Here is a 72,089-nt window from a genome sequence, read left to right on the forward strand (position 1 = left end):
AGTTTCCCCCTCGGTAATACTGTAGGCATTCACAAGGAGAGGGATGCTTTCCACCAGGAAAAGGAAGATCTGACAAGACATTGCTCAGGACTATTTGCAAAGATATAAACCTGGGGCAAAGTCAGGGGTTATTTAATGGAAATAATGAAGTTAATGATACACATGCAAATGCCCTCCATATTTCTGTATGGTGCCTTCCTTGCTGGCCACCTGCTTCCTGAATAAAGCAGGCTATGGTGAGGGTGGACTCTGCAGGTCTTCCCCTCATTAAGCTTCTTCACATTCACAGAGGGTGGGTGAACCTGACTCCAAGGTGGACTGTGCCTTCTGACCTACTGGAGCACTAGAAGTGCCTGCTCATCTGCAGAGGGCTGGGTCACCAGCTACTTGATCACCTCTCCTGAAATTCTAGCTCCTTGTCTCATTGAAAACTAGTCTGCAAATATTTTCCCAATTTACCTACCAAAGGTATTGGAGCTACTGCATGGATGTGAAGTGTTTGTAAATGGCAAAAGCAGTTATGAGCAGAAAGTAGGATGTGCATGATGGTATGAGGACACTAGCTCTGAAGCTTTGCACAGTGACTCTGTAAAACACTTTTTTCCATGGCAGGAAAGTTATCCAGCTTTTCTCTGGACCAGCCAGGCAGTCTGTACTTTCAGTAATTCAAAATATTCTCCTATACCCTGAGCTGAAGAGGGTATCATCAGACAGGTAACCCAGAAAAGGGGCCCAGTGCCTAAGAAAGAACAGGATTGGGGGATGACATAAATGACAACATCCAAATATTAAAGTGGCACTTAAAGATATACCCTTTAAAGCTGAGCTGACTCACAGGGAAGTGTTCCACTGTTTCTGAAACATAGGACTTGTTTCGCCCACAGAAAGGACAGTAAAACCCCAAACCAAACAGTCTTAAGATATTTCAATTCTCTGTAACCCAAGTAAAAATAAAATAAAAGTGTAGAAATATTGGAATTTCCTGGAGGATGGAAATTTACATTTTGCCCAGCTGCAATTCCACAACAGCAGAACAGATTTCTTCTGTTTAAATTTCTTTTTTCAGCTATTTCTTTGGGCTTCTCCTTAGAGAAGTACTGGAGTTGTACAGGAATGCACAGGCCATGCTTGCTGATCGTGACTATGGTTATTAGCAGCAAACCTCTGCTTTCACAAGCTTGTGCCTAAACACAGACTTAGACTCTCTCCTGTTTCTGGGTGAGCACTTGGCAGCTCCACTTCCATGTAAGAGGTTAGGACCTGCTTCCTCCTGAACGCACTTTGCTGAGGCATTAGGGCACTCAAACCCATGGTTGAAATGAGAAGAGCCCCAGGTCGAATTCTCCTTACAGAGGGTCCCTGACTGCCCGAGCCCCCTCCCCTGCCTGCTGCAGCTGTGGCACTGGCTCTTGCTCACATGCTTTCAGCCCCCCACTATTTTCCTGAGCGTGTGAAACTGGAGAACGTAGAGGGTCACTCTAGACTAGCAGGACAAGGGCTATTAATGTCAAGAAGCATGGCCCCAGGGCTTACTGACTGGATGAGAAGATGGGTTTCAGCCAAGGTTGCTGACGTGACATCAGGGGTCGGTGGGACCCTGACAACTCCCACAGCTCTAGCTCGGTGCCTGTGTGGGCTACATGCTGCCTCCACAATCTGAGGAGGGTCTAGTGAGCTCAGCATTTGAAAAGCACCAGGGCTATGGGCAGGAGGATTTAACCAGAGATCTAAAAGGGAAAAAAACAACAACAAACGAAACCAAATCCAATGTTGAGTTTAAAACTTGATCCATTCACAGGTACTTGGTCTTGCCATGTGACTTGGCCTTGCTGTCTGACGCCTGCACTAATAAGCAAATGCCATGACTCAGGCAATTTTCTCTCTCTCTCTGGGTCTCATTTTGTTTTGCAAGCCATGGCATGAGCTAGCTCTAGCCCTGCCATAAAAAACTGACTCACTTCCTAAGGGCAGGCTAAAATAACCTGAGGATTTTTTAAAAGTGCTGCTTTTACCTTCTTAGCCACAACAGAAAGTCATGGGGGATTTGTGAAGGAAAAAAAATCAGGTTTGTTAAACACAGATGAGATGTTCTTTCCAGCCCAATTTTCTTTGACTCTATGAGTAGCTCCTTTTCAGAAGAGAAAATCTGTGCCTCTCCAGTGGCTAGTGTTTGACAATCAGCACTTCTTCTCTCTTCCCTGAGTGGTAAAGCCAGGGGGAGGGAGAAGGCTGAAAGTAAAGCAAAGAATTGTTCAGATTGCCTGGATCCCTCCAGGAAGTGATCTTTCTGCTTTTACTCCAGACACACGCCTCCCAGCTAGCCAGCGGCTCCAACTAATTAGCACACGTGATGGGAATAGGAAACAAAGCCACAAACAATAGTAGCGTGGGAACGCAGTGTAAACTGCAATTACATAGACCCCCCCCTTCCCCCGCCCGACTCCTACTCTGTCCTTCTCCAAATAAATAAATAAAAGCATAAAAAAAAAAACTGTATAAATCCGAAAGAGCTGCTGACAATACAGCAGATAAGCGTTGGAGGCAGTGCAAACCATGCTGAGGAGGAGGTAAAGATCCGCATTTGCAGGACAAGCAAGCGCTAGCTATTATTTTCATTCCATACTTCAAGTATATCGAGGCTGCTTCGTTTCCTTTTGTTCAGCGTTGGGGCACAACAGAAAAATGTGTTTGGGGAATTTCAGCACTTGCCAGGTCATGGGTGAGGTCACTCCACTTTTGTTGGGAGAGAGGCAGAAGAAGAAAGAGGGCAATCAAATATCCTCCTTGAGACAGCTTACAAGCACATGTCTCATGCTGTCAGGGGGCTAGGCTCCAGTGTGACACTTCCAGCTTCTTGTCTTCCTGCCAAACTGAATATGTTTGGTGTACGTTATATATGTGAGAAGTGGTCACCACTTCCCTGGCCTACCACAGCTTTAAGACATAGTATAATGGAGCTATTGTGTGGGATTAAACACATTTGCTGTGGTTTAAGCATTAAGAGCGTGTGACTGTTTGCACTTGCTTTAGAGCACCGTCATTAATAGTGACCGTGGAGGTGTTCATACACAGCTCATCATCCTGGCATCTCAGTGCTTAGACAATTATTTATTGAGAGGCATGTCCCCACAGTTTGGTTTTGTGACAAGTAAACACAAGGGATTTTTATCACAGCTAGAGCAGTATGAATCAAAAGAGAGGCCTGGGTATGCATGGGAAGTTACTGCTATAGCTGACCTGGCATGTGCTTGGGTAGCTTCTCTTCCCATATAACTGAGATTATCTAGAATAAATCTTTCAGAAGGGCGCTAGTTTGGAAGAAAACTACTTCTCCTGGAATAGTTTTTCTTCTTTAAAAGCAGATGAATTGAAGGCTACTCAGAGAACATTGTATCTATATGGGGTAGCTGGTTTTGCACTGCTATACTGGTCAGCTCTGCAAGAGCCATAAGTCTTGACTCTTCTGAAACCCACAGGAATGATAGAGTTTTCAAGTACTGTGAGCAACACTGAAATAAGGCATCTCACAGGAAAATGCCTTCAGTGTCAGTGGAGGCCATTCCTATTTTATTATTGTATTTTTATTGCACTTCAAAATCAATTTGAATCTCAAAATTAGCTGCTTTATGACCCCTCAGCTTGGAGTCAAAAATGTCAAGTTAAATGCTGATATGCATGTAGATTATTTAGAAAATAAAAGTCTCCCTAACAAAAAGTAGGTACAGTATCTAACTCTGTTCTGGCAAAATCAGAGCATCACCTCTTTTCTGTGGTTTACTTTTATCCTGATATTCCATGACATGCTGGAAGAGACAACTGATGATAGGATTTGATTTTCATATTGTCCAATGTCCAAATGCTCTGACTTCTCTGGAATAAGGTTTCATATTCAAACCAATCAAGCTTACTCATTATCTAAAGTAGGCAAATCAGGCTACTCTGCCAAGATCTCCATGATGAAACCTCAGCCAAAGCCTCGACTGCCTTGTGGCAATTAAAAGTCCCTGGCAGTTTCTCATTCTTGTCACACAGGCTAAACATTCCCTCACAGTTCATCACTCTGTGACTGGGGAATGTCTGCTGTAGTGTGTGAAGAGTGGCTGCTTCCTCAAGTCTAGCTTTTGCTCAGGTGGCTGATCACTGTGGGACAGCAAGTGTCTAGTAAGTCCTACAGCAGAAAGATGTGAGGTGAATACAATTTATCATCTGAGAGAGAAGAAAGAGACACTTTTCCAGGAGTCAGTGCTCACCACGTCAGATATGTAATATCCACTGTTTTTAATTTAACTCATCTGTTCAATGGGCATCAAACCTTTTGATAGCTGGTACCTTTAAAATCAATGGACTGTTAGCTTTATTCCAAACTGTACTTACCAACAGCTACATGGCATGCTCAAGTTTCATTTTATTTTCACAATGACATTCAGTTCAAGGAAATTTGTCAGGAAGAAATTATGGTTTCTAATTGCCAAACAGACAGGTTTTACCCTTGAAAGAGCATACTTTTAAATAATAGTTTGCATGGTGGAAGAGAAGGTTTGGGAGTAGTTCTCTATCCTATGCTTCCTATCAAGAATGAATAGTACATACACATTTTTCTCAAGCTGTATCTTATTAGCACAGAAAACTGAAAGTACGTCTCAGACTGTAAACTCTTTGGAGCAGGGACTTCTATACATTACTGTAGAACACAAAGCATGGTTTGAATGCTACTTTTAGAACACTGAAGTTGTAAAATTGCACAGGAAAAACAGCTAGTCAGGCTGTTCCTTGATGGACTGTGTGGATTCTGACAGCAGGAAACCAGAGTGAGTTTCTGTATGATTGTTCCTCAGCCCAGTTGTGAGAAAAGCACGGTAGGACAGAAGAAAACTATTTTGGCAAACTACAGAGAGCTTGGTTAAAAAAAGACTAGCAAAAAGAAAAGCATTGTTTTACTCTGTGATATCTGGTGCAAACTGTACTGTGATACTGAGGAATGATCACTAGTATAAGTAAACAGCCCAGGTATGGTGAAATTGTCACCTTAATGGGACAGTGTCAGTAGCTGACACACTTCTGTGGCCATTGTCTCCCCTAGATTTGGCAATGCTGACAGAGTCTGTCCTGCCAATAACATGTTACTGACTTTTTGTGTTATTTTGCACATGAGGTGCACTGTTATACATACTGACATCTTGCCACTTTCCAGTGATTAAGATCAAAGGTGACTGCAAATCAAACCAGAATTTTCTACACTGTGCCATGGCAAGTCAGCCTTTTGCATCTATTGTGAGACAACCGTTAATTAACATGATCTCGTGTCATTCCTCCTGTAGGGTCTTTCGGTGTCCTTCAGTGCACAGGACAGCCTGTGCTTTGGGAATGGAGGAAGGGATACCTATGGAAGAAGCTGTTCTCTGTAAGAGCCTTAGCTCAGAGGAAGGCTTACATAAAAAGACAAAAGAGGTGGAATTGATTGGAAAGGAAACCAGGTGATAAAATAGCCAATCTGCCTGTTCCCCCCTGAATTAGAGAGCTGACGGAATGTGAAGTAGCTTTGCCTGTCAGCAGCTTGTATGTGTGTTCACAGATTAGCCTTTTACACAGTCATGACTCAGGTCTGGTTTTGGAGATGAGCTGAAGCCTAATCAGGTAACTGCAAGTACTACCTGCATTGCTTAGAGCCATCCAGAACAGAAGTCTATCTGCATTGCTGCTGTTACTATGCTGCAGTGCTAGTCTTGCTTATTCATTGCTATACATTACTTTCAAAAGATGAGACCTGAAACCTATGCTACAGCAGAGGCATTGCAGCTGGGGGATTCTGCTTACAGTAAAGACTTTGATGTAAAAATTGTCCTTGGCCAGCTTGAAGAGAGAAACATCTTGGTGACCTGGATATCACTACAAATGCCTGTGAATGTGTGATGTTTGCGTTCTTCTGCTGCAGCAATGGTTCCAGCACAAAGGCACACAGCATCTGCATGGCAGAACCTGGGGGCTGGTGTGCTTAGAGAGCACCCACACCTAACTTGTGATCTGGGTATCTGGACCTCTGGGATGTGCAGACATGAATGTTAGTGTTCAGCTCCTAGGAAACACATTTACAGTCATAGTACTGCCAACAGATCATGCAAGGAGTCTAAAAACCTCTTATGTCACTCCCATTCACTTCTCCAGCACTTCCATTTGATCTGTGATAACTAGTTTTGACCTGTGTCAGCAGCACCAACAATTAACACATTCAGCCAAAAGTCAGTAAAGAAAAATACAAGATTTGGAGCAGAAACTTCTTGCTTGGAGAACTGATGTTGCAGCTGGATATACGCAGGGAGAGGGGCTCGAGGGGGGGCACTGATGTTCTTGCCTGGCTGCAATGTGAGTGCCAGAGCCACCAGTTGAATTGGGCACAGTAACCATAGCAACAGCGAGTTTCCGGGACTTGGGGTGACAGGTTGACAGGATTACTCTTCAAAGCCCTTTCTCCCTTGGGAGGGAAGACCTAAAGCAAGGGAATGGGAGTTAATTTAGCGCACACACACTAGAGCAAGGGTCAGCAGTGTCAGGTCTCTGCTGGAGGGAAGCCTGCAGCAGCAATAAACAACTCCCTTTCAGCAGGACTTTGAGTAGCACCAAAATCGCCGTAGGGGGCATCCAACAAAGAAAAATGGGGGGTGCAGGCAGAAAGTGGCACCACTCCCTACTAAATGACAGTCGCAACCAAGAGTTCCTACATGTCTCAAACCTGAGTCTCTGCTTTGCCATGATGGCTTTACCCTGTCCTGCCATTCCTGCTTCCAGCACGGGGATGGCCAGATGTGGCTGCAGAGCCTAACTCTGAAAATGCTGGGTTATGCCAGATCTGGAAGGAATGGGAAAGCTGCAGGGGAGGGGGCGAGGCAAGCGTGCTGGTGTATAGGATAGGAAGGAGCATGAGATGAAATGTATGGATGGTGGGGTAACTGAGACATGGGCATGGATGTAGTAAGAGGTGGGTATGTAGAAGACAAGAGGGTGCTTGCACTGCGATGTGAAGCAGGGAGAAGGGAGGCACTGTGGCAGTGTAGGGGACAGGAGAGAAGGCTGTCATCTCCTAAGGTTTATTGCTGCAAAGGTATCACTGGCATCTGAAATTCAGCTCGTTTTAGAAGTGTCACCTTCTTGTGCACTGTTTTTTTAATTTCCTTGGATTTTGGTGAATAATGGGCTGCTCTCCCATCTGCCCTTCCGGTGAGAGAGATGCATGACAGCGCTATCTCAACATGTTGGCAATTTCGGGCTAATAAAACTTCCCTTTGGGACACAATTAACAATTAGACCAATGCCATGAATTCATGCCCAGCACCAGAAAAGCATAAGACTAATTTAGAGCTGGTTTTGCTCTGCTCCTCCTAGTGCTGGATGAGAAGATTGAAACCACACACAGACAAACATTTCCTATCTTCCCACAGCTGCTGAGAGCCAGCTGCAATTGCTCACACTGTGTAGAGGACCAGCTACACTCTACCTGCCCATTCCTGTAAATCATTTGAAGAAGTCAGTGTCTACACAAGCTCAGAAGGCTTCTTTGGAGGCTGCCTGGCACCAGAGGTTCACGGAGCTAAAAATGGGGGCAGCTCCAGGATCCAGCTGCTGGGAACCTGCATGGCCAGACCTCTACTCATAAGCAATCAATGCTTAATGCCAAAGAACTTCTTTTGCCATGCTTTTTTTTCTCCATAGCAGGAAGAAGACATATACATGCCTGGATGGAAGAACTCAGTCTGCGGGCCAAAAAGGCATAAATGTCACTGCACCTTTCACTGACCTGGCTTTTGGTCCTGTAAAAGCAAGTGGTGCAGGCAGAAATGTTTCACAACAAAAATATAGAAGCTGGAAAGGTGGATGCAATAGAAATGCTGACAGAAGCTTAATTAAAGTACTGCAGAAAGGATAGCTTTATCAAAAGTGTAATGTGGCAATAGAATATTTCTATCACCTTCTGTTAGCAACTTACAGGTGGCTGCAGGACTATTTCCATCTTCTTCACTGCAGCTGTTTTACTACCTTTGTCTTCGTCCCTGCTTCCATTTCCCTCCCACCAGACATGCTTTGTAAAACATCCATGAATTATGGAGCAACTCTCTGCCAGTAACTTTTACTTAAACCAGTAGGAGGCTTAAGGCAACTATTCCAGGGTCTTGGAGTGGGAAAACCTGGATTCTTCAACTCTTTGCTCTCACACTGTGCTTGTCTTGGTTATCCTTCAACCCCTCTGATTGTGAAATGCAGAAGAATCAACCTAGAAAAGGAGCCTTAGTTGAAAGGCTCCATGTAAATGAAAATTTAAATATTATGAAACCACCTCAAAGAGTATACTCTTGTTTCACCTGTCCCATTTCACCTGTACCTCAGCCTAAAAAAGCTGGCAGAATGAGGAGGACTTGTTGGGGGAATATGGCATTCAGGCTCAGGGCCCTGCTTAGTGCAAAACAGCATGTACTCATGGCAAGCGTGCCAGCCAGAGCTCTGCACACCCTGAATCCAGTGCTGACCTTTCCTGTCATCCCTCCCTCCTTGTGAGCAAAGGCCAAGTGCTTCTATCTTAAAAACTGTCCCTGCTTCTGCCCACCACCAGAATACAGGGGAGTGGGGGGCTGAGGGTAAATAAGGAGAGGATGTGGGTGGCAGATTTGCAGTTTAGAAGTGCACAGGCAAGAGGGATGCCTTGATTTCTCTTGCACTGCCAACAAACTAAAAACCCCCAAGTTTAAGCCTTCCCAGCTTTTGGGCTTTAGCCACCCATTCCACTATTTTTTCCAATGGAGGGTAAGCTGCTCTTGCCCAGGCTTCCCCTTCTTCTTTTAGCCTGGAGAAGAGAAGGCTCAAGGGTGACCTTATCACTCTCTATAACTACCTGAAAGGAGGTTGTAGCCAGATGGGGTTTGGCCTCTCCTACCAGGCAACAAGCAACAGGATGAGAAGACATAGTCTCAAGATGTGCTAGGGGAGGTTCAGGCTGGACATCAGGAGGAACTTAACAGAAAAGGTATTGGAATACGAAAAACATTGGAGTGGACTGCCCAGGGAGATTGTGGAGTCATTGTCCCTGGAGGTGTTTAGGAAAACACAGGATATAGCACTTAGTGACATGGTCTAGTTGCCAAGGTGCTTGACAAGAGGTCTTTTCCAACCTAATTGATTCTGTGATTCTCCTCAAGCAGCTCGCCCAGGGCTTCATTGCCTTAGGGATGCCCTTGGAAGCCGCATCAGCCTCTGCAGTATGCAATCACCTCCATGGGCTCGGGCTGCTGGGAACCCTGCTGGGAGGGCTGGCAGGAGCCCTGAGGGTGCTGCCTGGCCCTGCCCACCCGCATAGCACCCGCACCCCCCGGTTCCCCAGCCCCGCTGCCATCCCTGCCCGACACTCCCTCCTCATCCCTCCCTCCATCCATCCCTCCACCCCTCCATCCATCCATCTATCCCTTCCTCCCTCCCTCCCTCCCTCCATCCACCCCTCCCTCCCTCCCTCCCTCCATCCATCACCCTCCCCCCGCGTTCCCACGGCCGTGGGGGCGTGGCCGCGCTGCGGGCTGGCGGCGATTGGCTGTGGTCGGGTCTCCGGCGGCCAATGGGCGGTGGCGGGGCCCGCGCGTGGCGGCGCCTTGCGGGGCGGCGGGCGCGCCGTGCCCGGCTGTGACCGTGCGCTGCTCCCGCTTCCCTGCCTGCTTCCCTGCCTGCCCGCTGCCTCCTGCCTGACCGCGAGGCGTGGGAACTCCATGGGGGAGACGGGCGCCGGGCGAGGCGCGGGACGCGCGCTGGGAGCGCTCCTCCCGCGCCCCGCCGCCCGCCGCCTCCCCGACGGCCGCCCGCGCCCCGCCGCCCCCGGCGCCGTCCCCGCCGGCGGTGCCATGAAGCGGGCACACCCCGAGTACAGCTCGTCGGACAGCGAGGAGCTGGACGAGGCTATCGAGGTGGAGAAGGAGAGCGCAGACGAGAATGGGTGAGCTCAGGCAGGGTGGGCACCGTGGGGCTGCGTGGCGCCCCCTCCCTCCCCTCGGCCCGCGCAGCCCCGGCACCCCCGAGCCCCCCCACCCCCGCCGTGACCGGTGTCCCGCTCCCCCCCGCAGGAACCTGAGCTCGGCCGCGGGCTCCATGTCACCCTCCACCACCTCGCAGATCCTGGCCAGGAAGAGGCGCCGAGGGGTGAGTGCCCGCCGGCCGGCCGCGGCTCCCCGCAGCCCGGCCCGGCCGCCCTGACCCCCGCTCTCTGCCCTTCAGATCATCGAGAAGCGCCGCCGCGATCGCATCAACAACAGCCTGTCCGAGTTGAGGAGGCTGGTGCCCAGCGCCTTTGAGAAGCAGGTAGCGCCCAGCGACCTTCTACTCTGCCTCCCTCCGCTCCTGGCAGGGAGTGTCACCCTCTCGGTAACGTCTCTGGTTCTGCCTAAAATGTTTCGTACTCCCCATTCCCTCTTAGGGATCAGCGAAGTTGGAAAAAGCAGAGATTCTGCAGATGACTGTCGATCACCTGAAAATGCTGCATACAGCGGGAGGGAAAGGTAAAGTTTTGTGCCTGACAGTGGGGCAGCAGCTCTGCAGAGAGACTGCTGTGAGAGGAGCATATTCCTGAGTATTGGGTGTGCAGTGTGCTGGGGAGTGCTTGGAGAACGTGGATGGTAGCTATCATATGTTTCATCAGGAATTTGGGGGTTTCTCCTACTTTACAAGGTTTGCGGCATTGCTAGCACTGAAAGATTTTGTGATGCTAGCTCTGGGTTGTTCTAGAGGAGAGTGACTGCAAGTCTCTCTAGCAATGTGTCAGCACTGTGAAGTGAATCAGATTTTGGCAACTTGGAAAACACAGTTATTGTTGTTGTCTAATGTTTGTTTCTCTAACTTTCTGAAAGTTCAGAACTAGGAAAAAATACAGGATGAAATAAGTGGTGAAAAGAATTAGCAAAAATGGTGAAAAGTGCTTTTAAGAAAAAATACTTTGCTTGTTTAAGTCCCCTCTAATAAGTTAAGACTTGTGTTTCTGATGAATTTCATTGTACTGTGGTTTTGCTTGCACAGGGGAGCCATGGAAAGAGCAAAAATACTTTCCTCCAGTGGCAGTGAGGAATTCCAGTTTAAAAATGGCAGTTTGTGACTAGTCTTGGGACTTGCAGCATCACAGCACAGAAAAGCATGTTAGACAGAAAAAAAAGGAAAAAAAAGGAAAAAAAGGAGCTTGGCAGCTAGTCTATGGTTGGGAATACTAACCACATCCAAGTGAAATACGCTTACAGGGGAGGGTGGAGTGGGAAGGCTAATTGTAGACAATGACTAGAAAACAGTATCTTAAAACTCTGTTCTTTTCTCTTAGGTTATTTTGATGCTCATGCTTTGGCTATGGACTATCGGAGTCTGGGTTTTCGAGAATGTCTGGCTGAAGTTGCTCGATACCTGAGTATTATAGAGGGTCTGGATGCCTCTGATCCTCTGCGAGTTCGACTCGTGTCTCATCTCAATAACTATGCCTCTCAGCGGGAAGCAGCAAGTAGTGCACACACTGGCATTGGACACATTCCTTGGGGCAGTGCCTTTGGACATCACCCTCACATACCTCACCCATTGCTGCTGGCTCAAAATGGGCATGGCAATACTAGTACTGTAGCATCTTCTACAGAACCACATCACCAGACCAGAATTGCTGCCCCACATGCTGAAACTTCCTCACTCAGAGTGCCCCCAAATGGCAGCGTTGGACCAGTGCTCCCTGTGGTCACATCTACTACTAAACTGTCTCCTCCGCTTCTCTCCTCCATGGCGTCGCTGTCTGCGTTCCCCTTTTCGTTTGGCTCCTTTCATCTGCTGTCCCCCAATGTGCTGAGCCCATCTACACCAACACAGTCAGCAACACTTAGCAAACCATACAGACCCTGGGGGACTGAGATTGGCGCCTTCTAAGAACCAACTCTTTAGTAAGGGTGGGAAAACCTACAAACCTAGCTGAGCTGGGTTATGCCACCCTTAATGTTGAAGTTCTTAATAACTGGGACAAAGGTACAGCTTCACCTTAAACAAGTCTGTCTAAAAACTGTCTCATTGGATTTTTTTTTGTTGTTTTCTACATTGTATTAACAGTTTGTTGGTTGGTTTTTTTTTAATAGTTGCTGAAGTTGTCCAAAAATAAAATTACCATAGTGGTTTGTTAACACTTGTGTTAGATCTCTGCTGAGCATTTAAGTCACTTTTGTAAACAGTTTGCTTCAAATGTTTCATTTTTCCTGAGTGCATCAGACTGGCTTTTTATGAAGAGATATCACGTATTAATGTTAGTGAAGGCCTAGTTTTGTTATTAATTTTTCCAAGACCACTCTTCTCAGCATTAACAAGCTGTGTTTTTATTAGTATTTTGACACGGAGATGTTCTATAAAGAATTACTCTTTTTGTAAACTATATTTGAGTCTTATATTTCTGAGCAAAGCGTTGACAAATCAGATGGACCTGTTTGACCAGTTTTATGTAAGAGTCCAATTTCTATTTCTTCTGCAGTGGTTTGGTATATTTGGTGATCTTATTTTAGTCCCTAGTGGACATTTACTCACATCTCAGAACCACTACGTTATTTCTCCCATCAAAAGGAACGGTATGAGTAAGGAGGGTGCAAAAGCCAAATTGCACAGTGTATTGGTGATGGGTTTACTTGCTGGGGAAGTTAAGGGAAATAAAGTTGTCACCTGCAGTAGTCTTCCAGCTGGAGCTGGTCATATGCATATTCATTTCATAGGGCCGGATTATGCTTGGGGTTACAGTGGAGTAATTGTTCTATTAGCCTGAATTCTTGGGTATCTGAGATCAGACTCTCTGTGAGCTTCACATTTTCACCTGAAATGAATGATGCTGGTATTTAATTAGCTAATGGAATGGTACGGTGGAACCCGTTCAGTGCACAGCCTTGTTGCTTAACAGATACATCCTAACCAGTTGATTTTTCTATTGCATTTTACTTTTAAGTGCAGTTCAGTGCCACTCTTTGTTTTGTAAGGGCTCTGCTGTGTTCCTGTGTGTGTGAGAGTGTGTGCATGTACATGTACATTTTGTTTGATTTCATGAGAATCTTAATCTGAACAGGTTTATTGAGGGAGTTCCATTCGATGGCATTTTCTTGCTCTTGTATCTGTGTTGTGGCTAAAATAAAGGAGAAAGAACAAAGTATTTTAAATGACATGCTTGTCTGATATATATCAGTGGAGAATTCTATGCCTCTGGGTATCATGGGAGATGTCAAACAATTGCTACTTAGTCCTGCCGTGGGCATTTGTATTTACTCTTTTCTCAGATATTATGGCATGCTTAGCTACACTAGCTGAGTACATGAAGAACCACAGTGCCTCGGAGTAACAGTTGAGGGAAGGAAAATGTAGGATTTGTTTTGCATGTCACTTTTATGTGCCTGGCAGTGTGTGGGCAGACAGTGAAGATACAAGGGTTTCTGCTATAGAGGAGGTTAAAGCTGCACTGCACTTGAATAGTCTTAGTGACTTTTATTACTATTAAAAAGTGATAATTTTTACAAATGTGGAGTTGTTTTCTGTCTAACTCATGAAATTGTTATCTGCCCTATAGCTCTGCAACAAAGTTTTGTACCTTACAGTCCGGTTTAGCTCACAGTCAGCCAGTCCATTAGTGCAGAATCTACCCAAGGTCTTCAACTGATCCTGTGTTTGTTACTGAGCAGTACCACTGATGCCTAACACTTTAAGTAGCAACCTGCCAGGATTACTGGTAGATAGGTTTTCTCCAGATGAGGTCTGTCCTACCTGCAAATCTCTGCCTGCAGAACATCAACAACTTCTCCTGGAAGTACTTCACTTCTTTCCCGTGCATTTGAATTTATAGTACGCTTGTGTTGGTAAATGGCACATCCTTGTCTGGATTTAGCTCTGCCAGAATAGCAGAAAGAGATCAGCCCTGTGGGAGACGAGAGCTTTGTTTAAAGGGGGGCTCTTGGGCCAATTAAGGAGTGGCATTGATGAGAGGCTTTCTCAGAAGAAGGATTGCTGTGAGGCTGGAAAGAGCGGGAGAGCATTCAAGTGCGTAACCTTGTTTTACCTTCCTCCCAAGTCTGTAGGAGACCACTGCTAGAAGTGAAATGCAAAACTGTGGGAGCTAGAAATACATAGGTGTTATTAAGGAGAGATTATAGAGCCTAGTATTTCATGTAGAAACCTGAAATAAGAGGCTGTAAAATTCCAAATCCAGTTTCCTTTCACTGTGTGTATTGTCTCCTGTTTAATTACCCTCTGCCCTGTCCCTAACAGGTTTTTATAGCAAATTAACAACTCCTACCTAGAAGATTGCTATAGTGCATGCAACTATTCTTTAGATCTTTTAATAAATGGCAATGCTTCTCAGCCTTTTAATGGTTATTTCATTGACATTCAAATGACTTTGCCTCCCTCTAAATAGCTGGCTCTTTTGTGTAGAAAGACCCCTATAATTATTTTTGTCCCACTGTCCTACTCTTGAATGGACTTCAGAAGCAGAGTGCAATAAAAGTTTAGCTGCTGGTGTTTGTCTCTATATCCACTGTCTTCTCTTTCCATTACCAATGACAAAGGTATTAATGAAAAGTACTAATTTTATTCAACTTTTGCAGTAATTCAATATTAATTTTTAGGGATTCAAAATCTACTGGTTGTTATGGTAGAAAGAGAGGAATGAATTCTAGGAAATCACAAAAACTAGTAATTCAAAAGGGAAAAGCGTGGCCCAGAAGCTGAAACACCAGAGTTGTAAGCCCAGGGCTGTATTATTATTTGTGCTAACTTCATAAATGTGGCTTGACAGTCATTTAATGCATATCTGTTTTGCCAGCTGTGAAACAGGTATGGCAGTGCTTTGTTTCCTTTCCTCAGAGACAGTGGTAGTTGGAAATATTCTATATTAATGATAAATGCTGTTTTTTCTCAAAAACTACAGTTCTGAGATGTTCTGCTATTTTTTCTTTCCTGTAGGATGCTAGGTTTCTAAAGACAAACTGTGAAAGGCAAAATAAGCTTGCTTCTATAAGGAACAGATATCTTCTGAGCCCAAAACATTTACTTGTTTATCCTACTGCAAAGGAGCAACTGAGGAGCACAAGCTTAACCAGAGGGATGCTGGAGAAGAAAGGGAATGTATCCCATGACCCCCCAGCTACCTTCAATTGCTTTGGATGAAATATGTCCATACGGAAATCCTCAGGCTAAAGCTCTGTGTGGGATATAAGATGATATGGTGTTTCATATAAGCTAATATTATCTTCCTTTATCAAGGAGTCTGGATTTGAGTGCAAAATAAAGTTAAAAGGCTGGTAAATACTGCACAAAACCAGATACAAACCTCTAGAAATCTGTTCTGTGCTTTGGCATAAAGGAATAGCTGATGAAAGTGACATTTTTTTAGCTTCTGGAAAGAAGCTGTCAGTAGTTCTTAAGACACTTTCTGTTCAGTGCTCCTGTCTTTACACTAGTAGCATGACAGAGTTTATGAGGATCATGCTGAAAACCCCATGAATCCTGGCTATTGCTCTCTTCACTCACACATCAGCATGTAAGTCCCCAGGTGACAGGAGCCTTCCTAGACTATTGCACAGTGGTGGGAAGACTGCCAGGTTGTTTTTTTTTCCTGCAACAAAAGTGAGCCCAAGTGAGCAGAGATAAACTGAAATCCTTCTTCCTGTTTTATATTGTGTGCATATGGACAAATGTTTCTTGCCAGAAACTCCCAGTTTAAATTGTAATGCACTCTACATGGAGCTGGAAGTCTCTAGTGAGTAATGTAGAGGTCACAAGCTTTGTGCTGGAAGGCAACAAAAATTATTTACAAAGCCCTTTCCTGAGGCCTTACATGAAAGGTTGCAGAGATCAGTTGTGGTACTTGTGACTCAGTACGTTAAGGCACCAATATGTCCACGTATTAACCAGTTTACCCAGCCTCGTAGGGTCGGTGTGTGCTTTGCCTATAACTGAGTGCTTCTCTCTCCACTTGCCCAGCTTATAAATAAAAATTAGAACAGTCCCTTTCTTCTGGAGCCAGAATATGTGAGCATTGACTCATGCTTGCAATATAGAAGCTTGTCTGTGGTAATGTTAAAATGCCCATACCTAGTAAGATACAGATACTTGAAGGTGTCTTTTAGTAGTCTGAAGGGTTTGTTTGCTGAAAGCTTTTATTAAGGAAGTGCTTGGGTATTATATGTTGTTCTCTCTTATTCCAGCTAGTTCCACATAATTTTTTCTCTAGCAAACTCTACTGATTATTCATGCAGCTTGAAGGAGTGGACCAAATTGCCTTGCTCTAACCCATGCTGTGTGCAGTCTGCCCAAGTCTTTACAGGAAACTTCATAGACAGAGGTTTTCTTCCAGCTGTTTTTTTCTTTTTTTTTCTTCAATAAATCATGTAACACAGCTGTATAATGCAGGAGGAGCTTATCTAAGTGCTCAAGACAGCTGAGCACTGGGGGCATTCTGCCCTACTTATAAAGCCCTTAACCACATTACATTGCTCAGACCTTTTCAGAGCCTTTTACCAGGCCACTTGCTTCAGGAGAGGAAGGGGGGAGTAGCTGGAACCATTTTGCACATCTTCTGCACTACTGCTTGTTGGGGCAGCCTCAGAACTGGGAGGCCTCTGCAGACCATACTTTTCTCTCTGCATTGAAAAGGCTTCTTGGAGCTTTCCAGGTGGCTTTACTCCAAGGTAGGCTGTAAAATCTAAGCACAGATAATAGTAACAGGCTAAACAGCATTTGTCTGTTTTGCACTGCTTTCACAGAAAAGAGGATGTTGGAGGTAGAAAAGTTGGTGAAACAGCTCTGGGACAGAATGGCAGGAGAAGGAAGGAAGGCTAATCTGCACGATCAGAGGAAAACTGAACAGATGAATGAAGAGATGCATTGTTTGCATTGCTTGTGGCAAAGATACGGAAATACCTGACATTAGATGAAAAAATAAGCTGCATGCCAGTATGCAGAGGATTCAGAGAAGGGAAGGTAATACTTGGTATTCGTAATTTTACTCAGTAAGCCAGAAACAGATGAGCAACATACAAACAGCAAGGCAAATAATTTAAAACCAGTAAGGTGCTGAAACAAATGTGCATGAATGTCTTAACTGAATTTGATGGGTCAGCTCACTGGCTAGGGAGAAAGCAGGGCTAGATGGACTTATCGGCTATAAAAACACATCACAGCATGGTTTACTGATTGCATTTGTACAATCTGGTCAAGTAAGTGTAAGGAGGTCAAGGAATTAAAGCATGAGAGGGGGCTTGACCCAACTTGACAGAGAATTTGAGACATCAGGATAACTGAGAAGAGCACCTAATGACTGGTAGCCTCTTCCACTAATCTCTCAGCCTTCATCAGCAGCTACCACCTTGCTGCTAGTACAGCCACTTAGCTCCTGGATTTTGGTATGGTGTTTCTGGGCATGGCTTGGCCATCTATACAGGTATATGAGATCCTTTGCCATTGCATGAGTAGGGCAGGTGCACATTCTGACCAGTAGTGGAAAAATAGCTCTGCTTCCTTATCCACCAGATAAGGGATATCTGGTAGAGAGAACACAGAGCTGTTGACTTGTTTCATATTATATATCTACTGTAGATAGTGCTGATAATGACTTGGTCATACCTCTTCCTATTGTCACCAAGGCTGACTTCTTTAACAGTGGAGGCTATTTCAGAGGCTGGATTTAAACACCAAAGGATGAAATGAGAAAAATTGTCATCTGTCGCTGTTCAGTGATGAAAGTTTGTGGGATTGGATAGTGATTAAAAATGTAGGAAAGGGAACTGAAGTGTGTGCAGTAGGAACTATTTTACATGCTGCACAGCAAGTATATCTGTTTTTTACTTTATCAGGAAAACATCAATATGATTGAACAATGTTCCCTGTATAATGTAAATGCCTAACTGTCTGTAGATTGCCCCTTTGAATTTCTCTGGGATTCATTGCATCTTCTGTTAAGAGGAAATTATCAACAACAAGAGGAAATCCTGTACTAGTACTGAATAGTCCTTATTTTAAAGGTACTTCCCCTCTTGTGGGAATTGTATATAATCAGAACAACACTCCATAAAACAGATGAATTATTTTAGAAGGAGACGGGTCAGCCTTTTATTTAAAAGGTCTGACGTTATTGTACATAAGAAAATCAATTGTTAGAGTGGATGACATTCTTCCACTAGCTGCCTGTGCTTCCCAAAGGTGGGGCAAAGTTTAAGGCATTGGTAACAGGAAGCCTGGGCTCCTTAGAGACTTTCATGTTTTCTGGAGCACGCAATGACAGAATGACTCTTATTTGCCCCCAAAATAGCACCAGGAATAAGAATGATTAAACTTTACCCTGTTAAGAGCTGGAATAGGTGGAGATGTGAATGGTGCACATACCTGCCGGCCGAAACCAAATATCCATTAGGTTGACATGGGCAGGGGTAGGGTCCATTAGTCAGCAGTGTGCTGTAAATGCCATGCAAGCAGAAAGAGGAGCTCTTTGAAGACAAACTCTTCCAATATGTTTCCAAGATCTGGCCACCAGCACCTCAGTTCCAGCTGCACAGACCTTTCCCACCACATAAACCAGTATGGGCTGAGCAAGGGGCAGGTGCAGTTCCTACCTGAAGCCAGGGGCTGAACTACCATGTAACCATAGCTGTGTCCTGAGATTTGGGGCACCAAATCAACCAAGCACACTGAGAGGTGTGATTGTAGATGTAAAGCTAAATGATTGTCATTCCCTCACCTGTTAAATCTGTGCCTGTTTCAAAGGAGAGGGTTGAAATCCCATGTACCCCTCTGACCCAACCAGCCATGAAGCTCTGAGAGCTCTGAATGAGCCAGATACTCAGTGAAAGAGGCTAAATCAAAACATGTGATGGGGCTCTAAAAGTTTTTGGGTTGTTGTTGTTTCATGCAAAGTTTGTCTAACTTTTCCCTCCTCTCTGGCAGGTAAGAAGGCTCCCTGCTTCTTCATGGTGCTGACAGAGGTTTGTGGGACTCTTTACACAGCACCCTCAGACCCAATCTCATCATGCCAGTAAACAGACTGAAGACTCATTTTCTGCCCCTGCAGCACAGCAACATCCCAGCCTGAAAGCACAGCCTCAATGGCAGGGCTGGCGGAGAGCCACAGTGGCCCATGACTGGGAATTCCCATGGTCTGCCTCCAGGGACAAAGCTGAAGGAGTGACACATCAGGTTTCCGGGTAGAAAGATCCTTTTTCTTTTTTTTTTAACTGCATCAATATCCTCATAATGTTCTAGCCAGACAGTCTGACTTTATGCATTTTTTTAAACAAAGAGGGAGCAATAAATAATGAAATTATTCTTTAGCTTTCATTTTGGATGTATACATTCTAATGGGGAAAAAAAATGGTTCAAAATCTCTCCTTATTGCCATGTCTTCTCCTAGGAAGTGCAGCCTTCCCTCCATATTATTTTCATTGCCTTTCATGAGATAGAAACCTGGTCTGTACCAAACAGTTGCTGAGAAAGCTGTGATTCAAACTTTATATAATGCAATACTTTTTATACCAGAGTCTATTGGGAAACAGCCTGTTCAACTTAGCTATCTGCATTGCATTAACGTTTATAATCTAAAACTCCCATCAGAAAGGAGAGAATTTTTATGAGATTGTATTTGACACATCCCAAAAAACGTTCCCTTAATGAGTACATCTGACTGACTGAAAAAGGCTAGAGAAGACTTTGCCAAGGGCTAGTGCCACCTTAGATTTAATTTTTGGCGACAGTTTCTGCTCCTCACTCACTTGTACTGTTGCAACACTGCTCTTAATCCTGTGGGACAGGAAGAGATGATGAAGATAAATTTGTACGCCAAACTTCTACCCAGCATCTAGCCTGACTTTGTTCCAAGATCACAGAAGTTGCAGAATGAACTGTATTCCAGGGGAGTGGGTAGGACACAGGGGAAAAGTTGAGACCCCTTTTTTGTTGAAGTCTAACTCCACAGAGGAGGTTTTATTTAATAAGCTTCCTCTCCCTATCCTCAGGGTTTTTCAGTCTCAGCGCTACTACATTTGCTCCCTCAAAGTTAAGTTATATTTGCAGTGTACTGCAGAGATGTAGCACTGTGCTCTGGGTAAAGAGTTGGGACTCAGAAAGTTGAAAATCAAATAGTTGAAATGCTGGGATGAGGTGTTTGAAACTGTTTTTTTTTTTTCTTCAGGACTTCTGCAGCAGTTCTGGATTCAAAGCACAGATGCTCTTGATTTTCTGGAAGCCGCAGACGGTGAATACTCTTTCACATCAGTCTGAACTAGTTTCCATGTCAGAGTTTCAGGCAATAAGAAGCACAGAGAACATTCAGGAAGCCTTCTTCTAGTCTCCTACAGCACTTAAGCAAATGGAAGCCAAAAAAAAAAAAAAAAAAGAATCCAGTTCCCACATTACCCTTAATCCTAAGACTGTATTTTCCACTCTAAAGTCTCCTAACACATTCAGCTGTTTCAGCAACAACTAGACCCCTTCACTACTCCCTGATGAAAGGAAATCCAGCCAGTGGTTGGAACGAAACAGGTCTTGTAGGCAAAATTAATACTTCCTTTAGATGTGTTTTTGCATGTTTGACTTCGGAACTAAACACTGTATTTTTAACACAGTCTTCTGTGTATAATGTACTAGGTATTAAATAAATCATTTGAAGGCACAACTTCACTTTTGATGACTCAAATCATCATGTGTGTGGTTCATCAGTAGGGCTGAAGGTCTTGGATTTGCTACTCAGATCTCTTCAGTGAGGAGGGATAATTGGTAACACACGTAGGTTACCTTCATGTGGACCAGACCTAGAGAAGAGAGGGTTTAAGGGGAGAAAAATATCCATTTGAGGAGCTCTGTGTGATCATGGGGGATGCACAGCTGAAGATTCTGCTGAGATGGCACAGATTGCCATTGTGGCACTGGATCATGCTAGAAACACAGGGAGGTGCAAGCTGGGATCCCAGTAGAAAATCTGCAGTGACAAAAATGTCTAGGAGGTGAAAACTGGCAGTTAGCGTGCAGCTTTGGGAGAAGTTAAAGGCATGAAAGGAAACTGGTTTGAACTGTGGAAAGGGTTAGGGTTGAGGAAAGGTCCATGTATGAAAGGAGATGATACTCCCCTCAATCCTCCTCATTTGCCAGAAATGTCATGGTGATTACCAACCCCGTGTGACATATCAGTTACTCAGACACAAGAGGTAGGATGGCCATCAGTTGGGCTGAACCTTTATTCTGACTGAAGTTGCCTCTGCTTGTGAAATGGATGTAATTACCTGGAGGAGAAGCTGGCAACAAAACATCACTCCTTCTGCACCAGGTGGCTCAGGTCCTGAAATTCTGCAGACATAGCTGTGCTCCTAAAGTCTTCCCTGGGCACAAGCAGTACCATAGTTTATTTTTCTGCTGACTAATTGCTTGTTTCCCTTCTGCTGCATCTCTTGTTCTACTGCCTGATAACAGGAACAATGACAAATATGTAGCACTAACAAACAACTAGATGCTTCAGCAAAGCATTTGTGCCTATGCATGGCTCAGTTGTTTCAAATGGCCAATCTTGGAGTGATGGCAGGGACATATTCAAGAAATCAAGAAGGAGTCCTTATAACCTTGGACAAGTGGTCGTCACATGATGGTGTTGGGGAAAAAAAGGCAATTTGGACAGAAGACTTGTTTAGCAATCCTTTGTAAGACTAAATCTCCTTAGAGTGGGTGGGAAAACGCTTTTCTGGAGGACATACAAAAATATGTGAGTTGTGTCTCTTCTTGGGGAGTGTACAGAAAACACAGATTAGTGTCTCTGGAACAATTTTGGTTTATGTTCTGGCTTTCACAAGACCGAGGAGGAAGGCTGTGAGGCAGCAGACTGATTGCTGTATTCAGTGGTGTGGCCCATGGGAGTGAAGGAGCGCCGTTTGGGGCGGGGGTGTTGGCTGAACAATAGCCATTGGATCTATTTGGGAAACACTTTCATACAATTTTACGAGAGAGAGAAAATAGACGCCTATAGAAATAACTTTTACAACTCTGTTGTTTTAAAAGAGAATGAGAGTGCAATGAGAGTGCTTTTGTTCCAGCAAAGAACTTTATAGTATGTATTGTATCCTGACATCTCTGTGGCTTTCTGCAGGTTTGGGCGCAGTGGGCTGACTCCCCTGGGTTTTCCTTCTTCTCCCTCTGAGGCCAGCAACTCTGTTGGGGCTCAATTCTAACATTTATGGCACAAGGGAAAGAGGATTTCCTTAAAAAAACAAAACAAACAAAAAAAACTGTGCAGAGACATGGCAACATTAGTAATAATTAAGTTTCACCTTGCTGTCTTCAGAGGGATGAGATCACTGTTGCAGTCTGAGATTGCTGTTTCTTCCTGGGACCTGTGGGACCAAGTATGACATGATCAAAACAGCAGAATAATGAATTCAGTGCCACTGAACACTGAGAGATCCCTTACAGTAAATAATCTAGTGTCAGAAAATTTTCTGCTCCGGAGTTGCACTAGCATCTCTATGGAGCAACAGCATTACAGTACTGCAAATACTTATTCCAGATGAGAGGTTGTGTTTATGCTCTGGTGAAATAGTCACTATTAATAAGTTTCAATTAAGTGTTATTAAAAAATGAGAAAATAGTGAAATGTGTCAGGCACACTGGGCTGTCAGAGTCCCGCAGGCTCACTGACAAGCACACCTAAAAACAAACAGCAGTTACAGGCATCACTGCAAATCCTCCCTTCTGGCCCCTGAACTTGCTCCTATAATCTCAGAGAGAACTCAGTCTGTGCATCACATGCAAGGGATGACACCGTGTGACCTTAACAACATACTCACCCCTGTGGCATCCAGATGAGCGGGTAAAGGATCAGTGTTAACAATTTTTTTTCATAACAGATGCTTTTTTTTCTGGACAAATTGTTGAAGAAGTGAGATATGATTCAAACCATGTACACCACTGGCCAAACCAGCTCACTTTGACTTTTAAGAGGCAGTGATGCCTTGACGAGAGATGAAACCTGATGGCAAAGCATAGCAGTGCTGTCCAGAGGGTTTGCATCAGTGATGCCTCTCATATCGCTAAAATGCCAGAAAATAAGCCCAGGCTTCTGGGAGGGAATGTTTGCCATCTGCTTCCCTCTGTTGTCTGAGTTACTGAAGTACACTAAACTTGGGTACACTGAAGGCAAACCTCACAGACAGTAAAGTGAGGTTGAAAGGTAGACAACAGGTCAGATTCCTGGCATTTGTGAGCTGCTGGAGCTTTGGTCACGATATTACAGTGGCTGAGGATTGGTCCACTTTCCTCTTAGTTTAAGCAGCCCCCTTTATATAAGACCACACTCTCAAAATGAAAAGACACATCTTACGTGTACACACTTTCAGAGGTGTATCGCCTTTTTCATGTCTAACTAATAATACCCCAACCTAACCTTTTCTTTGTGTCAAACTGTCAGTCATTGCTGGCACTTGGCCTAAAATCAGGGAGGAAAATGAAGCAGAACTACAGTTTTTTTTGTTCCAATGCTGTTTTAAAAACAACAGCTTTCTATTAGTCACCACAGCTACCAAATGTGGGCAGCGGTTCAGGAGAGCTTTCCAAGAGTATTGCTTTCTCTCACTGAAATGTTGGTAAACTTGCATTGGCTGGAAGGCTCAGGTTCCAGTCCTTCATTGGGTGCTATGCAAATGTGATGTGCATTATAGAGAGATGCCTTTATTCAACCCTAACAGCGCATTTGCACTGGAGTCAAACTGTATAATATCTATCGTCTTGTCCCGCTCTGCCTTGACCACAGAGTATGCATTTCCCTCCTCTGGGCAGGGATAAGTGGCAGCAGTGACTCATGTTTGACACATATCATTTGACATGAAAACCATTTCCACTGGAGACTTGCAAGACCCTGGCTTGCAGTTTCTTTTGTTTTCCCACTACTTATCTGGCATCCTCCTACGGGACATTGTGTTTGAAAATGCTAAAATGGGACATGCAGTTGGCATAAGATCCACACAATTTATTTTTTCACTGACAAAAGAGTGTTACTCAAAGGGGCTTCAGCTCTCCATAAAGCACTCCTCAAATTTGAACTGATTTATATTTGCACTGGTTGCCTGAGATGCACAGCAAAACAGTATGTCTGTGCCAAGAAACAGACTTCACCCATAACAAAGGCACCTTCATGGCCTTGACACAATCCCTCCTCTGGGCATATAGGTAACTTTGAGGTGTCCCCAGAATTCGCTGCCAGAGCACCTTGAGTTCTCCTTTATCTTTTGAGAAGTGAGCTGATGGGCCCAATCACCTGCTGGGTGCTTTTTCTCAGCTCACCCTGTGCTGAGATGCTGCTGCCTGGGAGAGACCTTAGAAATACCGTGGACCTCTTTAAAAGAATAAATCTCCTAAAGCTTTTTGGCAACAAGATGTGATCATCTGCCCATCTGCAGAATGTATTGGCTGGCCATCACCTGGTAGTTGTCAAAAATAGCCATGGGATCTCCTGAATGTGCCAAGGAATGCTGCAGCTCTTTTTTGGTGGCCTGTGATCAGAGGCACAAGCTGATGCTTTGCTTGGCTCTGCTCAGCAGATAGATGTTTCAGGACGCTGGTTTTAGCTGTCATCACCAGGCATCATTTTTTATTGTCTTTACTTTATGCCTGCTCTGGTACATAACAACTATCAGTGGATTTGCTCGAAGGTCAGTCATCTTTTAACGCTGGGATGAACCAGATTCTTCCCTCATCTGGCTCCTATATGGTGCTTTGCTCAGTTGGAACATTCTGCCAGAATCCTAAGTAATCCTAAAGGACATGGGATCACTATTGAGCTCTCCTACTCCTAGCAGTTTCTTTTGGTTCCCTTAAATGTTCTGGATGATGGACCATGGGGAGCATGCAGAAAAATATATATCAATAAATCAAGTGAGCATAAATGTTCTATTATTTACATCTTTCTCCAAAAGGGCTGATAAAGAAACTCCTCTTTGGGGTGGGTTAAAATAAATAGAAGTAATGTTTGTCATTATCTTCACAGATGCTTAACTACAACCTATACAACTTGTCCTTGACTTTAGGTTTAGCACTTAACATGAGGGAAGAATTGCATAGCATGTGCAGGACTGTAGCCTGCCTTCTGACTTTGGGGATAGGTTGGTTTGTGGCTAGGAGTTACGGTAAAGCAGGCAAACTCCTCCATGCATTTTTTTTTGCTGTCAACATGAGATCAGTGCTGCCTGCTTCCAGCACACAAGGACTTGGTCTTAGTACATGCCAGTGCTTAGGTACTTTGTTGAGATGGAGAGTCTGCTATTGTTTGTATGCCACCTAATATTCTGATGGCCATTAATAGCACAACAAGAGTTGATAAACTCATGAGAGCTTGTCCTGGCAAGCAGGAAGGCAGGAAGAAGGTAGCTCACCCAGAAAATTCATCCATGTTGGAGAATGGGGAGATGCAGCTCCTGAGCTGAATCACACGTGAAATCGTAGTTACTTAACTAGATCAATTTTTCTGTCTTTGTAGGCAGCCAAGGACAGTATTTCATTTGCTGATACTGCTTTTTTTTTCTGTTTGCAGTCAGATACTGGTGCTGTTTGGATACATGTGATGAATGAAAGAATGACTGCCATAGTTCCAGATCAACAGCAATGCACTTCCCATTTTAGGGGAAATTACGTCACGATATCTGGATAAAAAGATGATATTGTCTGAAGGGTCATGGTGTGTGTCTTTTCTTATTTACTCAAGTGACTCTAAATGTTTCTTTTTTGCAGTGATTCACCTTTTCAACTATGAGATTTTGAATAATATATTTGGTGCCTGATTCAACATTTACTGACACTATGGAACAAATTTCTGTTGATATTAGTGAATATTCATGTCAGATCCTTTATTAGCCATGCAAAGATCTCAAGTATTATTTTGTCTTTTTCTATGAAGTTTACGGATAATTTTAATCTTTGTGGCTTTTTAAGTGTGACCAAAATGCAAAGATTTAAATCTGTAACTGAAAAGATTTTACTTTGAGGATGTTATATCACCATCCATTTTTCTTTAGAATAATGAAAACTGAGATAATGTTTCAACATCAAAAATTCATTCCATATTTTCTCAGGGATGAAAACATGAATGATCAAAACCAACTAAATGCTAATGTAACACAAAAAATTTGCAGCACTTACTAGTGATGTCCAGTTAAAGAGTTCTATATATGTTCAGAATGCCACAGTCATTTCATCATAGTATATCATAGCATAAAACAGAATGGAATAGACAATGCCAGTTGAAAGGGACCTACAGTGGTCATCTCATCCTGATCACTCAGGGCTGACCAAAAGTTAAAACGTGTTTAAGGGCATTATCCAAATGCCTCTTAAACACTGACAGACTTGGAGCATTGACCACGTCTCTAGGAAGCCTGTTTCAGTGTGGGACCACCCTCTTGGTGAAGAAGTGCTTCCCAATGCCCAGTCTAAGCCTCCTCTGTAATCGATTTTCTTTTAAGAATTCATGGAAGTGGTCCTGGTTTAAGTAAATTAAGTAAATCAGCTTGTGATTAATGGGAAAGAAAGGGAAAGAAACTTATCCTTAAGTAGTTTTGCAGATCCTCATCTGGTTTTGAGAGGCAAAGTTAATTCTTCACAAAGTAGAACACTTCTTCAGTTTGACAAATACTCTGTGCAATTCCTTGTGTGTGACTTAAACAGGTTTCTATAGGGCAAATGCTGCATTGTTTCAAGAAGTGCACATGAATTGATGAGGTCCAAACACCCAAAATAACGTGCTACCTTGTTATCTATGTTACTTTATCCCCTCTTCCAAATCCCAAAGAATGACCTGCATTTGCCATGAAACACTTTTACCGGACTTCTGTTATTTTATGTCATGATGGACAAAATATGTAATCTGGAGTAAGCCAAAACATATTTTAGAAACTGTCTGCCTTCTCCTTTACATATTTTTCTCACTATGTCTTCTGAGACCTTTTTTGCCAGAAAATATTAAACTGTGTAGTGAGGGAGAAGTGTCCTTCCTAAAACGTTCAATAGCACTTTAGAAGTTCATGGATTCACATTGTCTTATGACTGCTGTAAAAAATGAAGCCCAGTGCCATACACAGGCTTATTCAGAGGATGAGTGGCTTTTAAGGGCACTCAGGGCCCTTGTTGTCTGGGGAACTTTGGTCATGAGAGAGGCCCACTTAACTAAGGTAGGTAGACTGTGAGTCATCTGAAGTGTGATTGAGAAGAAAAAATTAGAGAAACTTTAATTTCTGCTTTGAGTTGCCTTGAATTTAATAACATTTATAGGAACACTGTCTGTGCTTCCAGCAACTTTCCAAAGGCAGCTTGAAATCTGTTACTGATGGACAACTATTTGCCTGAATGGAGGACATTTTCACAGAATCACAGAATATGCCAAGTTGGAAGGGACCCACAAGGATCATAGAGTTCAACTCCTGGCCCTGCTCGGGACCATCCCCAAGAGTCACACCATGTGCCTCAGAAGATTGTCCAAATGCTCCTTGAACTCTGTCAGGCTTGGTGCTGTGACCACTTCCCTGGGGAGCCTGTTCCAGTGCCCAGCCACCCTCTGGGTGAAAAACTAATACCCAACCTAAACCTACCCTGACACAACTTCAAGCCATTCCCTTGGGTCCTGTCACTGGTTACAACAGAGAAGAGATCAGTGCCTGCCCCTCTTCCCCTCATGAGACAGTTGTAGACTGCAATGAGGTCTCCCCTCAGACTCCTCCAGGCTGAACAGAACAAGTGACCTCAGCTGTTCCTCATATGGCTTCCCCTTGAGGCCTTTCACCATCTTCATTTCCCTCCTTCAGACACTCTCTAATAGCTTAATATTTCTTATATTGTGGTGCCCAAAGCTGCCACAATATTCCAGGTGAGGCTGCCCCAGTGCAGAGCAGAGTGGGACAATCCCCTCCCTTGACTGGCTGGCGATGCTTTGCCTGATGCCCCCCAGGACACAGTTGTCCCTCTTGGCTGCCAGGGCACCGCTGACTCATATTTTCATAGTCATATTTTCATAAGTATGTCTTCACCAGAACCACATACCTATCTGGCCAGCCTTTGATAATCATGTGAAAATAATTTTATGATTCCATATGGAGTTGTTGATGCTTGGTAGATTGTATCACATTAGTGGCATATCATATCCAACACCTGTGAAGAGATGTAAATAATAATTTCTCCAGCAGCAGGCTGATTGCTACCCTTGCTATCGAAAGTGCCTTATTTGTAATATCATGGTGGATTTGGTCTTCATACTTAAATTTAATGCAATATCTGCAGTTACTGACATGGTTACCCCTGTTGATGTGTAGCAGCTACCTCATGCAATGCCACGTATACCATGTATATTCATATTATCACTCACATACCTACTTGATTTTGTCTTCCTAAAGCCTCTTGCTTTATTTATGTCCATCTTTAGGCTTCTTCTCAGAAGTAGCCCTCAAGATGGTAACATCCATGAGTCTTATCTATAGCAGACAGAGCTCCTAAGGAAGCTGGAATACTAAGCTGATTTCTTGGTTTTGTCCTGCCTTTAAGTCTATTGGAGAATACTCTGAAATGTGATGGAAAAAAAAGGAGAGAGATGGGCTACACCTATGCGTTTCACTCCACTGGGAAGCAATTATCTTCGATTTAGAAAACTCTTTCCTTTCTTTGCCTGGAGAATCCATCAAGATGACAAGTAAAATAGTATATAGTGCTATAGCATAGTATATAGCATAGTGCTCCCCCTCTGTTACAGGAGAGGGGAAAGCAGAGATCCCCTTCCTTTCTCCTTCAAACTAAGAAAAAATTTAACTTCTCTCAGAAAGGAGAAACAAGGGAAGATGAAAAATCATTCCCTATATTTTACTGGTTCAAATAAAAAGGGACAAATTTTTCCAGTATTAAAATGTGGAAAACATTCCAATTTCCTATTTAATCTGGGACAGTGCTCCATGGCTACAGCAGTAAGCTGGGTGACCTGTGCTAGCAGTGAGCTGGAGCCCATGTAGCGATGCTACAGCAGCCAAGTGCTTCCACTGGAGTGTCCTGGGACTCACAGCTTGGCTGGGGAAATCTTGTTTTCAAGCTGGCTGAGCTCAGCTGGCTCTAAGCAGAGGCCAGGGCTGTTTGAATACATCCTTGCACATGTGCTGCAAGGTGACTCAGTCAATGCAAAGAATTTTGTGCAGCCAGGACTGCTTGCTGTGTCTGTGAGCATTAAATATGTGAGGTCGTGGAGGCCAGTCAGTGCAAACAGCCCGTGCCTCAGTAAACAATCCCAGTGTCCAAACAGCGCAGCTGCGTACAGGCTGCCTGGTAGGAATGTGGGACTCTCCAGCCCTGCTTGGCACATCAGCAGCTTGCCCTGGCCGTAAGTGAGCCTGTCAGTACTGTAAAGTCTGCATATTCCAGAGCTCTGGAAGAAGATGTCCAAGCTATCAACTTCTTTGTAAAATGATTAGTAGGGAAAAATGATACGATGTGGCTTTTTTATTTTTAACCGTCTCCTAGTCCACCACAACTATGTAGATTTGAAAGAAAAAAATCCATCCTCATCTTTGATGTGGAGACTTTGGATAACCATAAAAATAAGGGGAAATAGTGAGAAAGATCTCTCTAATTTCAGTGTTGTAAATTCCAGCTTGGTTTGCCGATGAGCTGTATCAAAGCTATGGAGGTACATGCCTGAGAGAAAAGAGGTGCCTGCCTTCTTTGAAGAACTAGTTATGAGTCTTTTTACAGAAAAAACCCTAACATTTTTAAAACTAGTCTAAGCACTTGATTATTGCATAAAACATGAGGGTAAAAGTGCACTGAAAAATACAGAAGAAGCATAACTTCTACAGTCAGTTCTAATATGGAGCCAACAGTTTTCCATAGGACAAGTAGATAATTCCCAACACTGATGACCTGTTGTGAGATGCGGAGCACAGGGCACACACCCCTGTGGTAGTGTCAGTGCTGGAAAGCATCTTGGATGGGCCCAGGGGGCAGCTCCCAGGATGCCCTGGGACTCTACTCTTCTAGTTTCAGCTGGGATAGAGTTAATTTTCTTCCTAGTAGCTGGTACTCTGCTGTGTTTTGGATTTAGGGTGAGAATAATGTTGATAACACACTCATGTTTTAGTTGTTGCTGAGCAGTGCTTACACCAAGGCCAGGACTCTTCAGCTTCTCACGCCACCCCACTTGGAGTAGGCTGGGAGGCACAAAGAGTTGGGATGGGACACAGCTGGGACAGCCGAACTTAACTGCCCACATAGATATTCCATACCGTATGACATCATGCTCAGTATATAAATTGAGTATGCTGCTGCTTGGGAAATGTCTGGGCACTGGTAATTGAGTCACTTTTTTTGTATAGTCTATTTTATTATTATTATTGTTATTATTGTTGTTGTTATTATTATTATTTCCCCTTTCATTTCTGTCCTATTAAACTGTCTTTATCCCAATGCATGAATTTTGCCTTTTTTTCCCCAGTTCTGTCCCCCATCCCGATGTTAGAAGGGAGTAAGTGAGCAGCTGTGTGGTTTTGGCTGTCTGCTGGGTTAAACCATGTTACCCATGCATAGATCACCTTTCGACAGGACCCTCCTAAGGTCCCAGGGATGGAGGGCACTCAGAGCAGAAGTAGCACCCACCAACTTCACCCTTGTCATCCCCCAGCCTGGCCGCTGCTGCAAATTTTCTGCTGGCTCCCAGTGGCAGCTGTCAGCCTCTTCCTTCTCTGTATTTCCCAGAAGTCATCTTTCCCTACAGCTTTACTGCAGGCTGTGGCTGCATGAACAGGTATCCAAGGTGATGTACCAGGTGGGTGAATCAGGCACTGATTCCTTGCAGCTCCCTCCAGCATTGGCCCAAGAAAAACTGAGCTGGCCCTTCATGGGGACATCCAAGGTCTAACAGAAACTGTTAATTCAGGCACAGGCTGCGTTTTTTGAGCAAGCAGCTGTGCTGCCTCCAAACTTGTCCCTGGAGGCAGAAGATGTGCTGTTTCCAAGCTAATACCTATGTCAGGAATAACTTGCAATCTGGGTCACCAGTTCTTAGTTCATATGCCACTGCACTCTGCCATTTTTTTCATCATTTGCAGACATCTAAGTGTAGAACAGTGCAGGAAGGGATGTCCCAGCTGTTGAGTCAGGTCTCTTCTGCTGCGAACATCACTCTTTCTCAGCCTGCTTGAAATCCATCTGAAAAGCAGTGAGGATTTCCTGCTTCCATCCATATCTCAGGAGAGCTGGTTCAGACTCACTAGGAGTAGGAATCAGCTCCTAAGCTCCAGACTAGTGGAACAGGTAATATTAACCTTTTATTCATATGGCTACATTATCCTTTAGCTTATTTTAAATGCTGCCTAGTGCTGTATTCTTAAGGAAATGTAGCAAAAATAATGAATTTCACCCAACTAAAAAGTATTATCTTTTATGTTATATATAAACCCAAATCCAGATTTTAGGGTGAATACAAAACATCAGTCTCCATGAAGTAGGATTTCAGGATACTGTAGAGCTTGACAGGCTCTTAAAAATAAAACTTACCATCTGTAGCTGCCCGCTAAATAATCAGAGTTTGCCATCTTCTGGTCAAGAGTAGTTGTACTTGGCGATTTTTTTTTAACTTCTGTGAACCTTTGGAAAATATTATCTAAAAGATTTCTTGGAAAATGGTGTATTTTAAGAGTTAATGCTTTGAAAACGTATTTTACTAAGGTGTACTTATTTTTCAAAGTTTGTTTAAAAATCTGTTGCAACTGTAATAGCTAAAAGAAATTTAAGTCACAGCTTGGCTGTTTCCTTATATCACACTTGTCTGGGCTGTATCTGGGATAATGCCTTTCATGTCTCCATCTTCAGGAGCTGCCCAGGAACTTCCTTTTCTGGGACCCGTTTGACCAAAGCCAACCTGTTTCAGCAGGAAGATATTTTCCAGCAGGTATTTACTGCCAGCTGAAAGAAAGGGAGCATGGCATTTCATTGACTTGAAGCAGGTGAATGTTTTCTGAAGTAAATTATCAATTGTATTCATTCCTATGGTCTTTGAATAGGAAAAGGAACCTCCGTTAATTTCCCCGAAGGAAAACTTAAAGCTCAGATGGTATCAGAGCATCAGTATAGCACTGAAGTTATGAATGGCTGAAGCACAAGCATTTTACTGCACACTGGAGAATCCCCTAATCCATAGGAGTCCATAGCATACTCTGGTTTCTGCTGACCACACAGCTATGATAATATTTACATATATACTGCAGGCTGGATTTTAGTCTTCTCTGTCTTGTGCCCTAGTTCTAAGTATTGGAGTGGGAGTGGAGAAAGATTTCAGTGCTTTTCAAGGGAGACCTTCCAACTTCAAGGGTGACCATCCTCTCTCCTCCGCTGGGAGATGAAAACTACTTTTCAAATGGAGTTGTTTCATGGGTTTTATTAGCCCCTGATCTGCTGATGGTTTTGGATGTAGCTTTTCTTGCTCTTCCCTGTACTTCTGATGTTGCTTGTATCATGTCCTCAGTCTTTCTTCTGAGCTGGCCACTGTGCACTATCTGTTGCTTTCTAGACATGTTTGAAGTTTCAGTAATGCAGATATCATAGTCAGGAGTGTTTCTGATGGTGGTGTTGCAATAATTGTTAATTCTGTCTGCTCCTTGTTCCACACAAAAATATCAGTCCTTTTTGGTCATGCCACTTCTGTTACAGTGGAGCTAAAACTGAAAATGTCTGGACTCAGGCTTTAGATTTCAAAGCCACCATCTACCTTATATAAAGACCCAGTGTAAACTGTGCAGCAGATGGAACGGATATCCTTCAGAGGAAATCCTTGCAATCCCGGGTATATTTAGAAATGCTCCACCTTGTTAAGACTGACCACTGCACGGCAGTATTGCACCAGCGTCACTGCGGCACCAGCTGTGAGGCACGCGGAACATTAGGTAAAATTCTTCCATTACAACCTTGGCAACATCCCTTCTGCTGAATGAATGACTCCTCCTCCTACTGCTGGAATATGCTCAGAATGGGGCATGTGCTGCAAGATGGAAGTGGGGCCTGCCTCTTCCTGTGCAATCCTTGCTTCTCTCCATCAAAACCTGATGGGAGAGTTTTATTAGATATGATGGGATCTGACAACAGTTGGATGAGAAAGATGTTCATGCTACCCTAAATATAGTTTTAAACCCATGTCTCTCTCCTTCTGGGAGATGAGAGAGAAGCATGTCTCTTCTCTGTATAGTTTAAGGTCTTCGGAGTAAAACTCTTTCCTACGGTGATGACAGGGCTGCTGGATGGAAGGGAGGCAGATAACTCTGGGTGTGTGTAGGATGTTCCTGTACATTAGTGACGTGTTTGAGGACTCTGGAGTGAAGGAATAGACAGATTATTTGGTTATAGAAGGGTTTGGATTTTGTTCCAGTCATTCAATAAAACCATTCATTCAATAATAACGAAGGGGAAAAAAGGGCATTGTTGTCAAGTTATGGATTGATCATGGATTTAAACCCTAAATCCAAGCCTCTGGACTTTGTAAGTATTTGGGAGGCTGTAGCAAGGTGGGGGTTGGTCTCTTCTCCCAAGTGACAAGTGACAGGAGAAGAAATGGCCTCAAGTTGCACCAAGGGAGGTTTAGATTGGATATTAGGAAAAATTTCTTCACCAACAGGGTTGTCAAGCATTGGAACAGGCTGCCCAGGGAAGTGGTTGAGTCACCATCGCTGGAGGTATTTAAAAGACATAGAGATGTGGCACTTAGGGACATGGTTTAGTGGTGGACCAGACAGTGCCAGGTTAATGGTTGGACTCTATGATAAAGGTCTTTTCTAACCTAAATGATCCTATGATTCTATGACTTGCTTTGAGCATAAATTTTGTGGCTTTGGTAGGACCATGTGAAGTGTGACAGGTTTGAATTGTTCTTATTTGATTACTCAAGCAGTCTCCTCATGGCAGCCTTGACATAACTGATGAGTTAACCAAGAGGAAACAGAGCTCCACCCATCGCTGAAGGGGCAGTCCTGGGACCTGCAGAGACCACAGGCCAGAAGTGCCTCTCTAGAAGTGCTGCACAGCTCTGCCCTGCTTCTGAGCCATCATATACCCCAGTGAGAGGAGGGAACATCTGTGTGGTACAATGCCAGCATTACAGGCTCCCTCCTGTCCTGTGGGAGGTGTCAGGCAGTCTGGTCTGCTCACAGCTCATGGCATGGAGTTGAGAATCTTTGGTTAATCAAAGAAGAGGCCTGATTTTTTTATCTAAAAGTCCTGAGCACTCTGCTAGCTGTTGAATTAAAAAATAAACTGTCTTATCAGAATGGTAATACTTTCAAAATGAATGTTTTGAATATTTTATTACTTTTCAAGATCCTTAGTCTATAACTCCACATGAAGAAACCCATGGCAACAACAAACTTTTGCTAGCACAGTCAGGGAGGAGATTGGAAGGCAGTACTAAAGCAAAATATAAGGAAATAATGTAAGGAAACAGGAGTGAAATAAGGAAATGGCCATGCTGCACGTCTCTAGATATTTCTTTTTGTTATTAGAGGTGAAATATGCAACGTATTTGCAAACAGGCTTTCAAAGCATACCTATACTTTAATAAAATGAACTGTAGACCCACAACTGTTAAAAGAGCCAAGTGTGCAGAGCAGAGCATGGCCTCTGAAATAGATCAGCAGAACTCGCACTGTCTGGTTCTTCACTCATTTCCCTGGTGCAGCCTTAGTACCTTTCAAGAAGCATTTCCCAGGCAATGCCCAAGTCTGTGCTCGGATAAGCATGTGCTGGGGGCCATCCAAGCTGGCACTTTGGATGTGGATGCCCTCATTTGGACGGGGAAGAGACTTGAGCCTCATGGATGTGAGGCAGGCTGCCATACTTGGATGCAGCACCAGAGATTTCTCCTTGGTCTGTTTTCCCAGTAAGCGTAGCCAGCAGCACCAACGAGAAAACGGCTTGAAGCACTACAAGAACTTGCTAGGTCAACGGACAGGGAAAACTGCAAGTGACTTGCCATTGGGAAATGAAAGCAGAACCCATAAGCCCTCGAACTAAGATCCTGGACCTTAAAATGAAACATAGTAATGTCGTTTTTTACTGGGGCTTACAGCAAGATACAGACTTCAAATCTGGAAGACAAAAGCTTCAATGTTACCAAGTTTTCAAAGTCTGCTACCTGGCTTCTCTGCCAGGTTTAAGTCTGGTAATTTCACCAGAGAGATAAATAATTTAGGCAAGAAAACCCAGCTGTCATAATAAATTGGAGTACTCCTTTCATTCTGTAGTATGGAGCTCACTCACACAGAGAGCTGACCTGGCAGCTTTTCTCCTGGATCAACTTTTGCTGCTTTTTGACTGTGGGACATCACTTGGCTCTGAAATAAAATGGTCTGCATGGATCAAAAAATGACTGTTGCAGATCTGGACCTTTATGTCCATCTCTCTAAAAGAGCAAGTAAATGATGCCACTTTCATGACTTTAAATCAGAAAACTAATCATAGAGGTAATTCTCGATCACCTGTCCAGTTCAAAATGTGGTCTGATTCAATTTTACATCTCAGGTCTGCAGCTCAGCAGCTATCTTAGTGACTTTGTTTTTCAATAAATCCTATAAATGAATCCTTTTTACCTTGAAAACCAGTGTGTTAGCACTCAGAGTCTTGATGCAGCTATTGATGTATGCACCCAGAGCTATGTTATTCACTTTTCTTTCCCTCAATTCCATTTTTTCCCCCAGTATTGAGTCAGGACTAAGGAGTCTGTGTGCATGTGTGTGTAGGTAGTTCTTTTTAATAAACTCAGTGCTAGAGATCACATTTATAGGCTCAGTTTATACAGTAATCTTTAAAAACAACCAGCCCAAGCACTGGAAAACACATAGCAGGGTTTAGTCCTGTCTTGGCAGAGAAATAGGCTTGGTTTATTAATAGCTCTTATTTAAGTCTCATTTCCATGCTTTTATGACTTCATTGGGTTTTCCCCTTACATGGGCACATGTCAGAGAAGAAATGGAGCAAGAGAAGAGACAAGCCCTTTTTCAGTTCACAGAACCCCAATTCTTTATTAATCACAGCTTGCTCACAATGACATACAGGAAAATAGCACTAATGAAGAGTAGAATATGCAGGCAGCAACCTCCTGGGGAGTAGGGACAACTTCAAAACTGCAGCTATTTTGGGGATGATGTGTTAGGTTTGGTGATACTGTACTTGGCACAAGCACCCTGTCTAGTCATTCCTCCTGCTTCAGCCCTCTTAGTCCTAGGTGTCGGTCACTAGGTAGGGTTTGCTAACACTGAAGAGTAAAGGCCATGATGAATGGAAGTCAGCAGTGTCAAAAAAAAAAGGTAACAATTGGCTCATGGGTTCCAGGTGAAATATTCAGTAGCCTCTTGTACTATTATGCATGTAATGTAGTAGCATCAGATAAGTATCATAGATCATGGCACCTACAGATAAAGCCACTTGATGCTATCTATTAGTTAGTTGCTCCATCAATAAATTTTCAAGTGGTGAATTAAGCTCACTTTACAATTAGCATTTGTATGGCTGTTGGCATCATCCAGAATTTGCCATAGCTTGATGGTTACAATGGGCCTCGTAAACTTGTCTCAAACTGATCCTACTTGCTTTCATTCTGTTGCACAGATGTTTTTGCTGCCTCTTACCTCAAAAAGCAGAAGCAACAAATACTCCATGTGATGATTAATTATACAGCACACTACAGAGTCCTGCAGCATAAATTGAAAAACCATTTTAAGAGCCTTTTGTCTTGGACAGCTGAATGTAAAGTTACAATACCTGTGATCTAGTCACTGTTTCAAGAAAGCTTATTGATGGCAAAGCAGTCTAGGTTATTAGGCAATGACTGGTCTCTAGCACCATAGAACTACTACTGACCTCATGGTGGGTTGGAATGAAAAGTCGCAGGGAATGGAATTAGACATGAGGTGCTTCAAATGAACAGACCCAGCAAATTCAACCGAGTGGAAATAGACAACATCAGAAGCCTGTTACAGGACATGTAAGATTATGAAATAACTTGCATAATGCAATAATTGTATTTTTTAACAAAAATGTAAGTATTTACAAAATAAGATCCAAGTTTTTTAAACATCAAGCAAATCATTCTGCAAAGAGACCGCATCATTTTTGTTTTTATTTTTGTTTCTTTTTTTTAAAGTTTTTTATTGAGTTCTTGATTTTTATTTTTTTTTAAACCATGTCATACATTTCCCATACTGATATCGCATGATCCATAATTATATAGGCAGGGGGAGTTTACTAATGGTGGGGGTGGGTCACATCCACCATTGCTGTTTTCAGCCAGACAGTTCCACCTGGAGCTCCTTGTTTCTACGGACCTCTGCGGCATGCCTCTCCTGGAAAACATCAAGAAGGGAAAAATCAAACCTTTTTCTCATTCTGCCTGCCCAGGGAGGCTCATGCTGACAACCCATTTAGGTCATGCATTTGATGCTTGCACAAAACTTGTTTCACAGCACAACCACCTTTGAAGGATTCAACTCAGGAGACGTGTCATCCACCAGACCAGCCTGAGGCATGTTCGGTGGTTACTTTCTACTGCTGCTCTGGAGCTCAGTCTTTTTTATCTGATATGGCCTTATAATCGCCAGCATCTCACAGACTTTCATTTCAAAAGACCTCATAGGGAGGTGCTGCTTGCAGCATAAAATGTGCCATGAGAACACATCTGCCCTTTGAATTCCTGGATATTAAAGTAAATATAGGAAAAGATGACTGGGGAAATAATTGTCTTCATGTTATATGCAGAAGAAGTGTTAGTTACTGTGTTATCTGTAGCATTTAGGAACCAGGAAAAAAGGTCCAAGAATTTCATTCCAGTAAGATAGGTTAGTTTGAACATCTCTAATATCCCCTTACTCTGAACGCTTAAGCTATGTGCCCTCTCCATTCTTTCTTTGGCTATGATGAAGAAGGGACATGGTTCCCAAAAATCAATGCTAGGCTCTTCCTTCCACTTTCAGTGATATTGTCTTCTCTTTTACAACAGCAGCTGTAATTAGTTTAACCTTATTTGAGACACTGTGTATTCAGATACTTCTGTGGAAATGGGCCTGTGGTCAGGAACGACAACTGTCAAATCTATTTAATAATGTTCTCCTAAGGGTGATTATAAAACTTATTTTCAGCAGATTCTCGGTTTTCGGGTTTTTGGTTTACACTTCTTCCCTTTCAACTGTCAGACTATCAGACTTTTACCTCTTGTGTCTGATCCCCTTAAAAAAATCCCAGAAAACCGGGTGACAAGAACAAGGTGACAGCAGAAGCAAATGTCCATCTTTAGTTGACTTTGGCTTAAGACACTGCCTAGGTATTTCCATGCATTAGAGGGTATTTTCTGGTAAAAAATTCATGGAAGTCAACAGTTATCTTTTTATTATCTGAGTTGGACTGTGGACCACAGGCCAAAATATCTTATTTCATCCACTGAACCTGTAAATCAGTTCTGAATGCTAGATTTTATAAGGAACTTGTTCCTTGGTGTTCCTATTAGCTGCAGCATAAAAAAGCTCTCTCTAATTGCAGGTATTTCTAGACACCAACACCTTGGGGCATCCACAGTTCTGTGCAACTTTGGAAGACTTGGGCACAGACATCTCACTTCTCTTCCTGTATATTCAGGATTCACTCCTGTGTTGGCAAAAATGTATAGTCATTCAATTTTTAACTACTGGTCAGTACAAATGTTCCCAAATGAGTTACTGTCATCTTTGCTCAGAAGCCTTCCTTGGGTTTCATGCATATATGACATCATACTTCTGTGGAAATGGGGTTTAACAGTCTGTTAACATTAATCAAGGACAGAGATGTTTCAGCTGTTCTTCCCATTTCCTTTTGGACTTCAAGGATGACTAATTGTATTTTTCCTTTGTTTTCATAAACTCTGGGATAAGTGCCTAAAAACTAATCTAATGCAAAAATATAAAGTAATCTGGGTATACTTCTTAAGATCAAGAATTATCCTGTTTGCATAGTTATTTGTAACAACATCCTTTGGGTTTCGTTATTTCTTTACTACTCTCCAAGACTTTTGCCTCCATCAAAGATGTTGAGGTGCTTATAAAGATCTCCTTGAATATCTCTGAGAGCTATTTTCTTTCTGTTAGTCAATTTACTAACACATTAGAAAGTTTGTTATTGAGAGGAACAAGTGATCACTCATGCAGAACGAATTTTTTTTTCTTAACATTTCTAAATCTTCATTTGCACATTCCCCTCTTTTGTGAAAGGGCGTTTTGAGAAGGGCACACTTGGTCACATGTGCGGTTTGTGAATTCCCTATTTCCTCTGACTGCAAAGAAGATCTCCGCAAAAAAATTCACTCTCTTTCTTTCAAGACTTGTGGAAGGACAGACACCTTTTGCCATATATGGAAGAATTTTCCCCCATATTTTTTCCTCTTTGTCCTCTGAGAAACCAAGAACTACAGACATAGGATAATTGTTTCATTTGATCAATGACTTCTCCTAGAAAATAAAATGTAAACACAAGTGACCTTTCCTTTTTTCACACCCCTTCTTAAAAGCTAGAAAATCAACCTTTCTCTGGAGACAGTCCATCAAAGGGCCATGAAGATTAAGGCCATGAAGATGTCTCAGTTCTCTCCTATGAGGAAAGGCTGAGAAAGCTGGGACTGTTTAGCTTGGAGATGGCTCAGGGGGATCTCACAAATGTCTATAAATACCTGAATGGAGGATGCACACAGCCAGGCACTTCTCAGTGGTGCCCAGTGACAGAACCAGAGACAATGGGCAAAAATTGAAACATGGGAGGTTCCCCCAGAATATCAGGGATCACTTTTTCATTGTGAAGGGTTACCAAGCACTGGCACAGGTTGCCCAGAGAGGAGTTGGAGTCTTCATGCTTGAGGATATTAAAAAGCCACCTGGACATGGTCCTGGGCAACCAACTCTAGGGGCTCTGTTTGAGCCAGGGGGTTGGATCAGATGAGCTCCTGAGGTGCCTTCCAACCTCAACTATCCTGTGATTGTGTGATTACAGAACTTCAGTCTTTTTCAAAAGTGAGTGGTGGCTTAGATAAGCATCAGGGGCTCTGACTTAAAAATCGCTCAAGTGTGGCAACTGAGATAAGGACTATGCACAACATCTCTGCAAAATGTTGATTAGATTCTCCTCTCTAGTCTAAGGGGAAGAGTGATGGTGTGGTTACCTTCTCTTGGAGACGTTCAATAAGAGCAGCTAAATTAGCTTCACGGTTTTCTTTGATCTGTTCCATTTTCAGTATCAGCTTTTCCTCTGCCATTTTGCTGAAGTTATTGTTCTCCTCCAAAGCTTTTTGAAGCACTTCTCGCTCATGTTCTCTCTTCTCTGCCAGATGTTTCAGCACCTGGGCCTCCTGGGACTGAAAACAGAGAGATATGTGGCTCAAATAAAATACTCATGTGGAGCAAAATAACCCCTGTAGGGCAACAGTTCACCGAGTTTGGAAACTGCATAAAGTTTGTTGCTTTTTTGTTACATGCACTGTTTGGAAAAATCAATTCTGTGAATAAACCAGATTAGTTTCAATAACAGGGGCTTAGAGGCACTGGCTAAATGTGGGGCACATGCCTGAGGCAGCAGCAGAGATGTGTCCAAAGCACTTCTGCTAATAAGAAATGCTGTCATGTCACGATAACCCATTACTGCCCTGGGTCATCTGGATTACTGCAGTGGTTGCTCAACCTCTGACAGCTGCAGACTTTTAACTATGAGCATTTTATTTGTAGAGATAGGGGACTGGGGGGCTGAAGGTACGTACAGTGTTAAAAGGGAGATTGCTAATGCAGGAGAGGTGCAATTTTCACTTGAGTTGGACTATTCTTTAATGCACTGGAGTAGTTAATAAGAGACTTTGAAGTTTACTGTTATGAAAGACAGGCAGCATCAATTCAATGTCTTTTTCCCATTATATTTATGTTTGGCTAAGTCTCATTGCTTAGGAAGGGAAAAATAATTTTATTCTACAGAAAATAACATAAAAATATTTTCAGTTACAAGTTCAAATTTGCAAGGAAGATGAAAACTGCAAGTAGGAATTAAACAGATGCAGGCTATGCTCAATATTGTGTTCTTCTTTGCAAACTCACTGCTTAGAAGCATAAGCTTTGTTATTTATTTTAAATCAAATTGCTAACACGAAACCATTAATCCTAGGAGAGAAGCCAAAAAACTTGCAGCATTGGGCCCATTCTCCTGGCAAGTCTGCTTGAAATGACAGTTATTTGGAAACAATAAACATTGTACACTTTTGGATAAAAAATAAATTAGAGGGAGCACGAGAAGTAAACAGAAAAGAGAGAATGAAATATGGCTCCAGGAGGCTAAGTGTATATTTCAGTGCAGATCTCAACACACTGTTGCCATTGTTATCCATAAAAATGAATTAGTTTAAGGCCTAAATTAAGGGCTTTAACCATTGGTTACAATTAGCTGTAATGAATCCTATTAAATTCTGTCATGTGGCTTTAAATTGAGTGAAAAAGGCTGCAATTCTTTTATACAAACAAGATCGAACTAGGAGGAGAAAACAAATATTTTAATGAAGGTAAGATACACATAAAGCCAAATGCACTGATGAGGAAAATTAAGGGGATTCTGGAAAAGGCTACAAAGACCAGACAGAACATCTTGCAGCAAGACATTGGAGTAAAAACGGCTTTGAAAGGCTGTAATGGTTTGCCTGAGATCATAGAAGAGAGCCACTTCCATCCATCCTGGACACTTAATGTATCTGCTTTCACCTCTGGCCTGGCTGCAGTTACAGGCTCATTTCTCAGACTGTGATCTCTGGAGCACTTGCTGATGGGAATGGTCTCCTGAAATGGCTGGTTCCTCACAAAGGTTCTTCCCCCCATTATAGCATATGATGAACAGAGAGTAATACAGCAAACATTTTTCATCTCTCTGACTCTTGTGTCAGATAAAATATGTTACAAATGGGAACAAAAACCCCCCAGACAGATGCAGCAAAACCAGGGAGTTTCACCGGTGGAATATGGAAGGAGGATGTATTAAGCCAAAGGCAAAAGGGCAAAAAGAGCTAGGCAAAGAAGGAATTTTGTAGAGTAACTGAAAAATCATAAAAGTCTGATAAGTTTAACAAAAATTTAAAAGAATGTAATAATCATATCATAAAATAAGTTATTTTGAAGCAGACTATTTGATTCCAAATACTTAGAATTTAACAGTTCTTAACTGTAGGCTATTTCAAAATGTAAATAAAGTTATTTTGAAAGATCTGATGCACTGTAAAACTGAAATAATTAAACATCTTCATCTTGTTTTACCATTTTTGGACCAACTTGAGTGGCTCAGTTTGACCAGTGCTTGTGAAGTTATTCTGTATTTTCTGTTTAATTTAATACTCAATGGCAACATTTAATCTACTTTTGGAAAAGTTATTGTCATTAAATTTTGCTTGCTGACATGAATTTTGTGAACCCTTTGCTTAAGTAATCTAAAAGCAATGGACAATCTAAGAATCTATTTCCCTTCCTGTTGGGAGTTTGAAAAGACACAAAGAGCCTAACTGTAACATTCTTTCCCATGAAACATTTAAGAAGCGACTTGTTAATTTGAAAGGCTAACGTTTCTATGTGTTTAAATATGTATATATAATGTGTTATAAAATCAGACCTTTTCAGATTTAGAAAGCAGACATTTTAACGGACATATCCATACGCTAATAAAAAGTAAGATTTGGGCTATGCATATAAGCAGCATTTTTTAAAAGAGTATTGGCTTTCTACAGGAGGTAGTAAAATGCCTTTGAGACTTAGAGGCACTTGCCCATTTTTCAGGATTTGTTTTCTTCCATTCAAACCCTTTGCCTTCTGGAACTACTTGTTATTCTAAATACAGATGAACAGTGAAAAATTAGAGTTTCATATAAAGTACACACATTTCTGGAGGCTATGCTGGTAGACAATACATTCAAAAATAATTTGTCCACTAAGGCATGATAACGAAGAAGATCCTTACACTGTAATTCAGTATTTACAGGATGCAAACTGTGTTGGCACCAGTAAGAGACTGTGTGAAAGCCAAACCAGGCCTCATTAACTAACTGCAACCCTAATGCGATTTTCCTTTACAATATGCCTTAAACAGCATATTGTGAGGAATTTTGAGTGAGGAAAATCACCAATACCCAGGACTGGTTCAAAATATAGGAACTCCTCTCCCTGCCAGAAAACACCCATGGGGTAAGAGTCTGATTTAGACTGATGTCCCTCCTCTAATGGCATTGTACCCCAGCTGTCAGTCTCCCTATTTCCCTAGTGTTCAGACCATTCTGAAATTCCCTTATGACAATTCTGGAAGGCAGCTGGTATGTGTTTGTACTGGATTGTCAAATAATTTTCTGTTTCCAACACATTTGGCAAAAGAACTTGGCCACCCTTCTACTACACATCTAGAAATGGGTAAATGAATGACCATGGATACGCAGGGGAACTGGGATTAATAGACTGCCTTTGTTGTTTGTGTTGGGTTTTAACTGCTGTGTTTTGGTCCCACACAGTTCCACAGCGATGCAGGATTCCAACAGGCATAGGAAGTTTTTATTTCAAGTTTATTTTCAACATTGTATTGTTTGAAGTGCTGGAAAGGGTATTTTCAAATCCCTGATAGTCTATGTTCTAACATACTTGTAAATGGGTTATGATAAGCACTTCTGGTACAGCTGTTGTGAGAAAATGAGTAAAAAAGACTGGAAAAGGGGTGAAAGATAGAGAAGACTAATAAGAAGAGAAAAGTATGAAATAGTGGAGAAAGAAAAAAAGCAATACTCAAGGGGGAATATTCAGAAGACTTCTTAGATATAACAAAGCATAATCAACGAAGCTCAAGCTGCAGAATCTAATGTTAGATCATAGAATCAAAGATTATAGAATGTCTTGATTTGGAAGGGACCTTAAAGATCATCTAGTACCAACCCCCCTGCTATGGGCAGGAACACCTTCCATTTTAAACCAGGTTGCTCAAAGCCCCATCCAACCTGATCTTGGACACTCCCAGGGATGGCGCATCCACAGCTTCTTTGAGCAATCTGTGTCAGTGCCTCACCACCCACACAGCAAAGAATTTTTCCCAACATCTGATCTAAATCTCCCTCTTTTTGTTTAAAACCATTGCTCCTTCTCTTGTAAAAAGTCACTTTCCCTTTTTCATAAGCCTTCTCTAGGTACTGAAAGGCTGCAAAGTAATGTGGAAGAATAAAAAAGGTTAATTTGTTAATGTTTAAATGTGGAGGAATAAAAATATTGGGAAACATTGCTGGTACAGATAGTTCTGCTTCTAGAAACATACTGCTGTGTTAAAAGGACAGTTAATGCAAGCAAATTTCTATGATGTTCATGTCATATTTTTAAAGGATCATGTGCATCCTCAGTTTTCAGAGATGAGTGGTTCAAAAGGAAATCCAAATCTCTTACCTAGCTGGCCAGAGACATATGCAGAGACAACTAAACACTCTCTTCATGAGCAAAATTATTTATGGAAACCAGCTTTGGAGATACGTACAGTTTTTAATTATCACTCACAGGAAGAAAATTCTCCTTATTCGAGTAACAGGTGGTTTATTTTCTCACATTTATCTTTGTTTGACAGATATGTCCAAATATTGAAGTCATTTATACAGAGATAAAAGTAATCCCTTATTACTTTTAAGCAAGAAATGGGCTCAGACAACTGCTTTTAAACTGGGAATTTCAGCTTGAATGCATTCACCTTAGTCACTAGCATCCTTATAACTAGGATGTATGAGGCACATTACCAGTCATGAGAGTTCCCCTTTCACAGCACATTTATTCACTGGGCTGAGTTTTTCTACAATTCAGTTATTCAAAAGAAGCTGCAATAACCCCGACATTCCTCAATGTATTGTGTACTTAAGAGATATTATTAACGGAGCAGAAGGTGAAGACAGAAATAAACACTCCTACTGCAATCTAAATGCCAGGGTGAAGCCTAGGTATGGTGACCTGAAGTACTGATGTTTTCATGGGAAAGAACTGAGGCAGGGATTTTTCCATGAAAAAGCATGGAAATGGACTCTAAAATTAGACTTCACTTCTACCCATATGGCAGGAGAGTCAGAGACATCTGAGCTGTAATCATAGGTGAAGTTCTGCTGCTGGCAAAACTAGATGGTGCAAAATTTTGCTTATATTTAGATGAGGATCTTTTTATTTTTTTCATCCAGTCTGCCAAGGGATCAATGGATCAAAGTTACTAAGGATGGGGAGTGAAAAAAAAAAAAGGAGCCCATCCATGATGTGATTCAAGAAAACTCACCTTTGCTTCCTCAACTGGCACATAATTGCTGCTTTCCATGTTGTGACCCATGGGTGTGAACAAGGCATGTTGGAGGGATGAAAGAAGTACCACCTGCGCCTTCTGCCTGATGCTCCCCTAACCACTCATTTTTTGGTTAGGGGATCTTGTGATCTGCTGCAGTTTGAGGCCTGGCATTTTAAAGTTAATGCAGATCAATGTCAGATTGTCTTATGATTGTTCATTAGCAGCAGAGCCAATGGCGGACTGCAGGGAAAAGCTTTGCTGGCATTGGGACGTATACTCATGACTCCATGTGCTTTGAGATAGACCCTGGCGACTAACACAAAATCTTCTCCTAGTTGGTAGCAAACATCTTCCTATGGGCATGTATTCCATAGAGTTTTGCTTTTTTGACAACGAACTGCAAACTGCCTTGCAGTTTTGGCTGTCTTTTGTAAACATTAAGAGTGAAGCACCGTATATGGAAACACTATCGTGTAACGTAGCAGAAACATCTGGTTCTGGTGCTGATCACACTTATTATTGGGATCTTTACATGAAAAAACACTTCATGCTGAGCAGCAACAGAAAGGGAAATCAGTAGGTAGGCAAGATAGGGGACAAGTGTCTCGGGCAGTGCCTATTGCCCCTGCCAGACTGTTTGCCTACAAATTTGGTGGGAAATCAAAGAGGGGAGCAGGAATGAGATGGAAGAAGAAAGTTCCACTTTTACCAAGGAAGGTGTGGATCCTTTCTCTGCCTCTTCTCTTACCTGGAGTGGCAGTTTTGTAGGTCCAATGCAATGTCCAGGAGGGAACACTTGTCCCCCAACTCTGCTGCCTTCCCTGCCCTGGCAAAGTCTTTTCGCCCATTAGCCTGATGTACAGTGTGTAAAGCATGGATGGCTTTTTCCATGCCAAAGGAGATATGGATTGAGACTATCAAGAGACACCTCTGGCTGTGGGGCTGGCTCAAAGGGGCAGTGGGTTGGGCGCTGAAGCCTGACACAGAGTTTGGTCATGATGCTGGCAGAGATGCCCTCGACTGGCTCTTGCTGTGGGGAGATTATCTTGTGCCATTTCATAGTGATGGTATTAAAAACTCATGTAGCTATAAGTCTATATCCAACAGCATGCAAGTTAAAAATTATGACTGTTGTCCTGCATTCTTTGTAGTGCTAAGCTCTAGGGATGAGCTTGATTCAATTTCATCCCAATACAAAGCCATTAAAAGGATTTAATTACATACAATTTCTCTCCCATAATCCAAAGTCTAGTAGAAATGCACATTTCTACTAGAAAAACTACATTTCTACCAGAAAAAGGACATTTCTACCAAGAAAAACTGCTGCATACAATGTCACAGTGCTCTGATTTATTAAGAGAGAAGGATGAAAAGATCCTTCTGCTTATCCACCCAGGTGGGAAAATATAGCACACCTAGGCTGAAAAAGTAGTGGGATAATAATGACATACTGTAGAGAGGATTCTATAAATGGAAAGGACAAATCTGTAACTAGCCCAAATGAGTCTCGCTGTGTGGTGCAAAATGAAAAAATGCCTCAGGTGAAACTCTGATTTTGGTCTGAGAGTATGAGGTCATGACTGTCAAGGGAGGTAGAGAAAAAGGGAGCGAAAAGGAAAGCGGAGTCTTGTAAAATCTTGCAAGGAAATAAACAAGAATGATAAATAGGAAACAGCATAAGTAGGAGACTGCTGAAGTGTATGTATTGCTGTAGATGTTCTCATGAGTTTGAAAATTTATTAATGAACGCTGCCTAATTAACAGAGCAGAATCTAATTCCTAAACAGTGTGAAATTCATTAGCATTTTTTCAAAAAAGGCAATTCTCATCCATTAGTTATACTTGATTTTAATTAGAACTGTGCTGGAAGGACATGATCTAGAACGGTCATGCCTGACAGCTCTTGTACATAGATTGAAAAGTATGATAACAACTGCTATGCTGGCTGTCAGAAAAAGTCTGCCTGGTTTGTCTAGCAGCTAAAAGTAGAAGATGCTTAGAACTCTAGACGAAGCTAGGCAAATCTGCCTGGTTCCTTCCCTGTGATATATATATACACATATATTTCTAGCTTTCAGCAGTCAGCAAGTTACACACATTCTGAGTCAGAAGTTGCATTCATATAATAATTTCCTGCAATGTAGTGGTCTATCGATTTTGAATTAAGTAATATTTTAATAATCTCTAAACAGTCTGTGATAACAAATATACCTTGAATAAATAGTACGTAAAAAGGTGATTCCTTTTTGAAATTGCTGTCTGATGATTTCCTTGAGTGTCTAGTCTCCTTTGGATTGTGTGAAACAGAATATAACTGTTCTTATTCATCTTCTCATTACCATTCATGACTTTGTAGACTTCTATCTTATCTTTTACCTGTTGTCTCTTTCCAAGCTGAAAAGTGGACTATTTAATTTATCTTCTTATGGAAGATTTTCTGTTCCTCTAATTGCTTTTTTATCCTTGTCTGCACTATACTCCTTTTGAGGCCAAAAATGAAGCCAGTAGTTGAGATGTGAGAACACCAGGGATTTAAACAGTGATGTAAAGAAGCTTTTTGCTCTGTTCTTTGTTCCTTTCCCAGCAATTTCTGCTGCAATGCTAATGTGAAGGATCTTGTCTATTAAAATAACTCAGTTACATGTTCATTCAAAATGAATGTAGTACTAAGGGGAAGAAATGACAGGTGTCTGTATTGCTATCACTGATTACCAGTCTATTGCATAATGAGTTTTTCTTTTGGAAGAAATGAACAGTAATGAAATCAATGGAATGAAATCTCTGGAACATTCAATTTATATTTATCACCAAGTACATGCATAATATCAGGCTTTTTAATTGCTGCCATTTAATTCTGTGTCCATATCTTTACTTGAGCATTTGTACTCAGCACAGAGGAACTTCACACATGGACTTTTTGGGGCATATCATCACTTGGATGTGTGAGAGCTCATACTTTTCAGCAGGTGCTAGTGCAAATGCATATCCTTTTATACACAGTCATGTCCTTTTACCAAATTGAATACTTCGGCAGAAGTAAATCTTTGAAAGAAGCAATAGTGCTAATGAGTGTGCATTAGAACCACAAAGTCTTTGCTAGCAAGCCGGCAGAAGTGGCAAAACTGGCAACACTGCAGTGCTCACCTAAACGAATTGTTCAAATTAGCAAGGTCCAGAATAGTCAGGTTTCACTGCAAATCAAAGCTGAGGGCCAGGTTTTAAGGACCTGTCAATAATCCAGATCCACTGATTCCAGTAGACACACATCAAACCCTACAGTGGTGTAGTTCCTTGGCAGCAACCCTGATCTGGTCTGACAGGAGTGAAAGGAGAATGGAGCTGCTTTTCTTGGATCTGATCCATGTGCTATCTGTAGCATAGCTGCTTTCCCTGGACTTCTGTACACATTTTAATCTATATTGGGAAAAGTTCTGTAAAAATCAGTTTTAGTAACAAATCACATTTTTTAAAAGATAAATGAAAGGCTTAAAGACATATAAGCTTGTTTCATTTTCAAATACCTTCTACCAGGGACTCCATGGGCAGGTGGAAGAGATTTCCAACTCCTATTTAACTAGTGCAAGCTGATTTGCCACAAAATTACACTGGTCTCCTGGCTGAAGGGCACAGAAAGTCCTTCTATGGCTCCTGAGGCTTCTGTGCCTCTCCTTTTGTGTGACAGTAAAAGGAAACATGAATTAACCAGGACAATATACTAACAATCTTGAATTTTCTGTGGTCATTGCAGCCAGTTTTGATTTTCCTGAAATGGTGCAACACAGCACAAATGCTGGGACCGTATAGGACATTGATAATTTCCAGCCTGGCAATTCAGGTTGGCTATGGTGAGTGTCTCATTGGCTTTGCCTGTCATCCTCTGACTTAGCTGTTCTGGAATTTGTTTTTTCTCTTTGGAAAAAGAAAAAGCAACCTGATCTAGCTCTGGCTTAGAGCAAATGAAGACCTCTTCAACATATCAGTCATGATGAAAGCCAAATTAACAGTTAGTTGTGACTTCCTGCTGCGTTTGTGCCAACTTTGTGAAGAAGCAACTCTTCCAAACACTTTTGTGACAAACTTATTGATTATGAAACAGGACTTTACCATCATGGGTAAGGTCATAAAGAAGGGAAGACTTAGTCTGCGGAAAACCCTACAAGGCCAACCTCCAGCACTACAGACACTGCTAGAAATGCCTCTTAATAGCTGTGCTATGCTAGTGCCTTCATTCGAGTGTGTGTGAATGATCCAGAAAATGCTTTATTCAGGGCTGATGTTCCTCCACACTGCATAAATAAGACATTTTAGCTGCCTCAGGCAGGCCTTGTGAGAAATTCTCACGGGCACTACAAGGAGTCAAGGTCTGGTAGCTGAGACAGCAGTTGACTGAATTACACATCCATCTCTTAAAATCAGACACCAGAAGAATTGTACTGGTTTTCAGCAACTATTATAGATGTCCTGAATGAACCACTTAACTTACATTCACACAGTAAGCATGCGTATTTGAGCCCACCTGGGCTCCTGTCTGAAGCTATCTCTAATATGTGATGCATACTTCCTCAGCATCAAAACCAGTGAGGCTTGTTTGCAAGCTGCTAAAAGAAAATACACTCATTTGTTTCTTTAAACGTGTTAATAATTTTTGTCCATGCAGGCCACTGTGAGTCACTAATGACAGTGGAAAACATACCAATGGACAGGAAACTTGGCTACTATCCTGTACACTGTCACATCTAATTATTGGCTTTTTTTTTTAAGGAAAGATACCTTTCTCCTCTCCTCTGCAGCCTCCAGCTTTTTCTGGATCTCCTCAAGAGAGAGTTCTTTCTTCTTTGGAGAAGCTAAAGTTCGTGGTGCTTCTGAGACTGGAGATGGCGGCTTTAGGATCAGTTCAAAGGCCTGGCCTGAGGCACGTTTGTTGATTTGTTTCACTTCCATGTCTGCACAATAAAGTGGGAAATGGTAAGTCCTTCAATAGGCCAGCAGTATCGAGGGGAGATCAGAAGCACAGACAAAAGATTTAGCATCTTTGCCGTGGGCATTTTAAATGCAATGGCAGATTATGGGCTGAAAACTGTTCTCAGGAGTACATTACATTTTATGTGTAATAGCTTAATTATACCTTAATGTCATAAAGATAAAAATTTACAGCAATATTGGAAGCTTATTGGGGTTCTGTGTCATTTCACACCCCCAGCGAGCAGTGCCCAAGCTGATTAATTTTTTAAGCCATGCTTTCATCTTTTCTTCATTTCTTTGGGAATTATGTCAGCTATGAAGAGCCATAATTCTCAAATGGGGAGTAGGGAAAGCACAGCTCAGTATGAGAGGGATAGCTTTAAAAGTTTAGTTAGCTGCTATTAGGAACAACATCCAGCATCATCTACAATCAGTAGAAAGTAATAGCCCAAACTAGTAAATAAATGGTTGAATCAACAAAACATTCACCGACAAACACTGTGGACTGTGAGGTGAACTGAGTCATTTCCCAGCACTAGCACATTATCTGACCTGCAGGATGATTTCCAGAAAACGTCACTCACCATCATATTTATAGATGTTCATGTTGCGAGGTTCCGGGTAAAAACAGGAGCAGATCAGAGAGAGCATGGACAGCTCCTTCATCTTTTCCTTGTAAGCTGAAAAGAGAAATCTTGTTAGCATGCTTTACTTCCCCAGCTCCTCCTTAGCAAATTCCTAGCTGAGATGACTGGCTGGGGACCAACAAACATGCTCTATCACCCACCTGGCAGATTTCTCTAGAATATTTACTTTCAACTATTTCTTCTCAACGTTGAACCTTTATCAAATCACACATTTGATGCTCAGTACTGCAGGGACAGCATGCCATCTCCTACATGACCTCAGCCTTGGGTGTAATGCAGAGAGTCCTATAGAAAGTGAATCTGGCTACCAGGAAATGTATTTAGCATTGGAAGAGCACCATGACTCCACTCTTTCCTGGCAGGTGGAGAGAGAATAAAGCTCTTACAAATTCTCTGATATATCCAAATGCAATTGAGAACAGCTCTGAAACACTGCCCACGTATTGCCATAGGCAGATGCTGAAGATATTATCTGTTACAAACGAAAATGTCATCCAGATAATTAAAAATAAAATCAGAAATGAGGATACATTTATCAAATCCCTTGCGTAATGTCCTTAATATGAGTAACTACTTGAAACAAAGCTTTTCCTTCACCACTTACTGGCCAAAATATGTTGTTTTCACACTCAGGTCTAGTGTATATCAGCTGACGCAATAAATACTCTTGTAGTTTACCTTCATGTTGTTATCTTTACTGACTTCGTAATAGGCCCCAGCCGTGAACTGAGGTGTCCCTGGTCTAGAAATGGTGATACCAATACCTAATCATTATGCAATGTTCTGTGTTCACCCTTTCTAAGTGCTTTTAAGTAGAAAAAAAGTCTTGTACTTGGTCACTTGGCAAGTCAGTGACAGAGCCCAGACTAGAGCCCAGCTCTCCCGAGTCCTAGGGCTTTACCCTAGTCACTGTCTACACTGCATAATGCATATATATAAAGGAGGGGTGGTGATCAAAATTCATCTTGGCACACACAAATCCCTGCTACTATCAATATCATATCTACAGAAGCAGACACTCATTTGCTGCCAGCATGTGAAAACATGGCTTAAAATATGTGTGACTGAAAGTATTGTACTTAACAGATTAGACCAAATGAACCCTTGATGTTGCTAAAGAGAAATCAGACAGTTCTTTGATCTTCAAACTGTGTATACATATGAAATTGTCAATCAATGGATGCTTTTGTGGTTTTTGAATTTGTTTTTCCTACTCAGAAAGGGCCCTAAGGTTGAAGAGGTCTTGGCAGCCTTTGGATGCTGCTCAATATGGTGGTATTTGAAAGATCCATAGTTCAGGAATGGATTTCTAGGTGTCAGTTAAATGATTAGTTAATCCAATTAAGTTTTGCATGGGGGCCTCTAATCATGTACCTTGAATAACCCACCTAAAGGACATTTAGCTTTTCAGAAACCATTAGTAAAAGACAGTATCTCAGGTCAAGAGTGTACTGAAAATCTTGTTTTGTGGGAACTTAGGCTGTCAAGGAAGCTTGGGCTTGACAAGACTGGTTTAAAAGCTAAGTACCAACTTGCAAGGAATAACTAAAAAATCTTCTGAAGAGACAAATAATGTCCAACTGATGTCTGTTGTCAAACAAAATTAATTGTTCACTTAGGCCTCCACCCAACAAGCACACAGATGTGGTTGCCCAAACTGCCCTTTGAGGAGGGCTTGCCCAGCCAGCTGCCCACACCACTGGAATTGCATCTCTTCAGCAGCAAGGTTATGGAGTAAATGCACAGTAGACCCTGGCAGGTTGCTAAACATAGAGAAAATGGACACTGGGTTGAGTGTTAAAGACATGGCCATTGACAACACATGCTGAAAGCTAAATGTGCTTGTAAAGATCTGCCAAGTCACTGACAAAATGTATACCCTGAAATATCTTTGTAAAAAGAGGCATACAAAGCAGCATCCTAGGAATTTTGCCTTTTGGGGCCTTTGTTATTATTTTTTATCTTTGCTTGGCATTAAATTTGTTTTGGTTTCTAACAGCATTTAAAACGATTAGGAAAAGGTGTTTGTTCTCCCAGCTTGCCATCTGCAAAACACAGCTGGAGAAAGATAAGAACATGATCAGCTCTCTTTCCTTCCGTGCAATAGCTGCACTGAAAGCCCACTGGTAAAATCATTGTCCTATTTAATTCTGACCACTAACAGAATTAGGATGACTTTCTATACTTTACAAGAATTACATTTTCTTTTTTCATGGTATTGATTTAGTCTGCATTTGCCCTTTAGAGTCCTTCAACCGTAACTGGAACTTGGCTTGAATACCCACAGAAATTCTGGAGGCTGCTGCAACCCTGGGAACCAAACAACCTGCCATGCTGGCAAACACTGCTTTTCCTGTTGTGAACTTAAGGGTTGAGGGCATCAAAGGAAATGAGGAGCTACACTTCTCCTCAGGTGTCCAACATCAGCATCATCATGACATGTCCCCCTCGACCAGGCTTACTTGGCAGCATTGAGCAGCAGGAGCTCTGCTTTGCTCAGCTGTCCTTTCCTTAAACATCTCCTTAAAATACACTAAAAAATCTGAAAGCAGTGATGTTAGCCTGCTTAGTGGTCTGATTAAAGTGGCTGGTCCATGTTACACAGTTTAGACTGGAAGGTAACTGTACTTTCCCAAATCCTGAGTGTCTAGTGTTTTAGCCATGGAAGCCTGTTCTCTCAAAAAGAAAGGTTTTTCTATTAAGAAAGCAGCACACACAGACCAGACAGCCAACAGCACAGCATTTGTGCACAGGACCTCTTGTGTAAACTGAAATAGGCACAAAAATCACCTGCCTTATAGTGGAGCTTTAAAAAACCCTTGAAAGATACGCAGTGATTGCAAGGAAGTTTATTTTCCAAATATGTTTCAACTGGCTTGCTAATTATATATGTACTTGTGCAGTCATGTAGGGTACATATCATTCCATTAACTGTGCAAGCTAAATGAAGGAAAGTAAATTATGGTAATCGTAACATTACAAAAGCTTTGATAGGGATATTGCCAGGAAAGAACAATATTGATAAAAGATGGCAACAGAATCTTTTTAGTTATATGCAGCAAGATCTAAATGTTTATATGCACCAAAAACTTTAAAGCTGGGCAAGAGAAGAACACTGATTTTTGTTAAAACAAGAAGAGAATTCAATATTAGCAATTCTTGCAGTTTTGCTGTGAATATATTAGTATTTATAGGCCTTCTTAAATTCTGAAGCTGTGTGATTATTTCAGAACCTCATCTACTTTTTTTAAAATAAATTCCTCATATTCAGACTTGCAGAGAAAAACCTTAGAAATACTATTAAATGCCCCTAAAAGCCTTGACAGCTTCAGAGAAGAGTAAACCCCAATGGCTTTGAAATTCAAGAATGTGTTTGGGTTTTTCTCTGAATGAGTCCCAAATGTACCTTAATATCATTGTTTCAAGCCAAACTTACCCTTTACTCAAACTTCAGGCATTATTTTTAAGAGCTACATTTAGAAACTGTGAAATTACTCCCTGTGTTGGGTGAACATCCATGCTCTTCCATTGTGGGCTCTTTACTTGCTGGTCCATGTAAGATCTTCCCATCAGCCAGCACAATATCTGCATGAGCAAGAAGGGAAGCACGGCAAGACTGGATGTCTGGGGGGAAACAATTCTAAGGATTTCATTTCCATGCTGTATAATTTTGGGGATCTTTTCTTTAAATTAGTCTGGTCCCATGACCTGAACAACTATTAGGGTCAGGGGCATAGTAGATGTACTGCTAATACACACCTTCCAGTTTCATTACCTATCAAGTAAACCAGTTTGTGCTCCAAGATCTCTCTGAGGTGTGAACCAAAGCATGGTCAGCTGGGATGTTTTGATGATCCTCTTTGAAAGTGCTCTACTGATTTCAAATAATATGTTTATTCAGACACATTCCATATTTCTCCACTGATAACAGAAAAGTAGCCCATGGCCAGTCCTGCAGCTCACTTGCCCGGGGAGTGAAGCTACTAAGGCACAGTCCTATGGCTGCCATTAGAAGTCAGCAATCACTTATTTACTGCTGGGAGAAATAGGAAGATTAAGGAAAACACTGTTAAACCCATCCTTCTAGTTCTCATCTGTTATCTAGTAGCTATAAGGAATTTTTTACAGTTTACACTGTAAAATGAAAATCTGTCCTGACTGATGGGCCATGGGCAATTTGGGTCACATTTTGTTCCTTGGCAAAAGCACAGCTCAGACAGATTGCTGTGTCACAGCAGAGACCATTATTCATAAGCAAGACTATTTTTAACATGGGAAGGCAGAGAGAAAAGTGTAAATGTTACTTATAATCAACATTGATTTTTGTTAAACCCATCCCATGGAATACAAAAGAAGCTGTTTGCTTATACAAAGACTGTCCTTTAATGATTTTCTTGTATCTATGGTTTACAGATAAAAACACATGCAAACATGGTGATTGGAGGGTGGCACAAGTCTGACTAAAAATTGCCCTTAAATTTACAACTTAATCTATCACTGATCATGACTATGGCTTTTCGGACAAAACAGGACTACTGCAGGTGCCGTGTCTGTGATTTTTTACTTAATGTGTGTGTGGTTAGAGTCAAATGTATTTGTTTATTTTCTGATGTCAGAATGTTAAGATGTAAAGTTACTATTTTGTATTATTTCAATGTATGTAATTTTCACTGCTGAAACAATGAAAAACCCATTTACTGAACCCTAACTGTTAGAGTCATCTGTGACATGAGTTAATGGGACTATTTTTTTGAGTTAATGCAACTGCATTGTCAAAATGAGATTTTGATGGAAGGGGTTTTTTGAATTTGGAAAAATATAAAAACCTTGTCATGGTTACTCAAAACAAAGAGTGATGCAGACGCTTTGCCATAGTCACACTGTGCTTTCTGTTTATTGAAATGAAAACACACACATTACCTTCTAGTGTGGAAGGAATACTATAGACATGTACCTTTCCAGAGCCTCGGGGCCCTGACAGCCTCACCACACTGCATGCTGTGGGGACATATCTGTTCTGGGAAGAACAGACAAGAAAGCCATGGGTTAGCTTCTCATTCCTCAGCTTTGCAGAAACTAATCTGTAGCAGTGAAAGACTCAGATGCTGCACTCTCTTCTAAGCCATCCCTTTGCATCACACTGGCATGAGGAAGCCCTTGGCAGTTCAGTTCCAAAAGTCCTCTGGGACTGAGGGAAAGCCAAAGCACCGAGCGCTAAAACAGAGGACTGTCACCCTCCTGAAATTCATTTGAACTTAAGAGGACTTCAGCCAAGGTGAAAACAAAAATTCCAGAGATCTTTTTTTTTTCCCAAGGGGAGAAGACCTTCTTTAAGGTCAGCTTTGCCTTTACAATTTATCAAGGCTTCCCCCCATATTTCCCTCTGTACTTCCACACCCCATCTGCCTTCCCCTAATTTTCTCCCCATAGAGCTTTTTGTGTAGGAAAGGATGTCAGTTACTAAAACAGACTTTGAAGACAATGGGGAGGACGAAGAGTGAGGAATGAATTTAAAGGCTACAGTACACCTAAGACAGCCTTATTTTCTGCTGGTTAACTGAACATAACTGTTTAATTTTCGTGCAGTGAGAACCCTATTCTTTAGGCAATTTGGCAGGATGTTGATATTTAAGGTGCTGAACTTATGCCTACCTTAACAAGAGGCCACCATAGACACAGATAGTTCCCGATTATCATGTAAGTGTGAAAGTCATGTGAACATCAATAGTTTGAAAATCTTTAAGGCAGCCTCAACCAGTAACCATTCTGCTATTTGCTGTCTCCTGTATTCTGTGGAAGCAAAAAAGATTGTGGAAATTCAGCTATGGGATGATGTGAACCAAAGAGATTTTCCTGAATGTGAACTGTATGGAAAAAGGTAATAGGCCGTAGCAGCAGCACCAGGAGGAAATAATCTATTTGGCTCATCTTATCTGCTTGAGAACTGTTGTTGGTTTTGTTACATACCTGTGCATGGAACAAACAGTCTCTTTTGACTGGCATTGCAACAAGCTTGGCTCTGACACACCTCACAGAAAAATTTGTTTTACTTTTAGTTTAGTACTCCTGTTAGAGTAGCAGTAAGGATTCTGTACGTATCAGTCTGGGTCTGATCCTATCATTAATTTTCCTGTTCTCAAGAAAAATTCCTTTCCCCTGAGGTATCACTTAGAATCTTACATGAACAATTTAAGAAACAAAACCTTGAGCTCTGGAGTTTTTTAATGGGTGAATTTGCTTCCCATGATTTAGTGCTCACTGTGTATAATGTATTTCCTTCACACCGTGTGCCTGAAGGGTTGTGACATACCCTTTTACCAGCACACAAAATCATTAAATTCTTTTACTTCTGAGACAGGTTACATATAAAATGGCTTAAAAAGCCAGATATTTCACTGCAAAGTTTCCACTAACATGGCTTTGAAGATCCCTCATGGTAAGGAGCATTGAACCAGGATCTCAATCTCCATGTAGGCTAAAAAGCAGTGTTTTTAGGAGTCCTGATGCTCATATCTGAAGGCCAGGGAAGCAGAAGGCTTTTCAGAGACTCTCCTCAACCCAACCACCCCCGTTTTGCTGTACCTGGGTTATCTTGTCTTAGCATTTCTGGGATTGGGGCTACCAACTGTGCTAGCCTGCCATAAGAGCAGCATAGTGGAGTTTGCTTCAGGAGTTCCTTGCAATAGGATAACCCCAGATTGCTGATCCTTCCCTCAGAAGTGGCCATGTAGTGCTTAGGAGCTCCCTGAGCCGTGCTTTTTCCTGGGTGCAAATCTGTGGTGCTTGGCTTGGTTCTGGGGCCATGCTGGCAGCTGAAGCACCAAGGAAGGACTTGCAAAGGAGTTGGAACTTCTTCAGTGTCTTTCTAAGTGTGGGGTGGGCAGAACTGAGTTACAGATTGGAAGCTGCCAAGCCTGCAAGCAGACCCCTTTTCCTCAACAGCCCTGGCATGCAGACATCAGCTACCACAACAGCAGCATGTTGCTGCTGAACCGAGCACTAGTGGGAAGTGAAATTTCGAGTCCCTGTGTTGGGCACACTGATCTCCCCTAGAGCGTCAAGCAGAGCAACCAGCAGAACACCCAGGGCTAGGCCATCACAGATAGCTGCTGTCTCACAGTATGCTCTTTAGGTCATCTCGTCATTGCATTGTGGGAGCATGCAGAGGCCCAGCTGAGGTCTGCACTACTTTCTGTACAAACTTGTCAGATGCAAACACCCCATGCCAAAGAGCTTATGGTCTGAGAAAGACAGACAAGGGATGCTGGGGAAAAAATAACCCAGAAGTGAAAAAAAAACCTGCCTCAGGTCATAGACCTGTCCTGTAGGAAAGTTTCTTGGGGAAGAGTTCTCCTGAATTCTGTATAAGTGACACCTCTTGTTGGCACAGATTGTCTCTTTGCAAGTGCTGCAGGCAATATGGCTGGTGAAACAGCTCCTTGAGTGAGTATGCAAATCAAATACAGTGAATAGAACGGCAACAGTTTAGTCATGCAGCCTACTATGATCAAACAGCATCTTCCCGAGGTATGAATCATGCTCCGGGTTCTGTTCTAGCACAGTAAGACTGGGTTACTAGAGCAGGGTGTGAGAGAGCTGGCTGCCAGTTTTACTTTTATTTTTCTGAATCTCACCCTCAGCCATGTGTTTTTGGAATGGTGGCATTTATTCAATTTTTCCTGATGATAATTTTTCAGAGGCTTCAACTGACTTAATTTGCATTACCCTTATTCCTTTATGGAGGCTCAACAAACTCTTTCTGGTCTTGCATCACCTGGCCATGCATCACCACTGACACTGGGTGTCATTTTATTCTGTGGCATCTGTATTTTGTCATCCCTAGAGAGTAATGACATAATCTTGCATATTGCCAGCCTTCGTAATGGAAATAAGAGTTCTGCTACTGTCTCTTTTCATCTGGTCACAGCAGATCCTTTCTGGACTTGTAGTGATAATATTTCAATTATGTTATGAAATCCTTCCCCCCACCTCTGAACTGATATTACAGTCAAATTGTTCACATTGAGCTTCTCCAGAAAGCAAATTTTAACAGAACTACCCACATGTTCCAAAAGGAAGCCACTGATCATCAAGGCAAGAAATGGACCAATATGCTTCAGGCAGAGCAAGCAGTTAAGAAAGAATGAGTAAAAAATCTGGTGTTTTCTGTTTTCATCATTCAGGGAGTCTCATCTGTTTTGGAGTACCTCACCTGAGGGAACAGAGATGGATTGCTACACTGCCAATTTCCATTAACAGACAAGCCAGTTCTTGCCATTTTTCTGGGCTCAGATATGCACACAGTTTTAACAGAACTGTAAATCTGATATAAAATGTGACTTTTTTTATAACTCATATAGGGGTTGTAACCACGACATTCATTAATACACATCCCATGCCATTCCAAAGTGCAGATACCTTTGATGCCTTCCAGTATTTTCAAAATTGTGCTTTGAACTGATGAAGTTAAATATTAGTTAGTGGTAACTTCAGACTCAGAAAACAATAAGCAAAATAAATTGTAAGGTGGATTTTTTTTTCCTTTATTAAAAAAAAAGAACCTGGACAATCAGCTAATTAGAAATTTGTGTTTATGTTATAAGATATAAATGCAATTATAATTTGAGATAGGGTTGGACTACTGATCTCTACATTCCGGTGATTAAATGCATTCCTTGCTTGCTGAGTCATTTCACTGAGTGCAGAACATGTTGAAATTATTTTCACACCATAAATATCAGGAGAATCTATTTTAGAGAAAATATGCTGCTGTGAGGGCTGTGGACAGTACCCCTCAAACTAATGATTTCATATAGACTAGAAACCTCATTTTATAGTGTCTGAATATCAAACAGATAAAATAATTTGTTAGTTAGTTTAGACATATCTGTGTTTACATAAAAATGTATGTGTGCTTATATATATGTAAAGTTTTATTTATGTAACTTTACTGGTTGATTTTGAGCAATTGACATGTATTTAATGTACTTAGCCCAAAGCCAAATATGTGTAACTGCATCTTTTTGCTACACAATCGACTACCGACTAAATGTCAACATGCAAAAGACAATGAAAGGGGACAGTCTGAAAAATTCAATTTACTTCTGGGTTTTGAATGGAATTTTAATTTTGTGAGACATCTTAAAATAAGGATGTCTCATCATTTTGAATAAAGGCATTAGTTTGCTTTCTGTACACAATTGCAAATGATATATGTAAGTAGATTACTTACACAGGAAGAGTTCCTATGCTTGCAATAATACAGTGGCACACACATTATATTGTGTTAATTAACAATAGTACTTTAAATTCGAATGCCAGAACCAAACAAGCTCCTAGTAAATGACTTTCGAGTTTCTAGGTAAGACTGTTTGATTTTAGAGTCTTCCTGTCAACATAACTTGTATTTGTAGAAGATTTTGCTGTAAACCCAAGAAGTAGGGATAATGGAAACTGTGTTATTATGATGCTTTATACTGTATGGCTTAATTCCCTTTTTTCATAAAAAAGACAATAGAAATGTACATGTTTTCATACAAATTTGAGTCTCCTCAGTGGGGTATATGTGGGAGCAAGGGGCTGTATTTATTTTTATTACAAGATATTACAAAGGACTGAATTTCTGGGCTTAGAGAAACGTAGTCCCTAATTTAAGAAAGTCTCCCTATGTAGGAAGCCTATCAAAGGTGTGTTTATCCTTGGAGAAATCCTCTGGTTCAAAAATAATGTTTTTAGTTATGAAAGCACTCTATAGAGTAAGCAAAAATGACAGCAACTCCCTCATCAATCATGTTGATACAAAGCAGGTTCTGTAAAACTCTTCTTCTCATTTGGCGTTATCTCCTAACAAGTGGGTAGCAGAATGACTAGGAAAAGAATCTTCTGGCAGGTCACCAAATCTAGAAACTAGGACTAGTGTGAAAATCTATTTTTACAGCATTGAAAGACATAGGATAGTTTTCTGCTACTCTTCCAAAAAGTTCAAAGGAAAATAAAAATGCCCAAGTGAGGTTTCAGATATGTTTCAGTGTGTGGCTACCTAAACCCATAACTGTCAATGCTGAAGGATGAAGTCTAGGTACCAAAATAGGAATGGATACTGAGGCAGGGACTTTGTTAAAAAATAAACTTACAGGAATAAATTTGGCATGTGTAGGTTGGCTCCAAAAGTCTCATAAGGAAGAGATTGGTGTTTTTTGGGTTTTTTTTTGCTATTTCTTCCACCATTCTTCTTAAGGGTCCAAATTTGGAAAAATAGAGAAAGAAAGCAAAGGTGTGTGTGAATCAGCAGGAGAGGAGGTTATGTTCACCACTGCTTGGAGATATTTGGGGCTGTGGAGCTGCACCTGAGGTACTATATCCAGTTTTCGGTCCCCTAGTTTAAAAGGGACATGGAAGAACAGGTGAAGGTCCAGCGGAGGGCTACCAGGAAGGTGAGGGACCAGAGGCATGTGGCCTGTGAAGGGTAGTTGGAGGGGGCCTGGTTTGTTTATCTGGGCAAAGGGGTGGCTTAAAGGACAATATACTAGCTGCTTACAGCTATTTGAAGGAAAGATCAATGAAATGACAGAGTCAAACTTTTCCAGATGACACCCATCTGCAACTCTCTGGCTTTTAGATTTTTCTGCATGATCTTTACCTAAATGATCTATGCAGCTATTATTACTAATTACCAGATTTATACTTCTACTATTGTATCCTGCCATGTCTTTATGCATATATGCAAACATCTCATTGCCTCCATTACAAAAATAATGATACCACTCAACAGCATATTGCTAAAATTTGTCATGGTTGGGCATAGATTATAAATATTACTGCGTATGCTAACCAGAAGATACATAAAATTAATGAGAAAAAAAAGGTAAAAAATTACAGCCTCTTCTTGGAAACCATGCTGATGGTGCAAAGAACTCAGTGTATTATTCAGAATTGATTAAATTGGCTGAGGGAGAACATTTACTGCTGGGATACTTTTGTTACAATTCATGCTACAATAAAACTAGAAAAAGAACCACTGGTCACAGGAAGCGACCTGTGTTTTAAGTAGCTTTGCTCTGATTTGCATAATAGAAATAAATGGATTTTTGAAGATGAAAAATTAATGTATAAATGTCTACACTATAACAATTTATATCGACTTTCAGTAACATGACTGCTCCCAATTAAGACTTTCATGACTCACCTCTCATTTTCATCTTTCTCTTCTCCTTCACTCTTTTATACTGTTTTTCAATTTAGTAATTTTTTTTCCTATTCTGAAATATTAGTGAAGATTTCTAGAATACCTTTGCTCTGTCACTCTATTTATCCCTCTGCAGCTATCTATCTGTCTATCTCTCTGTCTCTATTTTTCTGCAATACTGGCCTCCACTTAGAAGAAGATCTTGATGAATTCAGAGGCACTGCTCTGCTACTAAATTAACCACATGAGGAGCTGATCCCTGCAGAGATGCTCCACTGATCGGTGGTGTGAGGGCACTTGGCTCATTTAGGATAAAAAAAAAAGATCTTCACTTGCAGTAGTGAGATTTTCAGGGCACTGTGCACCAGCATCAACAGTCTGTCATTAACAGCAAACCGGAACTTCTATGTTGCTTAGCCTGCCCTTCCTAACAGACTCATCAAACTTTTAGGACTGGCTTGTCCATTGGATTTTTAGTATGTCCTAAAAGCAGCAGGAGCTGGATATATCCAAATGTCAACTTGTAATATCCTGGTTTGTCTCTTTTGTTGTATAATCAAATTCTTTTTCCTGTATAAGAAAAAAAATCTCTTTCCCTGCATAATCAAATTCTCTTTATTAGTGTAGCTAGCTTTTACATGACTTTTCAAAATAATAAAGGAGAGATTTCTTTCCTAAGCTGATCCTTTGGGAGATTTAAAGGGTGGAAAAAATAGGTTCATCAGATGCAAATCAACATAAGTTGAATACATCCATAGATTTCCACAGGTTTATGTTCTAACTCTTGCAAGATTGGTGTTCCTGACCTTTGCACATCTTAGCCACTTAAACATGTGACCTGTACACCACAGTCAGCCATTGTTATTTCCCATGTTGTCCTGCTTTTTTTCCCCCACTGCATTAGAAAATATGGGAGTCCTTCTTCCACTGAACATCACTTTGATAAATTACAATTTGGCCTACAGTTTTCTTGGCTGGAAGGCTGCCTCTTGCTGAATTCTGGAGAAGACTTTAGCTAAAAACATTTCACTATTTCTATGAAGATGACTAGGGAAAAATACGTGCATGTGGTAAACTAAACAAGTGCTTATTTTGTTTATTTGAAAGGTTCTAGTGCTTTGTGCCAGGAAAGCATTCTTCATTTGAAAAAAATCTGTCCAGGCCTGGCCGTGGAATAAGTAATTGAAATATTGGATTTCAGGCTTCAGCCATGGCTGAGAGATACAAATACAAGCTTTACAGCCAGTTTGTCTCAAGGCACTTTGTGCTGGGCAGGACTAATTCCACATGGGCTGAGAGTGATGCTGTGGACCAGAGGAGCACTGGAAATTGGAAAAACAAGAGGAAATAAGTATCCTGTGGTCTTAATTCCTTCCCTTCTGGCATCACAGAAGTATGAAGGACTACAGGAAGGAAGAGGTTGTATGAAGGGATGAGAGCTGAATCTGCATATTGGAAGAAATTGCTGAGAACAGACAAATTAAAAAAAAAAAAGAAAAAAACCACACACGTAAAGTCAGTCAGGGGATGGGATGATTGAAATTTGACCAAGAATGAGGGTGACACTTGATTGACTGGATAATGATATTGGATTAAGAAAATCAGGGAAAGGATACCAAGGAAATGGACTGGAACTGGAAATCAGTAGGTGGTGGGGATGAAGCAGATGGGAACCTGATTAGAATAGCAGATTGTTCACAAGAAAGTTGAGAGTCATCTGAAATAGAAATCTTCCTGACTGCTAGCTCAGACTTTCCTATAACGCAAATGACATTAAAAGTGTATAATATTAGAGTAGCAGTTCAGGGTCAGACTGGGGTCCATCTGATAAAATATTCTGCTTCCAGAACACCTTTTCTTTATTTTGTTTTAATCTAGGAAATTCCATCCATATAACTACATAGAAACGTACTAAATAAAATTTTGCAACCTTTATATTGTAGATTACTTATGTTTGCTTATCTAAATGTCTTGATTTTTCTGCAAGGGATTTTTCTGCAAATATTTATTTTTATTATTCCAATTTTTTTTACCCTTGACAGTGCTGTTCACATCTGTGCAGAAACTAGGATGCCAGCAGAACTGAGACCTCTAGAACAGCACTGACAACCTATACAAACTAGTAATTACAATTTTGCAGAGGACTTGAAAGTACCTCTGTCATGTTTAATCCTGTTTTTCAGGCCTTCCACCACAAGAAGGTGAAATTCTTTACACTGTTAATGAAATGCAGTACGATTTTCTGTGTAAGATATTTCCCTTTTTGATCTTTCACTGCAAAAAAAAGGTGAATGCACCTCAAAAAGGATAACTTGAACCCTCAATGCAGCTTAAAATAAACACCTTACTATTACTTTACTTAAGAAGTCATTATTGATATTTTACTTAGAAAATAATGATATTTAGAGGTAGAACATAATTTCCCAGCAGGAAGTATTTGCCTTGAGAACAAGTGTTTTGACAAATTTCAAACATTTAAGTTTTTAAATCAGGAGTAAGGGCATCATTCCTATCTACAACATATATTGAAAGGTCCCTGACTGCAGTCTAAACAGCACCAAAAATATCTGAGAACACAGGAAAGATGCTAGCTTAGAAATAGGGGTTTTTTACTATCTACATAGTAAATTGAATAAACACCAGTACCTGGAGACAAATAATGTGTATTCAAGTGATGTAAACATGACTTAAGTGATAACAATTGCTCTTTCTTTTCACATGGATAATGTAAGAAACAAATACATTCAAATAGTTAATAGGCTAATAAAAAAGGTTACAGAACTGAATTTTACTTCCAAAAAAGATCTGTGAACAATTATAGAGATTGATTCATGCATTCATTTTAAGTAAAAAAATTTCCTAAGAGCATGTAACATTTCTTACAGCTCCATTCAGGTAACTGGAGGATTTGCATACAAAAATACTAGGAAACAAAAAAATATCGTTTTTGCTACATTTTTATATACCAGTGTTGACAAAAAAAAATTTGTGCATCTTTGACCTGGCTGTGGTCTCTACAGTCTTTTGAAAAGAAAAAATAACTGTAATAATATTAGTCAGTCCAGGGAGCTCTGCCAACAAAATGACATCAAGAGTCATCCTAGTGGAAACCAGAGGACGAATTTGAACATGTGTATCTGAGAAATCTTAGCCCAAAAGGAGAATTTGTGTTTTCAATAACTTTGAAAGGATAAAAAATAATATCAAGATCAAAAGTTATAGCTATGTAATCACTTAGTGACTGGTGAATATATTTAAATGTAAAAACTGTAAGCATTGAAAGGTACTTTGGCTGTCTCCAGGTAGAGCATACCTTAGTTTAAGATAAATTGCCCATTTTTAAACCTCTATGTCAATCAGTAGTACAAAATATACACAAAATTAATTTTTCTTTACCTAAGAAATTCCCTAAGAATTATAAAAAACTATCTGAATAGCATAGAATGCTAATACATCTTTAGTAGGTTAAGTTGCTCTGTTTCCTAATCTGATCAGTATGGATTTTTGCAACATCTATAATATTGGGGCATAGTTACACATTTCCATGCAGTATGGAACATAACCTCACATCCCAACTATGATTCTCCCCATCTTAATGAAAAGAAAGTCAGGTCATAAAATGATTAACCTACAAATCCTGTAAAGGAGTTGGGTGCCTAAAATGATGTTTAAGAAAGAAAAACAGCTCAGGTTTTGAAATGCAAAATGTGGATCCTGCAAATTTCTGCACAGGTGAGGAGAGGTCATGAAAATCCAGAAAAACACAATTTGTGCTCTTCAAATTGGTGTGCAGTGGAGGGTGTTAGTTTTTTGCACAAGCAAGGCTGCCTCAGGCTTGAAATGTTTAATCCCCTAACATTGGGAATTGGGTGTTCTTCCAACTCAGATCCAGTCCTCTGAAGAAATATGTGTAGCTTGCTTCCTGAGAGCATCTGGCACATGTAGGTAGGATAGGGTTCTTCATAAATTTAAGGGCAGCCACAGTTTTCTTTTAAAATGCAGCTGAGGGGAAACGTTGCTGGCCCTCTTACTCCTGCCCTTTGGGACAACTGTCTACAGTGAGCACCTTTGACTAGGAAGTGCAGGATCTGAGTTCAATTTCTTTTAGAATGAGGGGATTCAGGTCAAAGGGTCCTAACTGCCACCTAAGGAAACTCAAGTTCTATTTTCTGCTCCCACAAATGTTTCTATTTTGCTATATCATGCAAAATCTAGCAGTGGTCCTGGGGTCCCCAGTTACTAGGTGGAGGTCATCCTCCCTCCTGTGTCCTCTCTCTAGCATGATGCTCTTCCCACAGAAGGGTGGAAAGCAGACATAGCTCGGTGGCTCTGGTATTATATGGGGAGGGAAGACATGCATGGACAAGGGCCACCTGATCCCAGCACCACACTTGAAGGCCAACCACCAGCCTTTGGCTCAGGAACAGGAGTATACCCATTGCCACCTCTTTTTCCTCCCACCACAAAGGCAGAGACTGAAGCAGGGTTTCTCTCTGAAGTGCCCAAGGGATGGTTGAAGTGTCCCCATTCCTCCCTGCATTTCCCTCTGGGTTTCTGAATTGAGTGCATTCACTCTTGACCATAGCCAGAGGCAGTGACCTCTCCCCATGCGCTGTGGAGGTATAGTCATACCTGTATCCCACCACAGGTGCCTTAGAGCTTTACTAACCTTATCCTCAGTCACCTCTCTAAACTAAACCACCTTTCTGGGGCAAAACTGATGAAAAAAACCCCACCAATCCTGTTTCGTGATTGTGTGTGTGAAGGATCACCGTTTCCCCGCACAGCAACTGCCACAACCACGAGAGGTTTTGTGCACTAGAATGAGTCCATAAATCATATTTTATTTATGAACTGCTTGGATTTGACTACTATACCTTAAAAAAAACCCCTTTCTTTATGTATGCAGAAAAGCCCAATGTTTTGTGTAGATGCTGTGCAGCAGTTTAACTGCACATCCTGGCAGAACTAGCTGAAATTCACTTCATTGGTTAAATTATGTATTAGCAGACAGGAAAAACATAATAAGTGGAAGAAAAAAAGAAATAATATTGGAACAGATTCGTATGCTGTTTTTTCTCAGACACACGATGTCCAAAGTATTTAGTTCCCAGGAGCCAGCATTTCTGCATCAGTCCATTTTTTTGACTGAGGATGCAGGTCCATGTGGGTTGAGGTCTCCAAAGCAGTTTTTCCTGCTTTTGAGAAGTGCTGAGTAACTAGGGCAATAGGTACTCCCTGCACTGCAGTCATGGGTGCCCAGCACTTTGCAGGATAGAGGTATGTGTCCCAAGTAGAGTTGCTGGCTGACGTTCACAGAGGGGACTCATACTTCCAAGCAGGATCAATGGTATTTTTAAACTGAACAAAAACCAACAACACCTCAGACTGTATCCACAGAATGCATGAGGGTTGTGTGTAGCCTAGAAAGAATTGTGTATATCAGACATTCCTCCAAGTCAGCTGCCAATTTCCGTGTCCCCGTAGGCTGTGCCCCCACTTGTACTGAGGCCAGTGGCTGTACTCCATTGGCTGCAGTGACACAAGAGTAATTTGCAAAGTTTGTTCATCTATCATCCGTTTTATGGATACTGCTGAAGAAGACACGTTCTCTGCAAGCCACCTGATGATGGCAACAGTTTTTGTTTATAAAGATGACTTGTAGGGAGAACTGACAGTAGATTTTTTGAAGGCAGTTACTGCAGAGGTAAGCAAGCACTGCTGCTTCATGATGTGACATTTACTCCTCCTTAAAGCATTGGGCAGATCTGCTGAGAGTGCCAGAATAAAGGGTTTTGAAGCCTGATAACCTGAGTTGAAAGGCAAATGTACTATATATACACACACACATATATATACACACACATATATATATACACACAGCCTGTGGGGAGGGCACACTGTGAGAAGGCTCAATGCCACTCTCAGTCCCTTATGTTCCAGTGGTGGCTTTCTTGCTGTATCAGCTTTAGCAAAGCTTTTAGTGAGTTAATTTTCCACCTATATCAATTATGTGGTGTGACACCATTTTAGGATGCCTACTTTAAGACACCCAGGGCTTGATGTTTTTCAAGAGTGCTGAACATCTCTTTGTTTCTTTTGACTGTGAACTAATAAGGTAGTTAAATTAGACCTACATGAAAATGCTTCAGAGGTCAAGTATTGCTCAGACAGACCTGTCATGGGAATCCTCTGATCTGTGTGTTTCAGACTATATAATAATGTCTACTTCTCACTGCAGGCAATTAGGAGAATTAATTAGTTAATATTGTATAGTTTTTGAAGGCTGATACGCTATCTAAATATATTGCTGGATATGACTGTCCCATCTTTCTTCTGAGTTGTTTTTAAATCAATGCTATTAATTTGAAAATGAAGAATTCTTTTCTAAAGAAACGAATATAAATGTCACCTGAGATAAATCTAACCATTAGGTTAGATTACACAGTATTTATATTAAAACATAGGTGTGCGAAATATGATCTAGAGAAAGGTACTATTATAGTACAAATATAAAAATAAATAATAATAAATAAATCCCAGGCTTAAATAATAAATTAAAGAAAATTCAAATTGACAAAATTGATGTGAATGAATTACAGAAATACATTATTAAACAGGGAAGTCTTTAGTCTAACTAGAGCTTATATTTGGAAAAAGAGGTGATGGAGGTGGAGGTGAGAGAACATTTTGAAAGTGTTCAAGCTGCTGAATTTTATTTTTATTTCCTCAGCATGTTATGGGATCTCTTCCATAAGAAAATGAAATAGATGACATTTTATCCTCCTGCTTGTACACCTCACAGGGTAAGTAAAGAACTGCTATGAGGTAACATAAATTCTTAGCCATATGGACTGTTTTTAAAATTATTACTGCCTTAATTCTCAATTGCAGGAAGAGTAATTGACTCTTCAAAACCAAGAAAAGAATGTGAATAGGTGTTAACCTTCAGTTCTCTGGTAAAGTGTACTTGCCATGAACTTTACATAAGCTCAGTAATAAAAGTTCTCAGAAAAACGTTTCTTCTGCTTGATCTTGAAAAAAATTTGGAAAAATCGTGTCTCAGTCAAATCACATTTCTGACAACACCCTGAAACAATACACTATTTTCTGATTCTTGCTTACATTCACTCTCATATTAACATAATTTCCTATTTGTCTATGCAGAAATGTTATTTTCTGACAGCTGAAAATAATCCAGAGCTGATTTGTGTTCATTTATTTATAAAAGGGAAGGTTAAAACCTTCAGCTAAAAACTGTATAATATGGAAAGGAGCATGCTCGGTCCAAACTCAGCCTGGTGCTTAGCCATATGTTGTTTAACTGGAAGCTTGTCATTGTCATTGATGTCCAGATGACTACTCATGTGCAACTGTTAAAGATCAAACAATTGTTTAAGTGTGGTGGCAAATCAGAGGCAGAATGCTTACACCTTTGCAGTAAAAAAAGCCTAGTTATCAAAATAATTGAACCAGTTAAACTCAACAACCATACACTTATTTATGACTTCATATGTATGTTTACATACCAGATAAAACAATAATGTAGTACTCAGTTAATAGAAAAACTTAGCAATGGCCTTGCATCCATCAAGCTAAGTATAGACGTCTGAGCTCGTGAATAAAATGTAAATGACAAAGTAGAAGAACAACTCTGAAACATTTTTACAAGAGTTTAATCAGTCCTACTGAGATATGCAAAGGAGGCAGCATGGGGCTGCCTGAATTCCTGTATCCTCATAATTCCACCCATTTATCACCTCACAGCATTCCCGACTGTCTCAAAAGGAGTTGAACTTAAACACTTCCTTAACACATTATTAACACATATCCCACGTATTTCTGTTAAACAACTTCCTATAAAATAAACAAGAACTGTAATCAGTACTGAGAATTTCTATATGATTGTCTGAAGATGTTCTAATAAATATTCTTTAAATAAAACACCACAAGGAAACAATGAAATAATGGTTTTCAAACACTTTTTAGTTCCAGTGTCATCACAGACTGCTTCATCCTCACACTGCCATCCATGTACATACCCTAAGTAAGTCTATCAAACCAGGTACATGGCCTGATAGGTCTTTAGTGATCCCACCTGCAAAGGCTGCTGATTTATGTAACACACATTCTGCATGGTTGGGAGTATAAAGAATGGAGTCCCTCTATTCAATACAGATTTTGTGTGGAAGATGGCATCAAAGGGAGAATGAAATTTAAAAGCCCCCAGAATTTCTCTACAGTTGTGTTACATGGAATTTTAAAATAAGTCACACTTAAAAAAAAATAAAAAAAAGTGTGTGTCTCTGGCATGCATCATTCACATATTATGTAAACTAAACAGAAAGAAGAATCTCATGGGCATTCAGGCTGTATTGATCTCCCAGAAGTTCTTGCAGCTTTTGAAATTCCTACGTAAGTCAAAGGAGCTTTCCTTGAAAACCTCTTATTTTACTGAACCTAAGAGAGAATGAGGCTTAATTTTGCTTTTTGTGGTAAAATATAAACACAGGCTTATCGAGGCATTCGGTATCTGCCTAACCTGAGTTACCTGTAGAGTTCTGTCCAAAGCCAGCATGCTCACTCTCAGACACCTGCTTAAGTGCCTTGCTGGACCAGGGCCAGAAACATAATAGTGGGCTGGCTTAAGCTGATTAGAAATGTTTTGCTGGCTCCAGTGGAAGCAGGATCCAGCCTTTATTGCCACTTTGCAAAATATGGTGCTCAAAAGGGAAAAAAAATCAGGCGCTCTGTAGTTCTTGCAGTGGTCTATTGGGTAAAGCTTGAGTACAGGACAAATGTAGCTCATTTAGCACTAACTGGAAATGTGTATTACAGAGAATACATCTATTTTTTCACACGAAAATAAAATTTGTTAGCTTGTAGTAACTCTTGAAATAAAGTGACTTATTCTAATAGACTGTCTAGATCCAAATTTTCTCTAACAAGGAAGAATAAGGTTTAAGGAAATGGTGAGGAGAATCCTTTAAGCTTTGTGAGTTTAAAGAGGGAAGATGCTTTTAATAATGTAACTTTCTTTTTTTTTTAAGTTAAATGCTATTGTAATTAGTAATTTTAGAAACTTGAGCCAGGTAGTTACACAGCTTTTTATTGTTGGTAAATGTGGCTTGTTAACCAGGTATTATTAGACAAACTGGCATCATATAGTCCCTTCATCTCTGGGCAAACTGAATGATTCCTGGCCTCTCTCTTGCTGCAGAAATCTTTGTATTTGTGTGCTGTGAGACCATTAACCACAGGCTGAGGAGCCCTTTCTTCCCTTGTGGTAGAATTCCTAACAGGGCCTTCTGCCGCGATAAGTCCCCGGCCGACTACAAATTATCAATACTGATTACCGGATTGCTGCAGTGGGGAGGGGACCGCGTGCTCGGCGCTGCAGGGCTGGCCAGGCTCCCACAGCCCTCACTTCCCTCCTCTATTTGCATCTACAGCTGTCTCATGCTGTTCCCAGGGGTGCCACAGCCAGGTTAAAATGTTTTCAATTCACACCGATTATTCCTCGGGAGTGGAACATCAGCATTCAAACAAATGCACTGGTGTAATGCATCGATTACAGTCACTGCCAGGAGACTCTGGTGTAACTTTGTGTAATGTGATGAAGAGTGCTAACAAGAATCTGCATAGAATGGAAATTTGAATGGGATTTGCTTCTTGGAGAAAGGCAACAATTGTGTTGGGAGCTCTTCATCCTTATTTTATGAGATTTGTGCGTGCACGATAATAATGGTGAATGATTGTGAAAACTTGAATTCGAAGGCATCAAATGCAGGTCCAGCCTCATTCCCCTCCGGGAAAAAAAAACACAAATAACCCAAACCCCAAACTGTTATCTCCCTCCCCCACACCCTCACTGCGATTTTTCCGCCCTCGCTCCCCAGCAGTCTCCCTCGAACAAAGGGGCCAGTACCAAGCTACCGCCCTTCGCTCCT

The 72,089-nt window shown here is 41.4% G+C and overlaps 2 protein-coding genes across 2 annotated transcripts; one reads left to right on the forward strand and one right to left on the reverse strand.

The window, feature by feature from the left end:
- The first annotated feature begins 9,732 nt into the window (after positions 1-9,732).
- HEY1 (hes related family bHLH transcription factor with YRPW motif 1) lies at positions 9,733-13,527 on the forward strand. The gene is made up of 5 exons (XM_027689788.1): positions 9,733-9,964; positions 10,092-10,167; positions 10,243-10,326; positions 10,442-10,523; positions 11,330-13,527. The coding sequence occupies exons 1-5, from the start codon at positions 9,741-9,743 to the stop codon at positions 11,911-11,913; spliced, it is 1,050 nt and encodes a 349-aa protein (XP_027545589.1). The 5' UTR covers positions 9,733-9,740; the 3' UTR covers positions 11,914-13,527.
- Positions 13,528-36,028: 22,501 nt separating this feature from the next.
- STMN2 (stathmin 2) lies at positions 36,029-51,017 on the reverse strand. Its single transcript, XM_027689904.1, has 4 exons — positions 50,892-51,017; positions 50,116-50,288; positions 40,211-40,402; positions 36,029-37,376 (listed from the first exon to the last, which is right to left on the reverse strand). The coding sequence occupies exons 1-4, from the start codon at positions 51,010-51,012 to the stop codon at positions 37,317-37,319; spliced, it is 546 nt and encodes a 181-aa protein (XP_027545705.1). The 5' UTR covers positions 51,013-51,017; the 3' UTR covers positions 36,029-37,316.
- Between the last annotated feature and the right edge of the window lie 21,072 nt (positions 51,018-72,089).

This window comes from Neopelma chrysocephalum, unplaced genomic scaffold (genome assembly GCF_003984885.1).
Source record: "Neopelma chrysocephalum unplaced genomic scaffold, ASM398488v2 Primary Assembly neopelma1_22, whole genome shotgun sequence".
Lineage (NCBI taxonomy): Eukaryota > Metazoa > Chordata > Aves > Passeriformes > Pipridae > Neopelma > Neopelma chrysocephalum.

Coding starts and splice junctions, on each gene's coding strand:
- STMN2 (XM_027689904.1), bottom strand. CDS start 51,012: ATGCTAACAAGATTTCTCTTTTCAGCTTACAAGGAAAAGATGAAGGAG. Junction 50,289..50,891: donor GAACATCTATAAATATGATG/GTGAGTGACGTT, acceptor TTTATTGTGCAG/ACATGGAAGTGAAACAAATC. Junction 40,403..50,115: donor CTGCAGAGGAGAGGAGAAAG/GTATCTTTCCTT, acceptor CTCTGTTTTCAG/TCCCAGGAGGCCCAGGTGCT.
- HEY1 (XM_027689788.1), top strand. CDS start 9,741: ATGGGGGAGACGGGCGCCGGGCGAGGCGCGGGACGCGCGCTGGGAGCG. Junction 10,168..10,242: donor CCAGGAAGAGGCGCCGAGGG/GTGAGTGCCCGC, acceptor TCTGCCCTTCAG/ATCATCGAGAAGCGCCGCCG. Junction 10,327..10,441: donor CCAGCGCCTTTGAGAAGCAG/GTAGCGCCCAGC, acceptor ATTCCCTCTTAG/GGATCAGCGAAGTTGGAAAA.